This window comes from Tenrec ecaudatus, chromosome 3 (genome assembly GCF_050624435.1).
Source record: "Tenrec ecaudatus isolate mTenEca1 chromosome 3, mTenEca1.hap1, whole genome shotgun sequence".
Lineage (NCBI taxonomy): Eukaryota > Metazoa > Chordata > Mammalia > Afrosoricida > Tenrecidae > Tenrec > Tenrec ecaudatus.
In genome coordinates this window covers 31,309,517-31,381,605 of record NC_134532.1, presented here as the reverse complement: position 1 = coordinate 31,381,605, position 72,089 = coordinate 31,309,517, and the positions used below count along the sequence as shown (strand labels likewise).

General features: G+C 41.6%; 1 protein-coding gene and 1 long non-coding RNA gene across 2 annotated transcripts; both read left to right on the top strand.

Moving 5' to 3' along the window:
- Positions 1–14,344: 14,344 nt before the first annotated feature.
- Positions 14,345–21,047, top strand: LOC142443332 (uncharacterized). Its single transcript, XR_012783508.1, has 3 exons — positions 14,345–14,437; positions 17,219–17,413; positions 20,920–21,047. It is a non-coding gene; the product is annotated as an uncharacterized LOC142443332 (long non-coding RNA).
- A 4,029-nt stretch (positions 21,048–25,076) lies between these two features.
- Positions 25,077–27,987, top strand: LOC142443331 (uncharacterized). Its single transcript, XM_075544769.1, has one exon. The coding sequence runs from the start codon at positions 25,087–25,089 to the stop codon at positions 26,710–26,712; it is 1,626 nt and encodes a 541-aa protein (XP_075400884.1). The 5' UTR covers positions 25,077–25,086; the 3' UTR covers positions 26,713–27,987.
- Positions 27,988–72,089: the final 44,102 nt, after the last annotated feature.

Below are 72,089 nucleotides of genomic sequence, written 5' to 3'. Positions count from 1 at the left end.
TCTTCTCTGATTCGGATTTCCTCCTGCAGTCAGCGTCATTGCGTGTGTTTTGTGAGATGGAGGAGGACTTTGTAGGTAGGTGTTCGACATATGGGCTAATGTTGGACTTGTGGGCTTGGACAGCACTGGGTTGGGAAGCTTTCTTAATGTACACTTACTTGCCTTTCATATAAAACTCTCATACGTATGAATTTCTGTGAATTTCTTTCTCTAACTTACCCAGACTTACACAGTATGTTTCCTATATGTCTATGAGGTCAGTAAATTGTGTTATCAAGATTTATTATCCAATTGATCTTTTGAGTTGTTGTGTAAAACTCAGAGGGGCATATTTAGCTCTAATACTGTAAAATTATGTATTTCTCTCTTCAAGTCTATAAGAGTTTGATTAATATATTTTGAGGGTCTGCCATTGAGTGCATATATTTATATATTTTTCGTCTTGCTCTTTTGTTCCTTTTGTCATATAATGCCCTCATTTGTTTTCCGTGAAGGATTCTGCCTTGAAGTCTATTTTATTATTAATTTTTATTACTAGTACTCCTTTTTAAAATTGTTACTTGTTAATATTGCTTTTTTATTCCCATTTTCTTGATATATTTTCTTCTATCTTTCATTTTTAGATTATATTTGTCTTTATGTCTCAAATGTGTTTCTTGTAAGCATAGAATTATGGGTCAAGTTTCCTTATCCATTGTGCTTGTCTCTGCCACTTTAGAGGTGCATTGAATCTATTTACCTTCCATGTCATTATTGATGTGTCTGCATTTATTGCTGTCATTATGCCTTGCGTTATCTTTCTTGTTTTATCCACCATTTGTGGAATTATTGATATTTTCCCTGAATTTTTCTGCTCTCAGTTCATTTTACATGTTTTCTCTTAATTTTTGTTATTATTTGTAATTCTTTATACTCTGCACTTGTTGTTCTTTTGGATGAGCTTTTTTTCATTCTTTCCATTGTCCTTGAAAATCTTAATAATTATTTGCTTCCAAACAATAATATTGGCATAGAAAACGTTTTTGAGGTCATTCTAAGGGATGTTTATTGAATAAATACACATTTGTGAGTGAGTATTCGTTAGAATGAAAAGCTTCAAGATACATTAGAGTGTGTGGAGAAAATATCCACTCAACATGAGAATACATTTTTGCATTAACTGTTATAATTTTGACTACAGATGCCACTAGTTAGTATCCTGGAGTGTAAACTGAGATCTCATTAATACTCCCTACTCTGAAGTCTGCCTTTGGATAGATGTTGAAAGACAGACAAAGCCCCTTCCAATGAAGAGAAGGCAGGTTCCAATGCAGGAAGTTTCTCAAGAGTCACTGTGCACGGTGTCCCTAGAGAGATGCTGACAAGGTGGGGAAACCACAGCTTCTGACCACAGCTGCTCAGAGGAAAGCATCACTGACTTCATTCCCTGGCATCTGCTGAAAACAGGGCCTAAAGAACATTCTGAGAAAGTAGTTTTCAATTTCCTCCTCTTGTGACACATTTACTATCTTTTGGGATCAAACTTGTCCATCCAATGAGTTCTCCCTTCATTTTGAATCCAATGAATGATCTTACTAAATACTCCGCCCACCAGACAAGTCATTCCAGTTCACCTGTTCTGGTGTCAGGGGTCTCTCTATGCCTGGAACACTGTTTCTGCATCCAGGGAGACAATGTGTAGCAAGCATCACTAAGGACATGTCACAAAGTTTTCCCCAGAAATCACCACAACTATTTTCTGAGACATAGAAATCATTAGTCATTCACTGCCAAGAGTGCTCAGAGAGCAATTCAGAAAGAATCGCTGAACCTGGGCAGTAGGAGGTCACTGAGCTCAGTACATTTAAATCATGCATTGAATGCGTGAATCCAGATTCATGCTGCATTTCATTGTCAACAGGTTTTGAGTAGTGCATAGGGTGAGAATTGCCATGATAACCTGTTTTCAAGAAGGAAAATGGGTTCAACAGGATGACAATGAACTATTATAGTCACTTTACTATTTTTACTACAACCAGAGAATACTAGTTCCTCCTTTCAAGCTGGCAGTGAGGAGAAAATTTAGAGTAAGACAAAGAAAAACTGTCCGTGGAGATGCTGACAGCTGAGAGAGGAGCCCCTCATTCCAACAGGAATTCCTCCCTGTCATTCATTTATGCCTGCCTAGGGTTGAGTGCCTGTGCTCAGCGGGTCCTGCTGACCAGTGTCTTCCCTGCAGGGGAGGTTTGTGTCTGGGCTCACACTGACTTCCCCTCGCTGTGACTCTTGCACAGTAATACATGCTTGTGTCTTCAGCAGTCACGGAGCTCAGCTGCAGGTAGAACGGATTCTTCGATGTGTCTCTGGTGATGGAGAGTTGGCTTTGGTATGACGGGTTAAAATATGCATTACCATTAAAGCATATATGTCCCAACCACTGCAGCCCCTTCCGTGAGGTCTGGCGGATCCAGCTCCAGCAGTAACCACTACTTGTGATGGAGAAACCAGAGACAGAGCAGGTGAGGGACAGTTTCTGGGAGGGCTTCACCAGTTCTCGACCAGGCTCCTGAAGTTGCACCTGGGACAGGACACCTGCAAACAAAAAAGGATGTTTTTTGTCATTCACTTCAAGTCACAGCCATCCCTATAGATACAAGTCAGATATCTGAAGCTCCCTCCTTGGGGAACTGTCACCAGGCACAGGAGAACACATATCAATAGCATCATTAGACCACAGCTCTACTTTTCCAAAAGACCTACTGCCCTGTCTAAAGACAACTGATAGTTTTCCCAGCCCAAGGGTGAAATTTACCGTAGTGCCTGAAGAATGATTTGCATGTGACGGAGTCTAGTCCTTATAATCAGAAAGTGATAGAGAACAAACAACCCTCTACCTTCTGAGCCCATTCTAGGGGAACTCTTTGTTCAAACTCATATGCCTGTTAGTCTGTAATGAGAGAGCACTTGACCTAAGTGGTGTGTATTAAAGATCAAAGGAAAACCAATTATTTATGAGCTCCATGTTCCCTCCCTCCAGCCCCTCAACATCTCTGCCCTGCCTTGGACTCCTGTATGTCCTGTGACCCAGAGAGTGGACAGAATATCATTTGTTGAAAGCATCAGATGGACACCAGGGTATTGTCATCACACACAGTCTCCATACATCTTTTCTTTCCACTCCAACACTTCCTTATCAATCTCCTCAGTCTTCAAGGGTTTTCTTTGGGCCCCTGCCATCACCAACTCCAGCACTCCTACAAACAACGCGTCTCAGGTTTTGATAACTAAGGCCAATCCTAATGTAAGTAAAGAGATTCAAGTGTCAGAAGGTCACAGCGAGGAGGTTTCCAACTGGAGAATGTTGGCCCCAGAATAGAATAGAATAGTTTCAACTCTATAACTTCTAATTGATGCAAGACTGTGAGATGAGAGTCCCTTGGTTTGCCAGAGGAGATGCAAAATTCGGGCAAAACCAGTCAGGAGATCAAGTAGAAAGATACAGCAGAGCAGTGAGTGGAAAATCAAAGCTAACGGGGGCAGAATAAAAACGACAATGTTGCAGGTTTGGAACAAAAAGACATCTGCTTGAGACCCAGCAGGCACCCTGAATAAAATACTTTCTATCCAGGCAACTAATCCTCAAAATTTAGGGGATGACCATAGACACTATTTAAAATGTCCCTTTCCCAAAATGTGAGCATTTCCAACCAAAGTCAACCTCTACATTTGTTCCCTGGACACAGCCCCCTGATAACTGTTCGGGTATGTGATCTTTGAGGTTATTCCCTAGACTCAGGAAAATAGCTCATCTTACTGACTATGGAATCAGTGGGACTGTCTCTAAACATGCAGTTTACCAAGCCATTCCCCATTCAGATTCCTTCCTCATTCCTCTCCATCATAACAAATATTATTTTCCCCAGATTAGGATTGGCCACACTCATTTTTCTGGCCATTTATAATATTTTTAGATATCTGTATAAATATATATATGAATGGTGTGACGATCTGAGTCCAAGCTTGTGGTCACCTGGAACTCTCTGGCCCAGAATTTGCAGATGGGAATCAGCCATTGCTTTGCAAAAATGAATCATAAATTTCACCAAAATCCAGGAATTCAAGCACAGGACATTATCATTGATCATTTGGAGATCATTGAGTTAGTTTACTTTTCAAATGCAGACTGATATGGCATCACTTTGTCGTCATTTCTGCAAACTCCCATCTCACAGAATCTGTAATTCTTCTTGGCTCACCAGTTTTAAGTTCCATCCTGTGATGTAGCTGCACATTAGTCCAAGTCACCTTCCTGTCTGACTGTGACTGCCATGGTCATCTCAGTTCATTTCATGACAGTGGTTAGTATGGGAGTGCTTCAGTGTCACCTGATGACTGTCTGCACATAACTATATATCTGTCTGCACATAACTTTCCTGTCGGCTCTACTAGACATATCCCGAATGAGCTCATGAGTACTCCCTGAACTATCCAGGAATATTTTGGACTCTGAACTCACATGTACTGGGCTTGTTTTCCAGTGCACCAAACATGGGGTTGGATTTGGTCAGTCATTTACTCAGATGCACTAAGTACCTCAATATTCTGGAATGTCAAAATGATCTAAAATATGATCAAAGAAATATACAATCAAATTTACACTGGCTGTGTTCAGTTAATTGGTAAATAATAAAGCTTTGAAGCTAAAAATTCTAATTTTGTTTCTGTTTTTCTGACTGTGTCTAAGAGATGGCATGGAGGAGAAGATCCCATTCCATATCTTATCTAGTGCCCAATTGAAAAGCTCAACAGATGAATGGAGCCTTTTTTTCCAAGATGACTTTGTCTTAAGTCTGGCCAGCTGGCCTGGTTGTAAGCTAGGAATGCATACAGGGCTGAGGACCAGGACCTTGTTCTAGCACCTGGATCTCTCCTTTGGCCTAAGCTTCCTCCCAACATGGTGCTTGCGTGTCTCCTGAAAGTCATGAGTTAAGTAAAATGAAAGTTACATTAAAATTTATTTTCACTTCTTTTTAAATTAAAGATATGAAATGAAATTATTTAAATTAACATGGTCTCTAAGAGTTGACACATAATAAATACTTTGGGTAATTATATACACTCAGCCCCACAAGGGAAAGTGTTGAGTTTTACTCAGGAATAAGCACCTCTCCTTGCTTCAAGCACAGGAGCACACTATTCCAAGGGCCCCAAATGTGTCCTCTGAAACCAATCACTTCTTCTGCCCTCATTCCCAGTCTGTGACTTAGGATGGTAGCAGTATTTAGGCCACCAGTTTTTTAGACCCACCTGCCAGCTCTGATGAGCAATTATGGCTTGAGGATACCATTATGCTCTTTCTGGTCTACCCTGGACTGAGCAAAATTTAGGGAAACCATCCTATATCCTCTCCTCCTAATATCAGTTACTGGGGACAGGGTTGCATCAGAGCTGACAGGTCCTTCAGCTTTGCCTCGTTCCCTCTGCATGATGTGCCTCCATGTGTGGCTTTTAGTGTTTGATACAAACCCACACATCTAGAGAGATCCTCAAGGGAAATGGTGAGTTAGAGAGGAAGCCCCGCACACAGACAGGAAGCCAGCTTTTAATTCCTCTCTGGTCTGCTGAACTGAGCCCTGGGCCTGAGGGTTCTCAGCAATCATTGTAGTTCAGTATCCCACTGTAGGGAGATTTATGTATAAACGTTTAATGATTCCCTTTACTGTGTCTCTGTTTTGGTGATACAGGTTATGTCCTTACCTTTGAGCCTGACTATTTGAATATGGAGAATGTTCTTGTCCTCTCTGGGGACTGCCAGTCAGCCACCCACTGAGCTTATGTAGGATGTAGTACCAACATTAGTACTAGTAATTGAGACCCACTGCAGGCCCTTCCCTGGAGCTGGCTGATGCAATCCATGTCATAACTGCTGCTGGTAAATGCAGAGACAGGACAAGAGAGACAGGAGAGTGTCAGACATTGTTTAGTCGGCCTTGGGTCTCCCCCAGACTCTTCCAGCTGCCCTTTACCCTGGACATCTGGAAACACAAAGACATCCTATTTCTAGGAAACTATCACACATATCCACTCTTTGTCTAGTTCATCATCTTTTCTTCCTTTTTTATAATTGCCACCAGGTAACCTTAGGTCAGCAAACTCCACTGGGACTTGTGCACATCATACCTGCTCAGTGAATGGGGAGACCTGGGCAACCCATGGCTGTGCACTCTCGTTCCTCGAGTTTAAGGGTTAGGCTAGGCTGCTCTTCATCAGCAGACTAATGCGCTGTTTGGGAGATGCTTTCATTATAAAGATAGCTGAGGGGAAGGTGTGAGTGTCCTGGGGCATATAGCTGCTAATTATAGTGTTTGGAAAAATATGACAGCCGATTGTACGAGTTTACTCCACTGATTAATCCACAAAGACACCAAGAGGAACAGAGGGAACAATATTTCCCCCATAACACAGCTCCTGTCATCCATAAGATAATTGCCTAAGTGTATAAGCGATTGACACCAAAACAGGATGTTATGATCACGTGGAAAACTGCTGTAATTTGGTGGATAAATGTGTGTGTGTGGGGGGGGTCGGGGTGGAGGGTGGACGAGGATGAGGGAAAAAAAGAAAAAGAAGTTCTATCCTGGAAAGGGTCAGAAATTTCTCCTGGGCACATAATTCCCCTGAGGGAGAGACATGGATACTTTTAAGGTCCCAACCCAGACTTTGGTTCACGGTGCTCCCTTGGAAATGATGCAAACTCAGAAGATTAGATTAATCACCACTCCCTTTAGCAAAGCCCCATCACAAAACTAACAATCATTAAATATAATAACCCTGAATGCACCTGATAGTGCTGGAAAGGCAAGTGGGGTTTGGGGGATTTTTTATTGTTTGTTTCTGGAGAGTGCAAAGCTACGCAAAAGAAGCAACGAAAGAACTTCAACTCTGATACCCACGAATTGAACCTCTAATAACATTCCCTCCTCTGAATTTGGCTTTACCATTTGAAATCCTTGGGTCATACTCTGAAGCCCGAGGCTTTGGGTTAGCAGTCATCTGCACCTCCCATACCAGGATATCCCAGCTTTAAGTCCAATGGAATATTTCCATTCCTTTAATAACAGCAAAGTAAGTTATACTATTAAATTGAGCTGAGCTAACCCTAGACTGCTGCTGCATTGTAAGAGTTATTTGGTCTTTCCCTTTTCCTGCTAAATGCCAAAATTTCCCCATCCAAGGTGGAGCTTCCATTGAAGCACTATATTCATTTTATATTTTTGAGATAGAAATGTCATAGAGTGATAAACATTAGAGTCATGTGACAACATTGCCTGGGGCATCATATGAAATGATTACCTATCTGAGAACAGGTCTCAGACTCTGTTGTTTATGCTGATAGTGGTCTCATGCAATATTTGTCCTTTTGAGATGAACTGCTTTAATTCAGCATAGCGTCTCAGGGGTGTTGTTTATGATGAGTTGGGCTGCTAATTACAAAGTCAGCAGTTTGAACCACCAGTGGTTCATTGGGAAGAAGATGAGGCTTTCCACTTCCACTGAGATTTGCAACCTAACACACCTACAGGGCCAGTGCTACTCTGTCCCCTTGTGTCTTTGAGAGGAAATGACTCAATGGCAGTGATGATTTTTGGATGTGCTTTTGGAAGGACACTGCATTCTGGGTAAAATAAGGCATGTATAATTTTACTATACTAAATGGAGAGAACACATCACTTTATTGCATTTTTTAATAAATAGACAAAATGTTGGTAGAGACACTGTTACCATCTCAACTTTATAGGTGTGAAACTACAAATGAAATTCTTAAAATTTCAGCTGTGTATCCCCCAGAGACTCACCTCATGCTCTTTGTCCATGTTCTTTGAGCTTTTAGGGGAAAAAACTAAGATTTTGAGGTAAGCTACTTCAGTGCTATAGGGTGAAATTTGTAAGATTTTCATATGAAACTATCAGAGGACAACTCTTCTTACCTAAAAGAATAGGTGAGCACAATGTCCCAATGGGGAATAAATCCTCAATTCTTCTATCCACCCATATTCCCATCATTGCATGTTTCCATTTTCTTAAAAATTCATAATATGTTCCATGTTCTATTTCCTTAGTTTAAAAAAAGTCTTTGACGATTAACGATTTGTAACAAAATTTACTCATCATGAGCTTCTGAGTTAACTTTTATGTCTTTAATTTAACTGACCCAACAGATAGATTATACAGCCCCCATTAGCCTTAATTATTGGTACTTTTACCCACACTTGTGCCTCTGGTCTTGGGTCACAAGCCAGGTATGTGATAAGACAGACTTTAAACTACTTTGTCGTTATGCTTCTTGCTTCTGCTGTCATATGTTTATTTCTCATTAAATAAAACTTTTAAATACCAGTCTTACACTTACTTAAAAATGACTTCATTGTTCATGCTTAGATCTTTGGATATTTTTAGTTGTATGTCTGTGTGTGGCGGGTGGGGGACATGATCTGATACACGGATTCATTTTTCTTCACGTGGAAATCTAATTCTTTTTATTATTATTAGGGGCTCATACAACTCCCACCGCAATCCATACATATACATATATCAATTGTATAAAGCACATCTGTACATTCATTGCCTTCATCCTTTTTGATGCATTTGCTCTCCACCTAAGCCCCCTGCATCAGGTCCTCGCTTTTCCCCTCCCTCCCCGCTCCCCCCTTCCTCATGAGCCCTTGAGAATCTACAAATTATTATTTTGTCATATTCTTGCCCTATCTGGCATCTCCCTTCACCCCCTTTTCTGTTGTCTGTCCCCCAGGGAGGAGGTCACATGTAGATCCTTGTAATTGGTTCCCCCTTTCCAACCCACTCACCCTCTACTCTCCTAGTATCACCCCTCACACCCTTGGTCCTGAAGGTATCATCCACCCTGTGCCTCCAGCTCCTATATGCACCAGTGTACAACCTCTGCTCTATCCAGACTTGCAAGGTAGAATTTGGATCATGGTAGTGGGGGGTCGGGGGAAGGAGTAAGCATTTAGGAACTGGAGGAAAGCTGTATTCTTCATCGGTGCTACGTTGCACCCTGACTGACTCATCTTCTCACCTAGACCCCTCTGTGAGGGGTTCTCCAGTGGCTGACAAACCGGCCTTGGATTTCCACTCTGCACCGCCCTCTTCATTCACTATAGTAAGGTGTTTTTTGTTTGTTTTTTATGATACCTTATACCTGATCCCTTTGACATCCCATGGTCGCATAGGCTGGTGTCCTTCTTCCATGTGGGCTTTGTTTCTTCCGATCCAGATGGCACCTGTCCACCCCCAAGCCTCCAATAGCCCAGACACCATCCCCCCTGATAGTCGGGCACCATCAGCCCTCCTCACCACACCTGCTTATGCACCCATTTGTCCTCGGCGATCGTATCATGGAGGTGTGCAGCCAATGATATGATTTTCTGTTCTGTGATGCCTGATAACTGATCCCTTAGGAACCACGTGATCACACAGGCTGGTGTGTTCTTTCATGTGGGCTCCACTGCCCCTGAACCGGATGGCCGCCTGTCCATCCCCAAGCCTTCAAGACCCCAGACGCCAAACCCCCTCCACAGCCGGGCCCCATCAGCCCTCCTCACCACACCTACTTGTTCACGTGCTTTGGCTTCAGCAGTTGTGTCGGGAGGGCGAGCATCACAGAACGCCAATCCAATAAAAGAAAACATTCATGCATTGAGGGAGTGCTTGAGTAGAGGCTCAAGGTCCCTCCGCCACCCCAATACTAAACCTATAAAAATAGACACATAGATCTATTTCACCATCCTCATATATATATTTGCATGTACACATCTTTGTCCAGACCTCTATAAATGCCCTTTGCCTCCCAGCTCCCTTCTCCACCTCCCTTGACTTTCCTCCTGCCACACTACCATGCTCCATCCCCACCAGGGCCACCGCTACACCTCTTCTTCACGTTACCTCACCCTTGATCACTCCCTGACAGGCCTGCCACTCCCCCCTCACCATCAATTTGGATCTCATGTTGTTCCCCCATCCCTGGAGCAGTCAACACCACCTCCCCGCCCCGTACCTTCCCCCAATCCCAAGTCCCTCCAGAAAGGCTGGTCCCGCCGTCCCCCCCCCCAGACAGACTTATCTTTATGATGCACCTCCTGCGATCCTGCAGCGTTGAATTTCCCGCTAAGCAACTCTCCTCGGCTGGATTTTGCGGAGTCCTCCTGGTATGTGTCACTCCGTCGCCATCTTCCCGGAAGTCCCGGAAATCTAATTCTTACAGAATCATTTATTTAATGGTTATTTCACATAAGAGGATTTAATACTCTTATATTAAATAAGTTTACCTCAGTTGTATAAGCATATAATTTTTACTTTAAAATTTACTCCATTGGTCTATATGGAGTTCCTCTGTGAAGGATTACACTCTATTCTGCTCACCAAATGACAGGTGATTCACACTCACCCAGAGGTGCCTGAGAGTAAAGTCTAGTGATTCACTTCCCAAAGATGCCTGGAAAGTAAGAGAAGGGACTGCATTTGTCTAAATGGTGAGATTCTGTTTTGCAGGAAACTGTGGAGGACAGTGGAATCCCCAATTACATTCATTGGTATATAGTATTTATTATGTATTTATTGCACATTGTTTTCCTGATTGATAGCCATACAGCTAAACTGAATAAGGAATGGTATATGTATTGAATGTTAAACATTAAATAATTTAACACTTTGTGAATGTAAAAAAAACTATATTATTATTTTAGGTAATTACTTGACTAAACAGCATTAATCTAAACTTTCTGCACCTCACTGCATCAGAGATGCTGTTGGGTGCTTTTGTGTCAGCTTTAATCATCATGGTTCTGTGTACATCAGAAAAAATACATACACTGCCACATCTTGGACCGTCCCCACTTGTTCCTAGAGAACAATTTTGTAGCCACTCTCTGTGTATCTAATTAACTATTTTCATCTATTTTGCTGACACTCTGTCAAACAGGATGTCCTTCTCTAGGAACTGGATTCCCTGATCACAGGTTCAAAATATGTGAGAAGTCCCATTATTCTCAATTCTGTACAGCATTCTGAGATATTAGTCTGCAAATTCTCCCTCTTGTGACAAATTTGCTATTTTTTTTATCAAAGTTTCCTTCCATTGAATGCTTGCTTTTTTATGACTCCAAAGAGTAACTCCAACCACAAAGGTCATTCCAGTTCCCCTGTTCCCTATGTTAGAGATCTCTCTCTGCCTGAAACACTTGTGTCTGCATAAACTGAGACCATGAGTAGCAAGCATCACTAATGAGATGTCACAAGTTCAGCCCCATATGTCACCACATTAATTATCTCAGACATAGAAAATCAATTAGTCACTACTCACATTGCAGAGGGAGCAAAGCAGTCAGACATCTGACCCTTCAGCAAGTTCTGATTAACAGATAGAATGATAATAACCATGACAATCTATATGCTAAGAAGGAAAATTGATCATATGGAATGCCAATGAAGGGTCAGGGTCACTTTTAATATTTGGACTGCAAACAGAGAATGCTAGTTTCTCCTATCAAGCTTGCAGTGAGGAGAAATTTAGAGAAAAACTGTCCAGGGGATGCTGAGAGCTAAGAGAGGAAGCCTTAATTCTAACACGTAATCCTCCCTGTCATTCACCTGTGCCTGTCTATGGCTTTGTGTCTGTGCTCAGTGGGTCCTGTGCGCCCCCTGCTGCCCGTGTCTCCCCTTCAGTGGAGGTTTGTGTCTGAGCTTACACTGACATCCCCTCACTGTGCTCCTTGCACAGTAATTCATGGCTGTGTCCTGAGTTTTGATGGAGTTCAGCTGCAGGAAGAACTGATTCCTAATAGTGTGTCTCTGGTGATGGAGAGTTGGCTTTGGAAGGATGGGTTATAACTTGTACTACCCTCATAGCATATTACTCACATCCGCTGCAGTCTCTTTTCTGAGGTCTGGCAGATCCAGTTCCAGCAGGAAATACTGGTGATGGAGAAAACTGAGACAGTGCAGGTGAGGGACTGCTTTTGGGAGGGCTTCACCAGTCCTGGTCTCAACTGCTGAGGTTGCACTCCTGTAAATAAATATAATTGGTCTCTGTCAATTACTTGCAGTTACAACCATCCCTATAGACCCAGGTCAGATATCTGAATCTCCCACCTTAGGGAACTGTCACCTGGCACAGGAGAACAGAGCAATATCATCTTTAGACCACAGCTCTGCTTTGCCAAGAGACCTAGAGTTCTGCTGAAGAGAACTGACAACCTTCAGTGCCCAAGAGTGAAATTTTGACCTAGTGCCTGAAGAATGATTTGCATGTGTGAGTTTTAAAAGTTTGGCATTGAATAAGGAAGACCCCCAAAAATCTATCCATTTGAATTGTGGTCCTGAAGAAGAAAGTTGAAAGTACTGGGGACTGCTCAAAGGACAAACTGTCTAACTTGGAGTGAAGTGAAGGGGTATGGAAAGAAGAAGGCCTTCAAGGAACTGGACTGACAGTGTCTACAACAATGGGTTGAAGCATGGGGACAATTGTAAAGAAAGCGCAGGACCGAGTTGTGTTTTGTTCTGTTGTGTACAGTTCACTATGGGGTTGTAACCAACTGGATGGCAGGTAACAACAACAAATGGGTGATGGCTGTGGTTGAGTCATTTGAATGACAGAAAGCATGCTGGCTGGGAAGTAGGTTGACCATAACGCAGAGCCGTGTGTAAGCAGAATGGTCACAAATGTGATAGAGTGTCTGTAAACATTTGTTTAGGATCTGATCCTGTGATTGCAGAAAGGTAATGAGTCAAGAGGTAGTACAGTGGAGAGGTCTGACTAGAAGATCTTCCAGGCCAGTTAGTAGCAGAGAATCTGATGGCAGGGATTCTGGCACCTGAGCTACCCAATGTAGATAGCAGGTAAGGGCTGAGAAATCTGCTATCCACTGCCTGTGAGCTAGGTCACATAACAGTAGAGAGGTTGCTAGTGCAGAGACCAAATGCAGAAATGCTGTACTGACCTGGAGTTAGACCAGTGAGCAGCAGAGAGACCCCACTGGTAGAAAACTGTCCAATGCTCTGATCAAGAATTGTATCAACAGGGAATATTTCTGTTCCAAGGTTTATCTGCTTCGAAAGCTCCCCTGGTTAGCAAACTACATACAATTTGTATCTTGTTACTTTCAAATTATTATTTTTCTTTTAAAAAATACCTTTTTGGGGGGCTCTTACATCTCTTATCACAATCCATATGTTCCTCAAATGTGTCAAGCACATTTACACAAATGCCACCATCATCATTTTCAAAGGATTCTCTTACCACTTGAGCCCCTGATTTCAAATTAATTTTCATCCCAATGTATAACCCGTTTCCAGCCTCCAATTAACTACATACCTGTGAGTGTGGTGTGAGTCTGTACAGCTAGTGGATGGGGTTGTCAAACCCAGCTGAGCAGGGAGTGAAGTACAGGGAACTGTTGAGTTTAGAAATAGTGAAGGAGTTGGAGAACAGTAGTGGTATATCTGACCTCCAGCTTATAGTAATCACCTTTATGTTGATTGCAAATCTATTCCATTGTGAATTACTCAAATAATTAAACTACATCATAAATGCATATGTCCCCACAGGTTATTACAAATTCCTTAAATGTTTTTGAGTTTTTATTCCTAAATAAATTAGCAATAACTTGATGGCACTACTTTACGATTTAAAAATACAAACCTTAAAATTTACAACCCAGTTTTTTATTTATATTGATCCCATTTCATGTGTTACCTAGACATGTGCTACCACCCTACCAAATTGAACATCAGAGATAATGACCAAGACTTCCTGTTTTATAGCTTTGACTATATAATGAGAAATGTAAAGTATAATGAGAATTGTGTATGTGCGTGCATATATATACATATATGTTGAAAAAAATATATGAAAATCCGTGAAATCAACATTTAAATGATCCCAGACAATAAAATTTCAAAACTAGTTGATATTACACAGCAGAAAGATTGTATATATATTTGAAAGTGAGTGACTAACCTCATGAACCCGTGTGGAGTCGATGGATTGCTTTTATATGGCCTTTCTGTTCACTGCTTTGTCCTTACCAATAAAAGAATGGGTAAGGCTATGCAAATAGGGTGGGGGGACACCACACACACACACACACACACACACCACACACACACACACACACACACACACACACACACACCACCACACCCACCCCCACCCCCACCCCCACCCCTTTTTTACGGAAAGTAACACATGCTTGCATTTTGTACGGATAGGATCTAAGCATGGCGGCCTCCAGCAAGTCTGTGAAGGGCGGGACCGGAAGTGCGTGTATTTGGGCCTTTTGCGGCCGCCGTAGTCACGCGCTGCGTTCCCGTCGCGCCGGGAGCTGTGGCGGGAGTTTGAGGAGGGTCCTGCGCACCGGCGGGGCGGTGGAGCCTTTGGGAAGTAAGTGTAAGTTGTCGGGACGACGGTGAGAGGAGAACAAGTGCGTTTCTGTCTCTGAAACAGGGCGAGCGACGCGCGGACGTGTGGCGTCAGGACCCGGGCTCCTGAGGGCGAGGCGGAGCAGAGAAGCTCGGTGGGCAGCAGGCGGGAGCTATGTTTTCTGGGGTCCGACGGGGAGAGCGCCCACGCACAATCGCTAGGCTGTTCTGCCCGTCAGGGCCAGAGGGCTTTGCGCCTCTCCCTGAACGACAGAATTCACTGGGTGGACAACCGTTTATAATTGTATTAGAGCTTCTTAAATTCTGAGCGCTCCAATTTGCAAAAAGTGGTGGCCTCCTTGGTTACAGATTGGGCTGCTGACTGCAAGGTCAGCAGTTCAGAAATACAAGCCACACCTGGACAGAAAAGCAGGGTTTCTACTCTTGTCTTGGGAACCCACCCGGGGCAGGTCCAACTGCTCCTAAAGGGTCGCTATAATCGGAATCCACTCGATGGCAGTCAGTGGGGTTTTAGGTTTGGGTTGCTGATGACAGTGATAACTCAGTGTCCATTTGCTGTGTTCCCACTTTGATTAAGCTGCAATTAATTTCTCTCTGATCATTAACCAAGTGTATAGATCATGTCCCCCTCCGGGGGAATGCATTAGAAAGTAGATTGCCTGCACTCCTCTGCAGCCAGCCCTCTCTGGCCTGCCTCGGTGTATGCCTGATGGAGGTCACCTTACTGAGCACAGAACAAGGGACATTGTCGAGTCTTGCCTTGACTGGCTTTGTATGAAGGTCCTGGACCAGTCTTGTAAGTTCTTCTATTGAATAAGGTACATGTCCTAGTCATGGTCCCTTTCCTGCTTCTGAAGTCCCACCTGTACCTGTGATGTATTGATCTGCCACCAGTCATGATCTGTGACATGCTTTTTGTTCTATGCCCTGTTATCCAGGGTCCAGGCTGTGAATCCTCAGGTGTTATTTTGACCTCGTGCTAGTGGTCTCCCTTATCCATCCGGTGTGTGTGTGTGTGTGTTTGTGTGTGTTTTGTTTTCTCTTACAGTTCAGTAAATCTCCTTAAATTATATTTGGCATAGGGGTAACTTTTGTACCCTAACACACAATTTGGATCCTAAATGACTCAAGATACAGTTCAACTTTGGGACAGCATCTTGACAGCCATACCTGCAGCTAAAGTGCGGCCCTGCAGCCCCTTGGCTTCTGTCCTGAATGGGCAAGTGTTACAAAGGTCTTTTAGTTCTGCAGAGAAGTGCCCACTCTGTCCCTTAGCCTCACAGACCTCTGTGTAGGTTGGCAGATCTGGTTCCCCAGATAAATACTCAGATGTATACTACTTCATGTATTAACCTCCTGCCCAGAGGCACTCAGCTCTCTTGTTCCGTGCCTTGGGAATTGCACTGCTCTGTCTCAGTCTCTTGGTTCTGCTGCCAACATGTCTGTGTTGCTGCTTCTCCCCATCACTTCCTCTTTTGTGTCACAGCTCTCTGTCTTCTACATTGAAGAGTTTCAATGCAAGAATCTGAGATCCAAAAGCCCCTACTCCTGGCTCTCTGGCTCTCTCATTTTTTTTTTATGGTAGTGAGATCCCAATTTCTGTCTGAGAAATGCCTCAGTTAAACCTAACAGATGTCCAATGTGACTCATTTCCAGGTTGGGTTTTCAGGCAGTTTATTTGCATAGCCCCAAGTCTCAAGGCTAGCAATCTATTGTTTGGCAATTTTCACAATTCTCTTAAACCAAAAAAACCAAACTCATTGCCATCAAGTTAACAGTGACTCATAGCCAGCCTGTATGACAGGGTACAACTGCCCCATGTTGGTTTCCAAGACTGTCACTCTTCAGTGGACTAGAAAGCCATGTCACTCGTGAAAGAAGAAATCCCCAACTTACTTTCCAGGAGAAATTGGTGGTTTCCAACTGCTGACCTTGCTGTTAGAAGCCCCACAGTAACCACTATGCCACCAGATCTCCTTTTCCTCATTCACATTGTCAGATGACACACCCACCTAAATATTTGGAAGGAGTTAAGGGGCCATCGCAAGGAAGACGTAGAGGCAACTCATTGCATTGGGTTACTGCAAATAATGCTACAATAAAATGTTACTTGTCTTGGAGTTCAAAAGTGCACTCATTATGGGGGGACGTATACTTCTACATATATATACACATATATATGAATTTCAAAGTGTAATAGGTGATATATGTGTTTAATATGGAGCTGTGGTTTTTGACAAGTGTTAAGTGTTGGACTGCTAACCCATTAGCTGCCTGTAGTGGCTCTATAGTCTCGGAAACACTATAGAACCGTTCTTCTGTGTCCTATCTTTGCTTATATGTGTAACTCTACTTGATGGTGAGTTTTAAAGTGTTTCTAAAGTGATTGTACAATTTACAGCTCTAGAAAAACAGCATTCAGTTTTAAATAGTTCTTTATATAGCCCATTTCAGTCATCATAAAGGTTCATTGATTTGTCATTCTCCTTGAGAGTCACACAGTAAGGAATTGATATTTCATGTACTTTGAGGTAGCGGTCCAGGTTTATTGTTTCTTATTTTTGACATGTGTATTTGATTACGCAATCTCTTTATTATAAAGTCATCTTTTATACATAGGTCTGAAAATTATGAGTTTTAGCTTTTATTGCTCATGGTATTAAGATGTTTTCTGTCACTCAATTAGGAGACCGTTAACAGTATTGGGGACTGTGTTAAGAAGACGGACAGGAACACTTACAGCATTTGGACCTAAACTACTCACATTGTATCCTCCCATCAGCCTGCAGATTTTCACCAACCAGCAGCTTAGAGGAAGAAGGAAGAAGTGCCTGGTTTGGGTATTATTATTTCTGGGATGTCCTCCTGAGAGGCTGAAATTCGTGAGCATCATTGGAGCTGATACAGAAAAGACAAACATAGAACATCCCAGTTCCTGGCAGTATTACAAGGACCAAAGAAAATGACCAAGACTCAGGTAATTCTGATGCATTTTTTCCTTTTCTGTATTACCTACTAGAAGTGTAGAAGCCTGTATAATACTGATTCAGTTCACTGGAAAGTGGAAATTTGAAGTAGTAGAAGTTAGAGATGAACTTTGACTCTGACTTCAACATTGGGATGGAGAAGATTAGGAATATGTTGATCACAGGAATAACACTAAACTACTGACATTGAACATAATACATCACTAAGGATTCTTTGGATGATATTAGCTTTCAACTGATATTTCATTATTTTATGGCCAACCCATGAGAATCATTCAAATTTAACACTATGCTAAGTTTTTAAGGAGAAATAAGATCACTTCTTTAGGAGAGTCCATTATTCCATGGGTTTTTTTGTCTGAGTGAGTTTCTGTAATGTTTTTTCTGAAGGTGGTGTTGAATAATATCCCAAACTGCAGCATTCTCATTAATGCCTCTGAAATGGGCCTTGTAGGAATACTAATTTTAAAATGGTTGATGGCTTCTCACTTCCTCTAATTAGAGATGTAGGAGAGCGAACCAACCATCAGCATCAACCCTGATTCATGTGAGGCAGAACTTAAACGTAAATCTACCCTCCAATAGTTTTCCAGTTCTGACAGCAGTTATCTTTACATAGTTCTCTCCTTCGCAGATCATTATTTTTTGCAGTGGCCACATAGAAATTACATGCCAGAATCACAGGCACAAGTTTTATTAAGTAGCAAAATGTAACTTGCTAACAGAATCAATAAGATAGACATTGGGATTCATGTTAAGGAAACATGTAGGCAGATTTGCTCTTCTTCAGAGCAGGCCTGTTCTCTGTGTCCCTCTCAGACATTGTGCCTTCTGGTTCTCATTTCTTGGTTCCATCTTTATCAGTTCATCTATATCAGCTCATTATTGAGATTGTCCTCTTGATCTTGTCGGCCTGTTCCTCCATCTTGGCTGGAAAGCTCTTTGTGGCTCTGTCACTGTGTCCCATGTGCCCTGGTCATTATCTTCATTGGTATAGATCTTGATCCATGAATATTACAGTTCATTTTGCAGGACCAGCAGTAGACCTTCCCTGTGAGGTAGAGCTTCAGGATGCTCCATGATTTGCCCTGCTGTATCTCACAAAACTAAATAGCCATCAAGTAAATAAATCCCTCTTCAAGATGTGGAAGCTGGTGAGTCCCAAATCCATAGGTCAGGTATCACTCTGGAGCAGTGGTTCTCAACCTTCCTAATGCCGCAACCTTTTAATACAGTTTCTCACGTTGTGACCCCAAATCATAAAATTATTTTTGTTATTACTTCATAAGTATAATTTTGCTACAGTTATGAATCATAATGTAAGCAGGATGTGTTTTCATTGTTACAAATTGACCGTAATTAAAGCATAGTGATTAATCACAAAACAATATGTAATTATATGTTGTGAAATATTTCTTTCTAATGACAAAAAATGAAATTTTGTTTTGAAGCATGTGTAGCATGGGTAATAGTCTTCACACCCGGTACTCATATGTGGGCGTATCTGCATGTGAGTGGACTTGCCTGAATAACGATAGAGGAGTGGTATCTTGGTTCCTAAGACCATTGGAAATATGTGTGTTCCAATGGTCTTTGGCGACCCCTGTGAAAGTGTCATTCGACCCCCAAAGGGGTTAAGAGCCATAGATTGAGAACCGCTGTTCTGGAAACTTCTCATTGATGTGTTTGCTAAGGCTGATGAACCAGATCACCAGGACAACAGTACACTGCCTCACAAGGTGAAGTTGTTGAATCTGGTCCGATAATAGGTTGCAGGGGCTGAGGAACCCAAATGGGAAGGTCACACAGCAAGCTGTTGACTCATGGAGTGGAGGAAGCTCTCAAGTAAGTTCACACAGGCGGCTCGCAGTTGTCATTCAAAGAAATGGCTCATGAATTTCTGGAAGCTGCAAATCCCTAATCCATGGGTTCCTTCTGAACTGTGTGGCTGCAGGGGCTAACAAACCCAAATCAACAGCTCAGATGACAGGCTAATGCCTCACTGTCTCCTCTCAAACCCTGCCTGCAGGCAGTTCTCTCTCTCCCTCTTAATAAGATGGCTTCTTGGGCCAACCTAGCACCTTCCCTGCCTAGGCAAGATTAGGAAGGCTCCAGAGATCCACCCAACAGAACTAGGAGGGGCCCCTTGGGGAGCATGTGGTGAAAGATGGCAAGTTCAAGAGGACCTTGTAATTAAAGTTAAGGTAATTCGGTCCAAAGGTGGCTGAGGAGAATTTGTCCTAAGGTTGTCAAGAGGAGCTTGTCCTAAGGTGGCCTTTAAGAGCTTAGAAAGTTGTTCTGCGCTCAGGAAGGGAGATTATGTCTATGAACATTCTGATCTTGGTTCTGAGTTATGGCTTCTTTTTCCTGATCCCGAGTTGTACCTTGTTCATTAATAGACCACTTTTATCTATTGAGTGTTGTGTGACCACAGCAACAGATTATCAAACCCATAAGTGAGACAGAGTGGTGTGGAAGGACTGACTTTTTTTAGTGTTGACAAAAAATGTTGGAGAGGTGAGGTATGTTTGACCTCCGCCATCTGCCCTGTTCCTGATACTTATTGCCACTGAAGGTACCGAGCCTCTTATAATGGTGATGCCGGTAGAAACCCTAATTCCATTTAATAACAAGCAGGTGTTTATCTACTTTGTGTGATTATAAAGCTGAGCTATTGCTAGAACATTCAGATAATGTCACTGGAGCTCAAAATTCTAATTTTATGAGTGGGTGCATTATTTTCGGACACTGGGGTCCCCAACACTCCAAAAGTGATCCTCAGGAGTGACATTGCAATTGTGGGAAATATTAAAAGACAGAGAGCAGACAGCCGGACACAGGGGCTCTCTTCCCATGTCAGGCCTGAGAGAGTGAATATATTTTCCAGTGGGTATATATAATGGAGCTTACAGACCTTTCCATAAGGCGTTCGTGTCATGCAGTTAGCATGTACATAGTTAATGGGTCATATCTTAAGCGGGTAAGATTATAAACAAGCAAGATGCTGAGTTACCATCTTGACCTAGTGTTAGTTGACTTCAAACCGGCCCTGTGCCCTCTCCAGGGATTTCCTGCATTTATGTTGGGCTGGCTCTAGAGCCTGATTGTTCAGACCTACAGATAACTTTCAGGCATAATTAAGTAGCCAGGCACAGAAATGATTCATTTACTATGGGAGCTTCTTTAAATCTGCTCCTTAATGTACAGCTAGCTATTGTTGGGGGCACATTATTTGACCTGGAGAATGTATATTTGAAAACATTTATTTCTCAGAACACTGGAGATCTTTCTAAAAATAGGCCTAGTTTTCTGGGCCGATGGTCGTGAATGTAGAAATAAGGTAAGTATATTGTCTACCATGTCCTCAGTTAATGACACATTATGGAATGAGCTACCACAATAGTTTTTATTACTGTTTTGCTTTCTTTACTGTAAGATATATTTTTAAAATCTTCAAATGTAAAATACTCTATTAAATAAACTCCCCTTACTACAGGAACCACTGACATTCAACGATGTGGCTGTGAAGTTCACCCGGGAGGAATGGCAGCTCCTGAACCCTGCTCAGAAAACCCTATATAAGGATGTGATGTTGGAGAACTATCACAACCTGGTTTCCATTGGTGAGAAGAAGTCTCAAGTCATTGACCTCGTCACTGGCTTTTCCTGTCTTATGTGTTAAAAACTTTGCGGTGTTTGTGGTATTCTCAAAGAGGTAGATTCTCATTGCATTGTCTCCTCCTAGGTTAGTGGGTTAGGTCTTCTACCCTTGAGAGAACACTATTTACTTTGTTCCTTTGAACGTTATTTTCCTAGAAATACAAAAGTGCATGCTTTGCAAACTTTACGTTAATGTTGGTGTGTAGGATTCTGTAATTTCTCATAACAGGTTATCTACTTGTCACCCCAGAAGCTTTCTCTCAATTGGAACAAGAGAACTGTGTTTGGTATTAGAAGCAAACTATAGTGGAATTTTCTCAGATGCGTGGTCAAAATACCTTAAGGGGAATTGGCTGGGGTAGTTGATTGAACAGGGAGAAGGCCTCCTATCTATGATAGGGGTCCGAAAGTGCTACTTTGAATGTGAGAGTTCACTTGTCCAAGATGTTGAGAGAAGTACACCTGTAGCTCTAATGAGATTAGATTTCCATTTTCTTGTTTTATACTATTGTATGTTTGCTTCCATAATTTTCTTTAACATTCTGAAATTTTCCCTTCTTTTATGTTTCCACTTTACTATGAAAATCTTTCTTGCATACCTCTCCAAACAGAGAACTCTGAATTTGGAACTGTCCTCTGAATACAGCACATTCCTCCCCTACTGAGTCAGAATGGATATCCATTTGCAGTATGCAGCACCGTCTTGGATCTTGAGCTCCCACCATAAACGGGTCTCCTTTCTGCTTCCTTAGCTTCCCCCCTTGGAATTTCTTTAAAGGTTTTGGTGTCCATTTTCTCATTTGTTGCCCTGTTCCTTTAAACTTTTCTTCATGTAGATGATATCAGTTCTTTTTTTGTTTTCTTAGAGAGATGGTCAAATTGCCTTCTCTGCTGGAATTCTTTAACAGACATGTTTCTCCATATTTTATTCCTCTTGTTAAAACACATTTATGACTTCTGTTATTTTTAGGTATTTAAAATCGTCTTCCTAGCAAGAAAATTGTTATCAGCTTAGAACATACTTTAGCACCGTACCTTCAATATTTTTGTACCTGTAAGATTTTTATTTTAAGTTGTCTATACCTCTAGTAATTTTCTAAGTGGAAAGGGCATTTTTACCATCGTGTATTCTTGCTTTTTTCATTATGCACATGTCTGCTGTAGATCCCTTAGTATACAGTTTGCCTTCCTTAGGCCCACTACTTCTTAACAGGTCCAATACACGACAGATGACCGTTGCTGCTTGTAAAGAACATTTTTGCAACATATTCCAATAGATTTTATTAGTTATTCAAACAATGCATAGTATATTCAATATTGCTCTCTTTTCTTTTCTGTCTTTTGAGTAGCCTTTTGGTTTCCATATGGAAGTTGGCTTTCATGTCATCCCACATCCCATCTGGTCTCTGTCATTAGTCTTCAGTGAGTCTTTTATTCCCCAAGTTTATTCTTTACATAGTCTCTAAGCTTTGTGCTCTAGCTACTTTGGATAGCTTCTACTTGGATTTGAGCAATTTATGATCTGTTCCATAGTTAACCCATGGGCGTGTTTTGACTAATAAAGCGTCTCCACCATTTTTTTCTTTAGATGTGGTTGATTTGATTTTCATTTGTTCCATTCCGAAAGATCCATATGTGTAGTTTCCATTTCTGGTGTTTAATAAGGAATTTGCTATGAATTCATCAGTAGTCTCAAAATTTTATCAGTAAACTTGCGCGTCATCTCTATTACTAAGATCACATTTTCCAACTACTGATACTTTCCCCAAATTTTACATTCATCAGTGTACATGATTGTATGGTTGATCAATGTCAGGCTGAAAAATTCATGTAAATTGTGCAATATATTTTTAAAAATATTTTATTGGGAGCTCTTATAGATATCATAACTTCCAGTAGTTCAATTACATGGAGCAGTACTGTACAATTGCTACCACAGTACATTTTCTTCTTAAATTCCTGATGTCAGCTCTCCTTTAACCCCTCTCCCCTCAATTTCTTTATTGTGGAAAACAGAACCTGGATGAAAGTGTGAGCAGCCTTATCTCTACACTCCTGACCATAGGGCTTGGGAGACCAGTACTAGTGTTGGAAGAAAACTTCCACAAGCTCCAAAGCTTGAACTGCTAATGCACAATCTTCAGATAGAGTTTTCCCCAGAACTGTCCTCCAGTAAGATGTTAGTGTACAGCTGCTACAGGCGCCTGACTTCTTGCTACTCAGCTGAAAGATGCCTAGCTTTAAAAGCAATCAGGTTCCCTTTGTTGCTGTCACTCAAGGAATCAACTATCCCTTTGTCTCTTTAATGCCCCCTGGATTGGTCCTAAGGGACAGTTGTGTAATTGAAGGGCAGATATAAATGGGCTTTGTATTCTTTCACCAGTTTATGTAAACTCAGGGCATGCAGCTCCCATCCCCACTCACCCCCCCCCACCCCACCCCCACACACACAGGCAGACACCTACCTACCTAACAAGGTAGGCGGGATCTTTACCCTGGGGATCCCTGAAATAATTGGATGAGCAACTTAAGACCAGTGCTGAGGGTAGCTGGAGTAGAGTAACTGTCTCCTGAGCAGGGAGAACAATACCAACAACATGTCTGCTTTCGTAGTTAAAGCTGCTGGCAGATAGTAATTAGTCATATGCTTGTATGAAGTATCATTAAGGTAGCACTATAATGAGAGGGTATTGTGGGGATGATTTTTAATTGAGAGAATGTGACTGGGACTCTTCTCCAACTTACAAATCTGAATGCTTCTGCGTTTGCTTTAATTGGTGCACAAAACTAAATAACACTTGTACTAAATGGTCTTGCTTGCAGGCATATGAATATTTGCCTACCACTGACAAAATTATACATCAGGGAAGATATTGCAGTGTTCTTTTGGATAATGAATGTGATACCAATCTTCTTGAATTTGTCAATCTCAGCCTTATAAACCACTTGATTATCTAGTTAAGAAGAGCTAGTACCAGTCTATTAAAGTTGAATAATACATATACTATCAATTTTTTACCATTCCGTTTTGTCTTGACAACTTGCAAATTTTTCATTATAATATTGCATGTATGCCATTTTCCAATTATTAGAGGATATTTGCAGCTATTTTTTTCTCATTTTCAGTTATGCCATGTCAAGCACTGAAGGTCCCCAAAGCTCTTCCTCCATCCACATCATTACTGTTGACTGTACTTTGAGGATTTAGTATTTCCTCAGTGTTATTTCATTGCCATCAAACCTGAGGGGTCCATGTTTGATCACCAGGTCTTCCTCGCAGTCCCTATTTCTGGAGATTCCACTAAGACCTGTGCACCATGGATGGCCCTGCTTGTCTTTGAAACACTGGGTGGCAGTGCTTCTGGCATCACAGCAACCTGCACGCCACCACAGGACAGCACTGTAAGATGAGTGCTGTGAGCTAGAATACAGGCTCCATAAACATAAAGAATGTGTTTCTGTTCCATAATCCTTTTCATATATACCTGTAAAAATGGTTTTCTCCCAAGTAGAATATTCAGCATGTTTCACATTCCCAATTTTGTCTAGTACTTAATTGTTTTTCAGTTAGATTGATGCAATGAATACATCTAACCTCTACCAACTGGAATTAGCAAGTCTTATCACTCCTGTGGTCTATTGGTCTCATGTCTTCCTTCTGTTATGTTTGTTTTATGTATTCATGTACATCTTTAAGCAAATATCAAATCTGTGTCCATTTATCACTTTCATATCCAACCTGATTTCTATAATAACTATTTTTATCATTTGGATTGTTTACATGTTTGTATTTCGTTCAATGGGCAATAAACATTAAGCATAGTGTTTTATTTATATTCATATAAGAGGGTTGTCACTAAAGATCTACTTTGTATCAATGCGTATTTTAAGGGCTGTATTGTAAACCAATATGTTGAAAATAGTCAATGTTCTGTTCTGTTCTTTTATAGGAATCCAGGAAGATGATGATCATTTGCTTGAGCACTTACAATGTGAAAGATGCATGGACAGAATAGAACAATGCTATAAATTTAAAACCTATTCTCAGCATAAAAATAATTTTCCTCCAAAGGAAGCTTACGAGATGTTTGAATTACATGAAAAAATTGTAAAATCAGATTTAATCATTCTAGAATTAAATCAGAACAGAAGCAACAAAATACAGAAGTCAGTTGTGCTCAGTGAAGATGAGAAAACTTTTCTCCACATTGAACAAGAGCAATTTTGTGCTGAAAGAAAATTTGCTGAGTGTGAACCACCCAGGCTCATGAAGTCACAATGCATTCAGCATCAGGAGTTTGATGAACTTGAGAAACCACACGCAGGCGGTAAATGTGGGACAACCTCCATCGAGGACTCTGAATGCAGTCAGCGTGGGCAAAAACTCAAGAAAGTGTTCAAACTCAATGAGCATTATCAAAAAAGTCACAAAGGACAAAAGCTATATAAATGTTTGCAATGTGGGAAAACTTTCCACAGTGTGTCATACCTCAAGGGACATCAGGAATCTCATGTGGCAGGCATGTCCTATGTATGCAGTGAATATGGGAAAGGCTTCACCAGGAAGAGTGATCTCACTGCTCATCAGCAAACTTATACTGGAGAGAAGCCCCATGTATGTTGTGAATGTGGCAAAGGCTTTAACCAGAAGAGTTCTCTCACTTTTCATCGGCGAACTCATACTGGAGAGAAACCCCACATATGTGGTGAATGTGGAAAAGCTTTTATCAGGAAGTGTATGCTTACTGTTCATCAGCAAACTCATACTGGAGAGAAATCCCATGTATGTGGTCAATGTGGAAAAGCCTTTCTCAGGAAGGATGGTCTCACGGGTCATCAGCGAATTCATACTGGAGAGAAACCCCATGCATGTGGTGAATGTGGCAAAGGCTTTATCCAGAAGGCTTCTCTCACTGTTCATCAGCGAAATCATACTGGAGTGAAACCCCATGTATGTGGTGAATGTGGAAAAGCCTTTATCAGGAAGACTTTTCTCACTGTTCATCAGCGAACTCATACTGGAGAGAAACCCCATGTATGTGGTGAATGTGGAAAAGCTTTTATCAGAAAGGGTAAACTTACTGAGCATCAGCGAGCTCATACTGGAGAGAAATCCTTTGTATGTGGTCAATGTGGAAAAACCTTTCTCAGGAAGGATGGTCTCACTCTTCATCAGCGAACTCATACTGGAGAGAAACCCCATGTATGTGGTGAATGTGGAAAAGGCTTTATCCAGAAGACTGCTCTCACTGTTCATCAGCGAAGTCATACTGGAGAGAAACCCCATGTATGTGGTGAATGTGGAAAAGCCTTTACCTTGAAGTGTACTCTCACTGTTCATCAGCGAACTCATACTGGAGAGAAACCCCATGTATGTGGTGAATGTGGAAAAGCTTTTATCAGAAAGGGTAAACTTACTGAGCATCAGCGAGCTCATACTGGAGAGAAACCCCATGTATGTGGTGAATGTGGAAAAGGCTTTATCCAGAAGCCTTCTCTCACTGTTCATCAGCGAACTCATACTGGACAGAAACCACATAAATGTAGTGAATGTGGCAAAAGCTTCATTCGTAAAGGAAATCTCAAAACTCATATAAAAATTCACAGGAGAAAAACCCTATGTATGTAGTAAGTGTGGCAAAGGGTTTATCCAGAAGACTTCTCATACTGGTGAGAAATCCCATGTATGTAGTCAATGTGGAAAAGCCTTTCTCAGGAAGGATGGACTCACTGTTTATTGGCGAACTCATACTGGAGAGAAACCCCATATAAGTAGTGAATGTGGCAAAAACTTCATTCATGAAGGAAATTTGAAAACTCATCTATAAATTCACTGGAGAAAAACCCTATGTAGGTGGTGAGTGTGGTAAAGCTTTCAGCCAGACGCAATGCCTTACAGCACATCAGAGATTTCACTAGGAAAGAAGCCCTTTGCTTGAATTAAATGGAACATCAAATGGAACATCTTATATGTGGACGTCAGATCTCATTAAACATGAGAAATTTTCAACAAGAAAACCTTTCATTGGTGTTAGTGTAATAAAGTTTTAAAAACAAAGGAAGAGGTGCTGGAGTTTTTCCTGAGCCAAGTGTGTGAACGGACAGTTGTGGCTTACCACATGGGTACCCATGTTATGTGTTGCTGTCCCTCTACTGACATGGCCCACCATTTTGGGGGCAGATGACTTTCCAGACTTCCACAGAATGTATGCTCTTCCAGCTTTCAGTGCCTGAAAGAGAGCTGAACCTGGTGTTTTTGGATAACAGATGTACCAACCAGTAGAGTGCCCACCTAGTTGCCAGTTGTGCCTGCTGCACTTGCATGTTCTTTGTTACCTCCCCCTCCTGCCGGAGACAGCACAGAATTACCATAAAATAAAAATAAAGAAAAGAGAGGATGTGTGGGAACAATTCATCCTGAGGATGAATGGACCACAGTGAGCTTCAACCTCCACAACCCTGAGATAAGAAGAACTAGATGGTGTCCAGCTTCCACTGCTAATTACTCTAAAGGGATCACAAAAGAGGGTCCTGATTTGAGTGGGAGAAGAAAGTGGAACAAACCAAAATCATAAAATAGATCAGGCTTACTGATCTGATGTAGACTTGGAATCCCCAGATTATGTCCTCTGGTGACTCTTCACTCTTGGATCTGTACTCACTCCTCTGACTCAGATTTCAGCCCAACAATTTACAGGCTCAGAGGGGAAGAATTACATCTGAGAGGTATACACTCCTTAGAACAATCAACTATACTAAATCAAAAGGACAGCATTTGCTTATGGATAAGAACTTTTGAAAACAAGAAGGAATAGGAAAGAAGGATGAATAATATAAAAACACAAGGAGGGCTGAAGTGGGAAGAAGGTTGGTATGTCTCAGGAATTGCAATCAATGTATGAATGTGGCAACCACATACATGGGGTTTCTCTTCAATTTACTCTGTAAAGTTTTGAATCATAAAAAAGTTTTTTAAAAAATTGAAGAGCTCATGTCTCATCAATGCTTTCTTGTAGGATAGTTACCAGGTAGCTGTAATGAGTGTGTAACAAACTTTTACCTGTGTTTCTAAGTTTTCTTGGCGTAAATCTACAAAATGTAAAAGCCTTAAATTCAGTCAAGATGGGAAACTCTCCACTGGTAGTCATATGACATCACATACCAGTGATGTCACACAGAAGGAAGTTTCTGGCAATATAGTGACTTCGCAAATACCTCCTTGGTTTCTCTCTGTCAGTAAACTACATTAGGATTTTAACCTCTAAGTCCACTGCACTTGGAAAAAGTAGCAGAAAGGGCACAAGCTCAAGGAAGTATAATCTACAGACATAGCTATTTATATAGATTTTGATATTGAGATATATACCACAGTAAAATACTGGTAAAAAATCTGGCTCAAAGACAATAAAGATATTCCACAGGGTTTAGGCTGCTTTCTTTACTGAGGAAAGGGGAAGTATTTAAATCAGGCTATTCGGAAGGCTTGCTCTACCTGAACTTTGCACATACATTACGGTTACTGTAGTCAGAACAGAGTGGTACTGGCTTAATGACAGATATTCAGACCAATGTAAAAAAGCCAAAGACCCAGAAATAAAAACATCAGCATACAGGCAACTTATCTTTGATAAGGGACCCAAAAATATTAAATGGGAAGCAGATGCCATCTTCAATAAATGGTGCCAGAAAAAATGGATATCTACCTGCAGAAAAATGAAGCAAGACCCTTACCTCACTTTGTACTTTTTCTTTTGAATTCATGTTTTTTGAGAATTTGTTAATAATTATTTGTTTCCTAACACTAGTATTGGCATAGACAATATTTTTTAGGGTGTTCTAAGAGGAAATTATCGCACAATGTGCACTAGTGAGTATTCATTAGAATGAAAAAATTCAAGATATATCTGAGGGTGTGGACAAAATTTGAGACTCAACATGATCATTTTTTTACTGCATTAAATATTTCTAACTTTGACAACAAATGGCAGTAGGTAGTATCTGGATTGTAAACTGAGGTCTGAGCAATACATAGTGCTCTGAAATCTGCCTGGTGAAAGATAGACAAAACCCATTCCAATGAAAAGAAGGCATGGTCAGATGCATGAAGGTTCCCTAGACTCTATGCACAGTGGTCCCTGGAGAAGTGCTGACAAGGTAGGGAAACCACAATTTCTGATAGTAAAGCCTCACTGCCTTCATTCCCTTGTCTCTGCTGAAACCGAGTTTGTCTGTGCTCACAATGACCTCCCATCACTGTGTATCTTGCACAGTAATACATGGCTGTGCTCTCAGGATTCACAGAGCTCAGTTTTTAAATAAACATGGTTCTGGACAGTGTCCCTGGTGATGCTGACTCAGTACTGGAGAGCTGGATTATACTTCGTGCCCCCCCATTCTCCCATATTATCCCAATCCACTCCAGACCCTTTCCTGGAGTCTGGTGGACTCATGTCACATGATAGCTGGTTAAAGAGAATCTAGAGACAGCACAAGTGAGAGACAGGGTCTGTGAGGGCCTCACTAGTCCAGGGCCTGACTCTTGTAGCTGCACCTGGGCCTATACAGCTGGGGATAGAGAGAAACCCAGTGAGTCATGTGCTCGGATGCTGCACTCCCAGACTTCATGTCTGACTCCCTGAACCACTCACCTCCCTGAGTTGCCAGAAAGAGGAAAACCCACACATGCTTCTTGTTCATGTGGATAAGATCCGTGACACCCAGAAAATGCTCTCCTGGTGAGAAGGAATATGAATTTAAGTCCATGCGTGCTGTGGTTTCATTTGGGTTCTAGTCAGGCATTTGCGTGTGGGAGGTGAATGGTATGTAAAAGTAGAAAGGGCTGAATGGGGCCCCTGCCTCTGGCACTCACACTCGAAAAGCGATGCTGGTGGAGTCCTTGGGAGAACACAGCCCTCTCTGAGGTCTTCACTCTACCAGTCATGCGGACAGCTGTGCAGATTGTAAGTTGAATGTAGCTTTACATCCATTACCATCAGAAGTACACAGATGATCTGGTGAAATTAAAGACAGTCTCTATCCTTACCAAGCAATGGAATCAAGACTAAGCCTACCTGAATCTTGTCATTCCTTTGACCATGTAGGGAAACAAGTATATGTCATCCCTAAAACTCCTTTCCCCTATAACGTTCCAGAATATTTGGGAAGGGATAAAAGACACTTTGTTATATTCTATATTTAATATTGGAATAAAAGTGTTTCCTAACAAGTTTATTTGTGGGGTTACAGGAACCCACAGAAATCACAAGAATGTCGTTTTTCTTCCCATGGATTAGTACCCTATGTGGGTGATGGGTATTCTGAGCCCCCTGCTGACAGCAACCCATCACATACAGAAGAGGTGTTTCCTGGGCTTACACTGTCTTCCAACTTCTGTGGGGCACACAGTAACATTTTCTCTGGTCATAAGCATTCAGACGATTGGTCAGGAGTGTTACCTGGAGTTGTCTCTGCAGATTTCCAAACATGGGGAGTGGAGCTTCCATAGTGGTCAGCACAGCAGCTTTAACTGCAGTCTGTATCCAGGCTCCTGTGGGGCCTTAGCACCCCTGCAAGTCAACTTTCTCCCTGAGGTTATTATTTTTTAAACATTTTATTAGGGGCTCATATAATTCTTATAATCCATACATATAAATACATCAATTGTATAAAGCACATCTGTACATTCTTCACCCTAATCATTTTCAAAGCATTTGCTCTCCATTTAAGCCCTTTGCATCAGGTCTTTTTTTTTCCCCCTCCCTCCCTGCTCCCGCCTCCCTCAGGAGCCCTTGATAATTTATAGATTATTATTTTGTGATATCTTGCCCTATCCGGCGTCTCCCTTCACCTCCTTTTCTGTTGTCCGTCCCCCAGGGAGGAGGTCACATGTAGATCCTTGTAATCGGTCCCCCCTTTCCAACCCACTCACCCTCTACACTCCCAGTATCACCCCTCACACCCCTGGTCCTTAAGGTATCATCCACCCTGGATTCCCTGTGCCTCCAGCTCCTATATGCACCAGTGTACAACCTCTGCTCTATCCAGACTTGCAAGGTAGAATTGGGATCATGGTAGTTGGGGGGAGGAAGCATTTAAGAACTGGGGGAAAGATGTATTCTTCATTGGTGCTACATCGCACCCTGACTGACCCATCTCCCCTAGACCCGTCTGTGAGGGGATCACCAGTGGCCGACATAAGGGCTTTGGGTCTCCACTCTGCACTTCTCCCTTCATTCACTATGGTAAGATTTTTTCTTTTTATGATGCCTTATACCTGATCCCTTTTGACACCTCGTGATTGCACGGACTGGTGTGCTTCTTCCATGTGGGCTTTGTTGCTTCTGAGCTAGATGGCCGCTTGTTCACCTTCAAGCCTTTAAGACCCCAGACACTATCTCTTTTGATAGCTGGGCACCATCAGTTTCCTTAACCGTATTTACTTGTTCACCCATTTTGGCTTCAGCAGTTGTGTCGGGAGGGTGAGCACCATAGAATGCCAATTTAGTAGAATGAAGTATTCATGCATTGAGGAAGTGCTTGAGTAGAGGCCCAAGGTCCTTCCGCCACCTTAATACTAAAACTATAAATATAGACACACAGATCTATTTCCCCATCCTTGAGGTTATTTTTATCTCTGATCCCTCAGTGTGAAAATCTTTAGAGGTAGAGAGTGCTACAAGTTGCAAACACTGTGAGTTGGATACAGTGAAAGGAAGTATGATCTACAGACATAGCTATTTATGTAGATTTTGATATTGAGATATATACCACAATAAAATACTGGTAAAAAAATCTGGCTCAAAGAGATATTCTACAGGATTTAGGCTGCATTCTTTAGAGAGTAACGGGGAAGTATTTAAATCAGGCTTCTATTCAAAATAATTGAAACAGGAAAATTTTAGTTAATTATTCGACGTTATGGGGAAACCTGCTAGGCAGACTATTTTGGGGGTGGTTTTCTGTTATGTTTGATAGGAAATTTTGCAGGTGTTTGTAATTGTTGAAAACAGTAATCTAATGCCACTGAACTACACTTGAGAAGAATGTTGCAAATAATATTTTGTTTCATGTTTCATGAGAAAAATACGTTCAAATACATGACAGAATGTTTTGCACACATAGCTGGAAACTCATGGAAATTCTTTCCAGTCCAACATTTCTAAAACTTTAAAATATTGAACAGGAAAAGGGATTATGATATAAACCAATAACTGAAATTACAAGAAAAAAATTCATAATGAAATCGTCTGTTTATTATTTTATTGTTTGTTTTTTTCCCAAAGCATTTTATTGTTAGCTGTGGTCATCATATAATTTGTCAATTTGACACGATTAAGAGTGAAGGGGTGGAGTCTAGTCAGTTAATCAGATCATAGCCAATGTGGCCTCTGTGTTGGCATGACCTTCTGAGGATTCTGGGAACTCCTGCATTCCTCCTTGGATGTCGGAGTCTCTTTCTCTGTCCCTGTTTCTCTCTGTTCTCTCCCTGGGAGACATTGCAGCTTACAAGATACATAGAAGTATGCTAATGCCCTGAGCTGGAGAAACCACGTGGACCCATGCCAGCACTTAGATGCTTGCAATGCCACCGGATCCAGAAGACTTCCCACCCACTGGCCTGTGCTTTTCCTGCATTTGGCATCATTGCATGTGTTTTGTGAGTCTGAAGAAGACTTTAAAAATAGGTATCGGACACATGGTCTAAGATTGAACTTAAGGACTTGATCTGGGCTGGGATGTTTTCTCAATATTTGATTTCTCTTGTATATAAAGCTATTTCTCAAGGAAACGAGTGTCTATGAATTTGCTTCTCTAGTCTACCCAGAGTAACACAGATGCCGTATCATTCCACAGTTCAATCACATCAAGCAGTATTTTCTGATTGCTACCACAATCAGTATGAAAACATCCTCTTCTTTCTTGAACTCTTTAATATCGGTGCCCTTTTACCCCACCCGCTACCCCACTGTGCCTCCAAGAAACCCTTGTTTGTCTTGCTGCCTCTATACGTTCATTCTGGGTTTGTATACTGTTAAACAGAAAAACACATAACAAAACTCAAGAGTATTACCCCCAGTTGTAAAATTCATCTAAGATGAACCCCAATAGGAATTGGAAGTTGAGGAAGAAGGCAGTCCAAGTGTAGTCTTCTGTCCTTCCCTGGAGTCCAGGACTGAGCCAGATGTGTTTAGGATCAATTATGTCAGTCTGGCTCCTGGAAGGTGGTGACCTTGCTGGATAACTGCCTTTCCAGGGCTTCTGTGTTCAAACATACTCTTTAGGTCTGGCGTCCTACAGCCTGCCCCTTGTACCTTTGACTGAACACATGCTAACATTCCCCAAACTGATTGTTAAACATATTACAAGGAATACAGACGACAACGACAAAACTAACTCCCTGCCTTCCAGTAGATTCTCCCCATAACACAGCCCTATTTTGTCATCTTTGCTGGTGAGGAGGGAACACTGTTCTTTTAGCAGCACAAATGAGGGATGCTTATAAACCACGATCCCTGCACTGGCCGCAAAATGAGACCGCTGATTGTGGGGAGTGGGACCCACTCCTGATGATGAGCCGGCTCCATCTCTTCTCTGTGTGAGCAAAGTACTGTTGCAATGTCTGTGGGTAAACTGCTTTTGCTGGTGACCACAGACAATGGTTTAACAGAATTATGCTGTTAAGTTGACCTTACACTGCAATAGAGGGGAATACTGTTGGAAGGAAGAATGAGGCTATTTTTATACATCTACCTTTCAATTGAAGCACAGCAAGTGAAAAAATGTATTTAAAATGAAAACTAAGTATTGGATCGCCCCTGTGTACAGCTTACTGCTGTGGGATCGCCAAATTTGCGGATAGGTAGCTGGGTTGGGAGACTGGGATATAATACCGGGTGTCCTTTAAACTGGTTTACCCACAGAGAGCACAGCTGTGCTCTCAGTCATGCCGTCCCAGTTCACAGCACCTTCCTGTGCTTTGCTTCCCTTGCAGGTGCTGTGGCAACTCCCGGCCGAGCTGTTGATACTTCAGGAGCATCCCACAGAAGCCTGTAGAGGCATCTGGAGGCTTGATGCTGAACCACAAGGTCCGCAGAGGGAGGAGAGCTCCCACTGGTGATAATTCCTAGCTATGCCCAGCTCCCTCCTGCAGATGATTAGATCAGGCTACCTGGAGAGAGGCTCAGCACTGGGGAAACAGGAGTGCTTGGAATCTGCCAGGAGCTGGGCTAGGTGTCAGTGGAGGTGTTTCTATTTTGTTTTGAGAAAGGAATCACAAAACTTCTCACCCTGCTAGTAGAAATGGGACCTGGCACCTCCAGGTTTCCCAGCAGTTTTCCTGCTACAGGCCAGGTACCTTTCAGAACTGGTGCCCAGACTCTAGCATGATCCACTTCTGAATGTACACCCCTCCTTCCCGAGCCATCCACTGTACTAGAAAATTGAAACCCCAGGACCACGCGTAAACAGCGGATAATTCTGAGCTGTATAGGAAATCACTGTTATAAGCAAAAATAAAAGTGTACTCTTCTAAAAATAATACAGAGAGTCCATAAGGGACTCTAGTAGACTGTTTATACTCCTTCTTTGCCCCAAACCACAATAACCTCTGGAAATGCAGACCAGTATCTGTCATGAATATAGATGCAAAAAATCCTCAACAAAGTCCTGGCCAATAGAATCCAACAGCATATGATTTTTTGTTAAGACCAATATTCTCAGGCCAATGAATCAGGATAAAACCCAGCAATAAAAACATCCACATACAATTGATGTTTACAATGGCCCAAAAGACATTAAATGGGAAGCAGGTGCCTCCTCAACAAATGGTGCTGGAAAATCCGGATATCCACCTGCCAAAGAATGAAATGAAATATCCCATTCCATGCACCAAAACAAATTCCAGGTGGATTAAAGACCTATATGTAAAATCCAGAGCTAGCAGGATCATCAGAAGATCGGGTCATTGCTAGGAGGCCTAGTTCAGGGACTACATGGGCTGGCAGAATTAGCAAAAGAAACATACTCCATAAAAGGTAAAATAGATGAGTGGGACCTATGGAAAAAAACACTTGTGTAAATCAAAAGAGTTTATTTATTAAACGAGTAAAAAGAGAGCCCAGAGGCCGGAAGAAGGTATTTAGTAATGACACATCAGATAAAAGAGTAATTACTGAGATCCACAGAAATTTACAAGCTTATAGCAAGGAAAAAACAAACTTTTGATAAGATGGGAAAAAGACCTGAACAAACAATTCACACAAGATGACACTTAAATGGCTAATAAACACATGTGGAAATGTTCCAGGTCAGTCATCCAGGAATTGGAAATCAACACAACAATGTGATACCAACTAAAGCCCAGTACTGTATCCCAATTTAAAAACAAAGCAAAACAACAATAAAGGGTGGACAGGGTCTGGTGGGATAGGGACTCTTGCACACTGCTAGTAGACATGTAAATCTGTACAGCCACTATGGAAGGAGATACGGTGATACCTAAAACATGGAAATTGAACTACCATCTGACTCACCAATACCATTACTGGGCATATACCCCAAAGAAATAAGGAAGCGATGACGAACAGTCATGTGTTCCCCCATGATCATTGCAGCACAGTTCACAATAGCACGAAGCTGGAAACGGCCTAAATTCCCATCAAGAGAAGAGTGGATACATTTTTTAAAAACTCTGATACACACAATTAAGTAATATGAATCCCTAAAAAGCAGCATTGAAACACCTCAACTCGTGGAGGGCTCTGGAAGAGATTAGGCTGAGTGAAGTTAGTCAAGCACAAAAGGACAAATGCTATCTAAGTCCACTGCACTTGGGAAAAGTGGCAGAAAGGGCACAAGCTCAATTTTGCAGGCCATCTGGTCTTCTGGCTGGGAGCTAGATCGGCTGGGAAAGAGCTGGACCAGGCAATGAACCACAAATCCTCTGGTCAAGGTAAGTATAGTGGAGGTCATTTGGCCAAAGGGCACTTCCTGACCTGATAGCTGGGATCCATTGGTGGGGGGAAAGAGGGCAGGATGCTGAGTGATAGCAATATGGATCTGGGGTGAGGTCCCCTGGAGAGGGTGGTGGCCCTCTCAAAGGGGTGAGGCTTAGTGATGATAGGGAGTGGACAGCACTGAAGAGGGGAGATGGAACAGTCAATTTTGGGTGAACATAAGTGCGTGTCTGTTGGGGTGTGGGAAAGGAGAGCTGACAGCCAAGTGGGGGAAGGAGGGACTGCAGGTGCTCTTGGGATCAACAGGTAGGGAGGGTATTTCATGACTTGCACTCAGAGAGCAGAGCTGACTTAGGGCTCTGGGGTTACCTGGGAAGCCAGGCCAGATGTCACAGAACAGTGGACATCGAATCTTGACTCTCAGAGTACAAGTCATGCTGCAGAGCTGCATCTGTGAGATCCCCAAATGGGAACTCCACTGGGGGAACTGGATTCTACCCCAGACTCTCTAACCTGAGGATTTAAGCAGGAAAACACATGGTGTCTGGGGTTGAAGAAAACAGCTGTACCAAGAGCTGTGTACTATTGGTTGTCAAACAAGTCTTGGTACAGCGAGTGTGCTGTGTTAAGACGTATTATCCTGGCAACCCTGTGATGGCTGTCCTGTTGCAGTCTGCTTATACTCATCTACATTAGACTGTGTCTCAGAGGTGTGCCGCCATTGGGGCTCACCGTCTTGAAGCAGTGTAATTTGTTTTATTATTTTTCAGAAAGTGAAACCTAGGGATGTTGAGCCCACAGGGAAAGAAAGTATAACAAGGGTTTAGGGTGGGTGCTTGAAGAGTGGAGGAGACAAAAGGGAGATGATTTCCAGAAGTCTAGGAAGGAACCCTATCATTTGGAAAACATGTATGAGTATGCAAGAAATTGCACAGTTTCGATAGAATTGAAACTGTATGACCTATACAGTGGTTCCCAAGTTAAATCATTTTAATTTTATCAAATAAAAGGAAATAAAGGAATAGATCAAGGAATGGGTTTGGAGCTTGCACTAAATCCTAGCCCCAATTTAAGAACAATCAGTTCTTACATCATGGCCCTGCTTGATCCTCGGCTTAATGAAATGATCACTTGATATAAGGGTGCTACAGCAAAGTGTTGAAGAAACCAGATGGTCCCTGACTATCAATCAGAACAGTGTCTGAGGTCTTAAAAGCTTGCATTCAAACAAGCAGCCATCTAAGCAAGGAGTCCGCTAACTCCACACTGAGAAAGCACAGCAGCTCATGTGACCCAAAGATGGCAATTACAAACCATCAGTACAGTGAGGAGAAAAGCATGAGAGCACACATTGTGAACACCCAATTTGTGGAGGCCTTTGGGGATGGTGAGAGCCCCAAACCCATCTGCAGAGCATCTGGTCAGACGGATCCACTGGCAGATGGCTCTAGTCACAGAAAAGAGTCTCCATCAACCTTACTATCAGACAGAGACCATGGTCATCCTGATTATGCAAGGTTGAATTCAACACTCGGCCAGGGGACCACCAAACAGATGAGACTTGACTTGGTTCTGAGCGCAAGCAATTCTTACTGGTTCTATGACAGAAACCTCTTCCCTGGCTTTTTGAATATTTTTGGTGGTCTTTTCCTTCTTACACATTTGCCTTTATACTATTATGTTTTTACCCTTACCCCCTTAGCGAATTTTTGTTTGTTTTTGTTCGGTCTTCCCGCAGTGATGTACAGGTAGAGCAGATGCATATTGATAGTAACGTCTATAAGGGTCTATCGGAATAGGTAGGGGGAGATCGGGAGGGAAACAGGATTTGGGGAGTAACTAATGAAGATGGGAGGGGGGAGGGAGCACTAGGACAGATTGTGATTGTATAAATCTTCTTGGAGACAATTTACCTATGGCAGGGCAGGGGGGCGATGCTCTATAATTGATGTGGGGCCGATTGTAAAATTCTCCGTGACAGGATTGAGTAAATAAACTATAAAATAAACAACACAAACCATTAACATCTTAATAAAGATATTATAAATGATATCATAAGTGATGTCACAGATGAAAGGGCATAATTAAAATAAGAATGCCATGAAGAAAATTCTGTGGAGACCAAGGTAATGGAAAAATAGAACAATTCCTGATAATAATAAATATGGTTAAACAAAATACAGAACACACAGAAAACAAACTACTGGAGAAACGCAACCAAAATAAGATACAAATTGGAGACACAATTTCCATAACCCACTGGGACCAAGTGAACCCACATTCACAGTGACCCTCTAGGACCGAGGAGACTGCTCCTTAGGGTTGTTTCAGCTGCCAGAGATCTTTTTCCTTCATTAAGAAATTGACACATTTTACTATGAAATATGTATTAGATAATCAATTTTAGACTCCCCTTTGATTGTGCAACTGTGTTTTATAAAAGTAATTTTTAAATATGTTCAAAATAAAAATGTTCTGAAACATTTATCAACTAAGATCCTTTAATATTGTCTTAAAAACATTTTATGATCTATTTCAGACATCATACTATTCTATAATTCAGTCCTATTAAGCAGTGTTGTACAATCACTACCACAATCCATTTCAAAACATTGTCTTCCTTCTTGAAATCCTTTATGTTAACTTCCCTTTACCTGCCACATCCCCTGCCATAGCCCTCAGAACCCTAATTCTAATTGTCTCTGTAGATTCACCCATCCTGGGGTTTAAAAATTTTGAAAAATACCTAACCAGGATTCAAAAAGATTACCAACAATGACAAAATACAAGAGCAATAAACGTGTATCTGGAAAAATAACCCACAGAAAATATTGAAAACCAAACCAAGCACAAAGGGTATCAAAAGGGAGATCAAATGATAAAGTTTTAATCATTGAAGTCAGATTTGCCATTTTAATTTACTTAAGTCCTTTCTCCAATGCTCTCAATCTGAGCACCAGGTTATTCCCATTCCTCAATTATGGTTCGAGGGAAATTCCAGAGGCTTATAACCGGTGTAAATTCTGAGTGTTTTGAGTTTTTCCTGTAAGTGTGTTTTGAGTTTTCAGTGTCACCCACAGCTTTCTGCACACCATAATCTCACAATTTACGCCCTGATACTATCCCCCCTTTTGGATTTTAATGATACAATTTACAATTCCGGCACATCTTTTTAGAGCCTTAACGCTCTCTCTTGGATTGGCTGGTGATTTTGAACTGCTGATCTTGTACTTGGCATTCCAATGTGAAATCCAATGTTGTATCAGGGAGAGTATATTTGTCTACCATGTTTATTACTTATTTATTAAACTTTATTTTCCTGATTATGATAGCCATATAGTTAAATTTAATAAGGAATGGTATATGTATTGAATTTTAAATATTAAATAATTTATCACTTTCTGAATATAAAAAGCTGTAATATATTGTTATTTTAGGTAGTTACTTGGCTAACTAGAATTAATCTAAATGTTATGTACCTCACTTCATCAGGGATGTTGTTCGGTGTTTTTGAGTCAGTTTTACTCACAATAACTGTGTACCAGAGAGCAAACACATAAACTGCCACGTCTTGAACCATCCTCACTTGCTCCTGAGTTTGAGACCATGTTTACAGCCACTCTGTTTGTGCATCTAACTGAGCATTTTCCTCTGTTTTGCTGACACTGTACTAAACAGGATGTTCTTCTCTCGGGACTGGTTCCCCAATAACATGTTCAAAATATGTGAGGTCTCACTATTCTCAATTCTAAAGAGAATTCTTAGATATTAGTCAGGAATTTCCTCCTCTTGTGACACATTTGCTATTTTTAAAATCAAAACTGTCCTTCCAAAGAATGTGGACTCTTTATAACTCCAAAGAGGAATCTCACAAAGGACGCCGCCAAGCAGATAGGCCACTCCAGTGCACCTGTTCCCGGTGTCGAGGGTCTCCATATGCTTTGTTTGTGCATCAAGGGAGACAATGGGTAGCAAGCATCCCTGAAGACATGCCACAGGTTTGGCCCCAGAAGTCACCACAATTATTTTCTCAGACCTAGAGATCTTTAGTCAATCACTACCCACAGCACACAGGGAGCAATGCAGAGAGACATCTCCAGAGACCTGACCCTTCAACAAACTGATTATGAGATAGGATGAGAATGACCATGTTAATCTGTTGACTATTTGTACTGCGAACTGAGAAGGCTAGTTCCTTCTTTCAAGCTTTCAGTGAGGAGAAAATTTAGAGAAAAGAAACACCATCCTTGGGGATGCTGAGAGCTAAGTGAGGGAACCCCGATTCCAACAGGAAATTCTCCCTGTCATCCATCTGTGTTGTCTAGACCTGGGTGTCTGTGCTCTGTGGGTCCTTTGTGCCCCCTGCTGCCCATTGTCTTCCCTGCAGGGGATGTTTGTGTCTGGGCTCACATTGACTTCCCCTCACTGTGCTCCTTGCACAGTAATACACGACCATGTCCTCAGCAGTCACGGAGCTCAGCTGCAGGGAGAACTGATTCTTCGGTGTGTCTCTGGTGATGGAGAGTCCGGTTTGGAAGAATGGATTATAATATGTATTACCGTCATACCTTATATCTCCCATCCACTGCAGTCCCTTCCCCAAGGGCTGGCAGAACCAGCTCCAGCTCTAAACACTGGTGATGGAGACACTAGAGATAGTGCACGTGAGGGACAGCTCCTGGGAGGGCTTCACCAATCCTGGGCCAGACTCCTGAAGCTGCACCTGGGACAGGATCCCTGCAAACAAAAACAGATGGTCCCAGTCAGTCACTTGAAGTCACAACCATCCCCATAGACTCATGTCAGATATCTGAGACCCCCACCTTGGGGAACTGTCACCAGACACAGGAGAACACACAGCAATAGCATCTTTAGACCACAGCTTTGCTTTCCCAAGAGACCTACAGCCCTGTCTGAAGAGGACTGATAGCCTTCCCAGCCCAATGGTAAATTTTACCTTGGTGCCTGAAGAATAATTTGCATGTGAGGGACCCCTGTCCTCATAAGCAGAAAGTGTTGGAGACCAGATTGCCCTCTTCCTTCTGAGCCCATTGTAGGATAACTGCTTGCTTTAACTCATATGCATGTTAATCTATAATGAAAGGTTTTTCTCAAGAGGTGTGTGGTAAAGGACAAAAAATGTCCAGAATGTCTGAGCCCAGTGTTCTCTCCTTCCAGCCCCTCATTGCCCCTGCCCTGCCTTGGACTTCTATAAGTCCTGTGTCCCAGAGAGTGGGCAGGACAGGGTTTGTTGAAAACATCCATTGGACACCAAGGCATCTTCAGATCACACTCTCCAAGACCCATTTTTTTCCTGTCCACCCTGACACCTCCTAATTAACATCCTCATATTCCTGAGAAGTTGTACATGTGTGAGAGTAATATCTATTAGAAATATTAACACCAAATCAGTCCCAAGGAGTTGGGGTTGATAATGTCCCAAAGGTCTAACTCTTCTATGATGCCATTCAGTTCCAATTTCTAGGCACTCTACCCTTGAGGAGATCCCCTCATGCTTCAGGATCCCGAGAATCACTGCAGCGTCCACCGGAAATTCGTGAACGCTTGAAGGAATGAATCACGTGGTGGTGGGGTCTGGTCAGTCCAAATTCTGAAGATCAGGAGAGGCTAAACCAGACACTGGGTAGAAAGATATGCCCCACTCCTAGCTTTGCATTTTATTTATGCACATCTGACCCTAAGCCTCTGACAGAATGTTTCCAGTTGGCATTGTCCTGCTACTAAGCTTATCCACCAGGGTTTTTCCAACCTTGGGTCATGGTCATCAACAACTCCACTGCTCTTACAAGCAATAGACACACCACATCCCAGAGCCTAATGATCGAGGTCACCCTCAGTGTAAGGAAAGGTATTCAAGTGCCAAAGAGTCTCAGGGAAGCACATGTGGCCTATAAAAGTTGGGCTTAAGACAGATAATGTTTTAACTCTGTGGCCTCTAAAAAAAAAGCAAGATACTGAATAGACACGCACACACACACACACACACACACACACACACACACACACACACCTTTGCTTTCTGGAATACCCAAAATGATGTCAAATCAGTTGAGTCCTGGTTTCAAGTATAAAGATTCAGAAGAGCAGTAGGTGGAAAACAATCGTTTGTGAAAATATGCAGAATAAGAAGAAGAACCAAGAACAGTGTTTTAGATCTTGAACCAAAACATAGTTTCTTGAGACCCAACAGGCACTCTCCATTAACTTTAGGTCCATCCATGCAGCTGATCCTCAACATTTAGAGAATGAGCGCAGACACTCTTGTAAATGTCCCTTACCCAGGGGGCTCTGGTTCAATTGAAATGGGAGCATCTCCAACCAAAGATAGCCTCTCCATTTGTGCTCTGGACACAGCCCCATCACAACTACTCATGGGTCTCACCTTATATTTATTCCCTAAACTCAAGGAGAGTCTACTTTTGTAAAACTGTTCATATTATTGACTCTAGAAGCTGTGCCACTATCTCTAGCCATGCTGTTTTAAAGCGGAAACCCCTTCAAATACTTTCTTCATAATGTATCATTTCCGAATAAATGACAGTCAGTATAATGTCTTGATAATTTAGAAGAGTCTTTATTTGGTTATAACTGGATGGCTAGAATCTAAAAGTGATTTGTTGTTTGCAGTCCCAAGTCCACATTTCAGTCAATCTTTTTTCAGTCACCCTTCTAAAGGCAGAAAACTTATTTATCCTTTGTCTAAGATGTAATCAAGCATGGACAGAAGCAGAAAGAAAAACTAATGCTACTATTCTTTAGGCTTAGGGAGCATTACAGGGCACAGCATTGATTATAACATTCTGGCAACTAAAAAAACCAACCATGCATTACCAGGTACATTCCTTATCATAAAAGAAACAATGCCAAAATTGACTATAACATCCTGGTTACCATAACCATAAGATTAACTATACCGTTCAGATTACAACATCAAAGGAAGCAATATTGAATCAGAACAAATGATATATTGAAGAATAGTCAAAACTAATTGTGTCCAGAACCTGGGAACATGGAAGTACATGCTAAAATTAATCACCAGCAGATACTTTCCCATAAGGGAAGGGAGAAAGGATAGGTCAACTAGCAGTCTACATTCTGAGATGTGACGGAGGAACTGGTAAGTCACTTAGCAGCTTACAAAACCAAGTCACTTAGAAGCTTACAAAAATGGAGTTTTTTTGCTAGTCTGCCTCAATAACACAGTTTAAAATATTTTCCCCAGACTAAGCTTTGACACCATTAATTTACTGAATTAAAACCTCTGTATATCTCCAAATATATATATATATATATATACATACATACATACACACACACACATACATATTACAATGGGGGAATCCAAGCACAATGTTTTGGTCACCTGGACTTATTTTGGCCAGAATTTGCTGAAGGGAATAAGCAATTGCTTTGAAAAGAAGACACATAGATTTCAGTACAATCCAGGGGTATAAGCACAGGACACTAGCATTTTTTGTTTGGAGATAATTGAGTCAGTTCCCTTTTCATATGCGCACTTGCAGAGCATCACCTGATCCTGTTCATTTTACCAAGCCCCCATCTCACCGTCTGCCCTTGGTGCTTGTCTGACCGATTTAAGCTTGAGACCATGATGTAGCTGCACACGAGTTCAGCTCACCTCCATGTCTGAGTTTGACTGCAACGATCGTCTCAGATAATTTCATAGCAGTGGTTCATAGGGGTCTCCTTAAATGTCACCTTGATGACATGACCCATCTGCACATCACTTTCCTAACAGGGTTGCTACACATGTTCTCAGTGAGCTCCTGAGTGCTCCCTGTACTCTGAAACAGCAACACATCGAGCTCTAGACGCAGATGGTCTGGGTTTGCTTTGCAGTCCTCCATCTCCTGGAGTTAGGCTTAGTCGGTCACTTAATCAAGGTGCCCTGCATCTCTCTTAATTCTGAAAGGCGGAAATGATGAAAATATGGCTCCAAGGAAAATTCAATCATATTTGCTCCACTTGTCTATAGTTGTACACGAAATAGACATACAACACTGCAGCCTAAAATTACAAGAATTTTTGTTGTTGTTTTATTTGTTGCTTGGTTCCCCTTTTATTCTTTTGATGCACAAATGTCTGATTTTTAGAAGGTCACTCTCATCCATATTGTTTTCTTTGTGTGTACTTCTTTTGCTATGTTTGACAGTGTATGAGTGCCCTGCAATGGGGCACTTACATGTGTCCCTGCTTCCTTATAGATGGACCCTATGGCTCTGGTATTGACATTAGGTCCTTGATCATCGTGTGTTCGTTTTTGTACATGAGCTGAGGTTTCAGGTCTCTTTCATCTTCTGAGAGTTGTGATTCAATTGTGCTGGCACCATTGTTGAAGAGAATGTTGCTGTCCCTTATAAATTCCCCTTGGATCTTTATTGAAGATCAGTTGCCTGCTTGTGGATGGATTATTTATTTGTTTTCTATTCTGTTCCATTGGTCAGCATGCCTGTCATTGTATGAGTGCCAGACTGTTTTGATGGCTGTGGCTGTAATAATTTTAAGGTTGGTTTCTGTGAGGCCCCTACCGTGTTCTTATTCTTTGGGGTCTCTTACTTATCCTGGGACTCTCCGTATGAAGTCAGTCATAGGTTTCTGTTGTTGTTGCTGTTTTCATTTCTTTAAATGATTAAGTTGGTATTTGGATTGGAATTGAATTGTATTTAAATATCTCATTAGGTAGTATTGACATTTCCTTTATATTCAGCATCCTTATCCATGAATGTGGCATATTGAGAATGTGAACAGATTTGCATTGGGAAGCATGAACATTCCTGAATCATGTCATCTTACTGAAAAAGAGAGACTGAAAATAGATAAATAAAGACACAAAGAGATTTTGGACCAGTTCTGAGTCTGGCCTGCACACTTCCTACTGAAGATGAGAGTCCTATGGGAGGCACATTGTGCTATGATGTGGTCCATTCCCTAACTAATTGCCTGCATATCTCTAACCTGGAACTCACCTCCCCCAGTTTCTGTGGAGAGCTACTCTAAGCACTATTTGTGATCACTGCAGGCTGTACTGTAGAGTGATTGTCACACTTCTTGGGTAGTGTGTTAGTCCGGGTTGACTAGAGAAACAATCCTGAAACACTCATTTGTGTGTACGAGAGAACCTGATACTAAAGAGCAATTTTACATTATGAAAACATCCTATTCCAGTCTAGATCAAGTCCATAAGTCTGGTATTACCCCACATGTCAATACTAGTGCATAAATTCTTCTTTAGACCCACGCAGCCATGCAATGATGTTGAATACAGGAAGATCACAAGCCAATGGGTGAAAAGTCTTGTGGATCCAGTGGTGGTGGAAGCCTCTCAGTGCTGGCATGGGTCTCCACGTGGCTCCTCCAGTTCCAGGTCTCTGGCTCCATGAGCCTAGCTCTATATGTCTTGTCAGTAGGAAGACTAAGCAGAGAGTATGTGTCTGGCCTCCAGTGAGATATTAATCTCAACGGGACCTCTAAATGAGGTCATCAAGCTGCAACCCGATTGACAGGTTAAACACTACCCCTCCACCAGTAACAGTGTCAAGTTGACACCAGATTTTTTGACTACCACAGATAGGTTGTACTATCTCTGTTATTGGGGAGCTAAGGCTTCCAGGGCATCCTACTAGAGCTTTCTTGACTTGTTCTGCAAGCCAAGTTATTTGTGCATGTATCAGCCTCATGCTGGTCTTGTAGACCTATGTCCCTGAATCTCAGCAGCTCCACCATCCAAGCTAGCTCCTGGACTGGGAAAATTAGGTCTAGAGATTTGGGGATCTTTACACAGCCAGCGAGTCAATATCAATGTGAAGTCTATCAGCAAAGGTTACTGATCTTTTACTAAATTTGTGTTTACTTTATGCTGATAATCCTGCATTCTGGAAGTATAGGATATCCCTCTCGAAGTTATTTTCCACTGGTCTTTGTGGAGTCCCTCCCATGTGTGCTACTCAGTCACCATATTGCTCCGTCTCTGAGATATAGTATATATATATATATATATATATATATATATACAAAATATGTTTCTCTACAATTTTAAACATTTTTCTAAAGAAAAAAATTAAAATTTAAAGCTATTCTTCTAAACTTTCCCCCAAAGAATTCTATCCCCCTTGATTGACAGCACGTCAGAATGATAGTTCCACAAGCCTCAAGAAAGTTCTCTGATTTTGGGGAACACCCAGAAATATGCAGGGGAAGGTCAGCTCTTCAGTGTCCATGGTGTAAAGTTTGTCAACAAAATCCTCTATGGACAACCTTTCCAACTCTTGAAGAATGAGCTGGTGTATTGTCACGATAGATAGAAAAGATCCTTTGTGCAATATTCTAGGATGTTTTCTCACTAATGTCATGTTTCATTTTCTTTAAACTTATTCATAGTAATATTCTTAGGTTTTCTATGTCTTATGAGAATTTCACTCCAGACCTACCTGTTAGAATCCACAAAACCGCTGTCATATTCTGAATTGACCTTTATGCCTTGAATATCAACCTAGATGATTCCCTCAGAACTGTTTTCATTGTATCTTTCTCTTTGGATCATAGTGATACATCTAAGAATTATCAATAATTAAGTTTCATTACATAAAGCTGGCTTCATTAACTTCAGTTTTCTTTTAAAACAGTTGTGTAATATCAATTTTTGGAGCTCATTGATCTGTGTGAACAGCTTTCTGGCACCAATCAAGAAACCAAAATTATCACTTAAAATTTAAAATACCGAACCATGTGATATTCCCACTTCATAAGTTACCTCCTGAATAGTAACTCGACAGTCTTCTTCCACAAGTACTTCATGTCTGCCAGTTTCATCATTTGTAGCAGTTGACTTTTCCCCTCTTTGACCCATGTGTGAAGTTTCCACTACTTTCCTTATAGCACTTGATCCATTTTTTAACTGTCTTGTGTGCAGAAGACAGAATTTCTGTCGACCTAGTTTCTTTCTTTCTGTCTGTCTGTCTGTCTGTCTGTCTTTCTTTCATGACTTCCACACAAACATGTATTTTAAATCACCCTAATGAAACCAAGTTAAGTGTGTTACTGAGAAAATTTGGCCACAGCCATCCCCTGTTAGCAGAGGCATGTTTAAACATGTTTTACTTGGAATAAACACATGAATGCAGAACTTACTTTCCTAATTCTTACATAAACTATAGCTCTTCTTGGCTAGGCTTAAATATGTATGAATGTGTGAATAACTGCAACTTTGACTTTATTAATAACATAACCAAATATTTATAAAAGGTTAAGGGTTCTAATTTGATTTGGTGAAGATGGTCATAAGCGTAATTTTCATAAACTGTCATTTACTCTGCAGATGAATATTTGTATTTACGTAGTAAGTTTTAAGGCTATATAGTACAGTTTTTCAATCTTAGCATAATTGATATTTGGGGTTATATATTTATTGTGATTTAAAAATAAGAATCCCTGGATTCTATCTACTAGTGCCAGCAGAACTTCCCTAGGTTTGGCAAATTGAGATAAACTTCAAGAATTTCAAGGTATCTCTGGGAGAATAAATTTCCTCTGCAATGTGAGATTGTTAATATCAATGTACATAACATTACCCAGGTTATTCTAAATATGACATTGCAGTAACATAGATTGATGAGTATTCATATAAATGAGAAGATTGATGATATATGTGAAAGCTGGGGAAAGATTTAGTTTTTTATTGTTAAAAGATAATTTTATTGGGAGCTTTTACAACTCTTATTATAATCCATATATCAACTGTATCAGGCATATTTGTATATATGTTGCCATCGTTCTTTTCTAGACATTTACTTTCTGTAGAGCCCTTGTTATCAGCTCCTCTTTTTTCCCTCCATTACCCCCTCACCCCAGATGTAGTTTTAACATGATCAATGTTACAACCAATTCTGCATTGTTTCTAAACTTTGCCATTAATGACGCCTTTTAGTTCCATGAACTGCAAACCAAAGTCTCACCAAGAACTATTTCTTTAAAATAATCTCTGGGATGATCAGTGGAAGACAAACAAATCCATCCCCATGAAAAAGTATTGTTCCCTCTCAAATTTTCCCTAGAGTTACTGTGCTTGGGAGTCCCCAGGGAGGTGGTGACAAGATGTGGAAACCACAGCTTCTGAGAAGAATCCCACACCTAACTGTTTTCCATAGCATCTGCTGAGAAGACAGGGCACTAAACTGAGTGTGGACTGGGGACCCCAACACACCAGCACCCTGCTGGCTACCACAAGGAACTTTTTGTCTGAGCTCACACTGTTTTCCCATCACTATGCCTGTCTCTTGCACAGTAATAGACTGCTGTGTCTTCATAATTCACAGAACTCAGCTTTAAATCATCTTGGCTCTTGGAGATATGTCTGGTGATGCTGACTCGGGACTGGAGAGTTGGAGCACCGTTTGTGCTCTCCCCACTCCATATCATACCAACCCACATCAGCCCCTTTCCTTGAGTCTGGTGGACCCAGTGCACATGATTGCTGGTTGAAGAGAATCCAGAGACCGTGCAGGTGAGGGACAGGGTCTGCGAGGGCTTCACCAGTCCTGGGCCTGGCTCCTGCAGCTGCTCCTGTGACAGAGTCCCTGGGCACAGGGAGAACCCACCGAACCATTTGTTCCGAGGTAGAATTCCGGACTTCACAGGGAACCCCTGAAGCATGCACCTCTAGGAGTTGCTGCCAGAAAAAGGAAAACCACCACATGTTTCATGTCCCTGTGTGTGAGGTCTCTGATGCCCAGGAACTGTTCTCCAGGATGAGGAGGAACCCGAGTTTAAGTTCACATGTGCAGTGTTCTCATGTGGCTGCCTAAGAGGGGTTTGCATGTAGTACATGCATTTGTATGTAGAGGTTAAATAAGGTGAAGGAAGGTCCCTGGCTTAGAGACTCACACTGCGGGGAGACTGATGCTGAGCGTACCATTGAGAGAAGACATTTCTGGCTCAGAGTTCTTCACTTCAACTAGTCCAGGGTTCTCTTTATCCACATCAGGACATATTCAGGCATCCGGATATAGTTATGGATCAAGGAAATCTCCTAGGAATAGGGTAAATGAACTTATACTCCAAGGTGTGGATAGATTTTTAGATAGTGTCAAAAATAAAAGATAGATTGGTGAACACACCTGCAGATAAATAATTTATGTTAGATATGTGGAGATAATAAATAGATATAAAGAGAGATCTCTCACTGCTGTTGAGTCCAGTCAGACTCAGCACAAATCTGTAGGACAGGGTTGAACTGCCCCTATGAGTTTTGGAGAATAATTTTTTATGGGAATAGAAAGCCTGATCTTTCTCTGCACAGCAGCTGGTGGTTTTCAGCTACTGACCTTAAAGAACACATCCTCACACGTACTCACTACACCACCATGGATCATGTTGAGTCGTGATCCATAAGGTCAACAGTTCAAAATCCTCACCCATACATCAGAGTCACACTGGGCTTTCTACTCCCCTAACAAGCTCCAGTCTCGGGATCTCACGAGGGCAATTCTACCCTGCCCTATAGGGGCCCTGTGAGTCAGCATTGGCTCAATGGCTGTGATTTTTTTCATAAAGAATGACAGATAATGGTAAATGGAGAAGTAGACCAATAAACATCAAAGAGTCACCAACTCCCCAGGGTTCCCTGAATGCTCACATTTTTAATCATTACAAATGTCCATTCACACTTGTTGAAAATATTAAATATTCCAAAGTATGAGTAAAGGAATTAAATGGTCCCCAAACATTGACTCATGATGAAACCGGAATCAAGGTGCTATTTGTCATGCACCTTGAAACATTCATTAACGTGGGCAAATAGTCTGCACCAAAACTATCTTTTGGAGTCAGGTGCACTTAAGAGTTATTGTGCCGGGAAATATCTCCATGTCAACATGAAGTAGATTTTGTTTTTCTCCGCCGATGTGTCTGTCTCTCTGCCCTAAGTTTACCTCTCTGCCTAGAAAGTACTTCCTTTCCCCTGAAATGGAATTTCTTCAGAGTCTGTAGATCATGACTTGAAGGAGAACTTTGGGAAGCAGAAACCATCAGGACCGCAAACAAAGATAATACATGGTCCTCAGTTCACAACTATGTTCCTGAATAACCAGGACTTCATACTTTGATCTCTGATTATTATCACCTGCCCTGCAGCCTGACATCCACCTGCCCCTATCATATTCAAGGTCAGTAGTTTGAACCCACCAGCCACTACATGGAAGAAAGACTGAGATTTGTGTTCCCCTAAAGAGTTATAGTCCCTGAAGCTCACAGAAGCAGATCTGCCTGTCCTGTAGGGATGCTATTAGTCAGAATTGGCTTGATGACAGTGAGGCTTTGTTTCGTGTTGTTTATCACATAAGACATCAGCCTGCCATTTAATCCAAGGATTTGGTACTTGTGGGTCCTCACTTATCATGTGAGCTATTTCTTGATATCAATCTTTGTGTGTGTGTGTGTGTGTATGTGTGTGTGTGTATATATATTTCACCAGGTTTATTCCTCTGGGTAACTCAGATAAGTATGTGTATGGATGTGCATGTGTGTGTGTTATTGAGAACATTTTCAATTCAGCTAACCTAACAGTGACTTATAGAATATTTCACTGCATTGAAATATCAACAAACATAATTTATATCATTTTTTGTGTTTTGGTTTTCATTGTCTATTACTGTTGAAAATAATTTAGTGGAATGATATCCTATGTGAATATCTATATATCCCCAAAGTAATTGAACGTGATTTAAATTAAACTAATTGTTCAACTAGAAGTAAATGCCATTATTTTGAAACCCAAATTTTAAAGAAACTCATATTTACCTCAAGCCTTCTTATTTTCCAATTACATAGTACTAAGTTTAATATTATTTCAAGTGGTCTCATTGATGTGCAGTTTATGCACTTGCTTGTTGGGAAAATGTTCATATTTCTAATCCACCAGGCTATTTTCCTTAGAAAAATCTAGGATTCTGTTCCACTGAGGCAAGCTATTGTACTCTACCAGATGGTGTTGTGATGCGTGGAATAACAACTGCAGTACACCTACCAACAAGCGTGATATTAGTGGCTTATTCATAATTATCAAAATACCAACCGATTTCTCTGCAATATTATACTTTTTGAGATTTTATGATTAAAATAATTATGAAACTTATTTCCTATTTCATAAAGTGGTAAAATAGATGTTCACAATTTTAAAAATATATATTTCTTCCATGAAACAAGAAGAACAAAAATAAGCCAGAATTGTATCCTGGACAGAATCCAGGTTACAACATTTAAGAATGTTTTGTGCTGTTGAAACTATAAATATATTAACCAAGAGCCCTACATTGCTTTAGGAGACACACAGAGTGACAGTTCATGAAAGAGAGCTGCCCCATACGGTTTTCTAGTCTGTGATCCTGAGGGGAGCAGGCCATCAGATCTTTTTCCAACTGAGATACCAAGTGGCTTTGCATTGCCTAACTTTTGGTTAGTGTATTAGTCATGGTAGACTAGAGAAACAATTCCATGGACACTCACATGTGTATAAGAGAGAGTGTTATATCAAAGTGTAATTGTACATTAAGGAAACATCCCTGCCCAGTCTAGATCAAGTTCATAAGCCCGATATTAGCCCATATGTCCAATACCAATCTATAAAGTTCTCTTCAGACTCACGAAACACATGCTATGATGCCAAATACAGGAAGAGCACAGGCCAGTGGGTGGGAAGTCTTGTGGATCTAATGGTGTTGTAAGCATCTCAGTGCTGTCAGGGGTCTCCATGTGGCTCCTCCAGTTTCCAGGGCACGGATCTATCAGTGCAGTGCTATGTATCTTGTGAGTAGAGCATCTCTCAGGGAGTGAGCAGAGAGAGAATGCCTCCTGCCTCCAAGGAGGAAATACAGGAATTCCCAGAACCCTCAGGGGAAGGCCATGTCCACACAGAGGCTTTATTTGCTATATCCTAATTGGAAACCTAGACTCCACCCCTAAGTTCTTAATCATCAAATTGGCACCAGATTATGCAACTAGCACAGTTAGAAGTTGGGCACTTACCTATTCTGCCCCAAGGCTTTCTGTTCCAAATTCTTCTATGAGGGAATGCAAGGTGGGCAATGTACTAAGTTCCATGGATAACTTTGAGACTGAAGAAAGGAGCTCTGTTTCTTTCAACCTTTGTCCCAGTTTTAATTCTTTAGTAGAACCCCTGCCCTTTGCCAACACTCATATAATACTAAATTAATTCATTACTTATTTACAAAATGCCTCTATATTCCCATGAACTCTCAGTCCACAGAGTTCTTCTGAACATATATGTATTTTTCTCCAGATGTCCTAGACCCTTCACTCTGGACGCACTATATTTCTCATGCCTGAGATACAACCCATTGCCCATTATGCTGTAGAAGTTAATGACGTGCATGCCTACGTCCTTTTGATTCTAATTTCTGTCCTATCATCTCCTCAAGAAACCAAAGACAATCTGCTCTCAGCTCAACTTTTGGTAAGCACTCTTCAACGGCTAAGCATTACATATCCCAGATGATCAAGATTCACAGAAAACAACACATAAGACAGAAAGGAGAGTGTGAAGGAGGGGGGTAGTGATCTCTGCATTAAAATGGAAATCATACATTCTTAGAGAAATATTGGCCTTTTCTTTGAACATGGTTCTAGAATTATCTTAGTGCTTACATGATCATGCGCATCCACTACTGTTTGAATGTACTCGCCATATATAGTGAGAGATACTGATCTCTCAGATTTCAGCAGAAGAAATGGGATGTGGGGTATGCAGACTGGTGATAACATGGTAGGTATGAAACATGCTGAAGCAGAAGCATGAGGAAGCACCCTATCTATGTATTTGTTTACACCTTCATTACACCCAACTATTGGTGTGTCTTTATCGTGTGGCCTGTTTTGTATTCTCCTGATGCAAATACTTGCTCACAGCTATATATTATTGAGTCCTGAGAGGTCTTGTGACAGCAATCTTGTCCAGGCAAATAATAAATTGCTTTACTTCTCAAGCAAGTGGGTCATTTAGTGGTGTTCCCATACTCCTCCTTTTCTCCCCATCCCACAGTCTTCCTCCGGGAACTCTTGCAGTGAAATCCTGTCCTGCACTGTCTAACCTCTGAATATGGAGATGCTCTAGAATCTAGAGTCTAGATTCTGTGGAGCTCTAGTACTTGACTTCAGCCCATCTATATAAAAATATGAAAGAAAATGTTTTGAAACTGACTGGGGTAGCAATTGTACAATACTGTTTCATGTGATTGAAGGAATGTTATGATATATGTAAGAGCTTCCAATAAAATATTTTTTAAAGAGAGAAAAAAAGAGATAGGATGAGAATGACCATGTTAACCTGTTTGTCAAGGAAAAAAAGGATCGTATTGATGACAATAAAGGATCAGAGTCAGGTTTAATATTTGTACTGTCAACAGAAAATGCTAATTCCTTATTTCAAGCCTTCAGTGAGGAGAGAATTCAGAGAAAAAGAAAAACTATCCTTGGGGACGCTGAGAGCTAAGAGAGGAATTCCAACAGGAAATTCTCCCTGTCATACATCTGGGCTTGTCTAGGGCTGGGTGTCTGTGCTTTGAGGGTCCTGCGTGCCCCCTGCTGCCCACTGTCTTCCCTGCAGGGGAGGTTTTTGGGCTCACACTGACTCCCCCTCACTGTACTCCCTGCACAGCAGTCATGGAGCTCAGCTGCAGGGAGAACTGATTCTTTGATGTGTCTCTGGTGATGGAGAGTCAGTTTTGGAAGGATGGGTTATAATATGTATCACTATCATACCATATGTTTCCCATCCACTGCAGCTCCTTCCCCGAGGTCTGGTGGATCCAGTTCCAGTGTAACCACTGCTTGTGATGGAGAAACCAGAAACAGTGCAGGTGAGGGACAGCTTCTGGGAGGCTTCACCAGTCCTGGACCCGACTCCTGAAGCTGCACTGGCAAACAAACACAAATGTTCCCTGTCGGTCACTTGCGGTCAAAAACATCCCCATAGACCCAGGTCAGATATCTGAATCTCCCGCCTTGGGGAACTGTCACCAGGTACTGGAGAACACACAGCAATAGCATCTTTAGACCGCAGCCGGGCTTTCCCAAGAGACCTACACCCATGTCTGAAGAGAACTGATAGCCTTCCCAGGTCAGTGGTGAATTTGACCTCAGTGCCTGAAGGATAACTTGCATGTGAGGGAGCCCTGTCCTTATAAGCAGAAAGTAATGGAGATCAGACTCCCCTCTTCCTTATGAGCCCATTGTAGGGTAACTGCTTGTTTTAACTCATGTGCATGTTAATCTATAATGAAAGGTTTTTCTCAAGAAGTGAGTGGAAAGGTCAAAGAATGCCCAGAATTTCTGAGCCCAGTGTTCTTTCCTTCCAGCCCCTCGTTGCCCCTGCCCTGCCTTGGGTTTCTATATGATGTTTGTTGAAAGCATCTTCAGTCTTAATACTCTCTAAGACCCATTTTTTCCTGTACACCCTGACACCTCTTAATTAACCTCCTCATAGTCCTTAGTAGTTTTCCTTGTGTGAGAGCAACATCTTTTAGAAACACGAATACCAAATTTGTTCCAAGGATTGTTAATGTCCCAAAGGTCCAACTCTTCAATGAAGCCATTCAGCTCCAATTCCCACCCACTCCACCCTTGAGGAGATCCCCTCAGATTTCTGGGTTCTGAGAATCACTGCAGCATCCAACAGAAATTCATGAAAGTTTGAGGGTTCTGTTCAGTCAAAATTCTGAAGTTCAGAAAAGGGTAAACCAGATGCTGTGTCTGAAGAACAGTCTCCACTCCTAGCTTTGCATTTTATTTATGCACACATGATCTGAAGCCCCTGACAGAATGTTTCCAGTAGGCATTGTTCTGCTACTAATCTTATTTAGCCAGGATATTTCTGACCTTGGGCCATAGTCTTTACCAATCCCACCACTCTTATAAGCAATATCCACACTACATCCCAGAGTCTGATGAATGAGGTCAACCTCAATGTAAGGAAAGAGATTCAAGTGCCATAGGGTCTCAGGGAAGAACGTGCCACCAAGAAAAGTTGGTCTTCAGACAAGTTACTATTTTAACTCTTTAGTCTCTAAAAAAGTAAGATTCTGAACAGACACCCCCCCACACACACACACACCTTTGTTTGCTGGAATATCCAAAATGATGCACAATAAGTTGAGTCCTGATTTCAAGTATAAAGATTAAGTAGAGCAGTAGATGGAAAATAATCATTTCTGAAAATAATCAGAGTAAGAAGAAAAGCCAAGTGCAGTGATTTAGATCTTCCACAAAAAGATATTTTCTTGAGACCCAGTAGGCACTTTCCACTAAAATTAGGTTCATCCATACAACTGATCCTCAAAATTTAGAGAATGAGCTCAGACACTCTTGTAAATGTCCCTTGCCCAGGGCGTTCTGGTTCAATCGAAGTGTGAGCATCTCCAACCAAGGACAGCCTCTCCATTTGTGCTCTGCGCACAGCCCCATCACAAATGCTCATGGATCTCACCTTACATTTATTCCCTAAACTCAAGGATTGTCTAATTTTTGAAAACTGTTCATATTTCTGACTCTTGAAGCTGTGACACTATCTCTAACCATGCAGTTTTAAAACGGAAAACCCTTCAGATTCTTTCTAGATAATATTGCAGGTTCGAATATATGACAGCCACGGTAAAGTCTTCATAATTTAGAAGAGTCTTTGTTCACTTATAACTGGACTGCTAGATTATAAAAGTGAATCCTTGGTTGAAGTCCTAAGTCCACGTTTTAGTCCATCTTTTAAAGGAAAAAACTCAGTTATCATTGTCTAAGACTTAAGCTAGCATGAATAGAAGCAGAAAGCAAAATTGATGTTACTATTCTTTAGGGTTAGGGAGCCTTACAGGGTACAGCATTGATTATAACATTCTGGTAACTTCAAGAAGACCAAGTATGCATTACATGATACGTTCCTAATCAGAAAGAAACAATACCAAAATTGACTATAACATCCTGGTTACCATAACAAGATGAATTACACCGTTCAGATGATCACATCACAGGGAACAATATTGAATCAGAACAAATGATATATTGAAGAATAGTCAAAAGTAATTGTAGTGTCCAGAACCTAGGAACACATGGAAGTACATGCTAAAATTAATCACCAGCAGAGGATTTCCCATAAGGGGAAGGAGAACAAGAAGATCAATTAGCAGTCAACTTTCTGAGATGGGAGGGAGGAATGCGCAAGTTACTTAGCAGCTTACAAAAATGGAATTTCTTTTGTTATCTGCCTCAATAACAAAGTTTAAAATATTTTCCCCAGACTAAGGTTTGACACCACTCATTTACTGAATTAGAATCTCTTTATATCTCCAAATTAATATATATATTTCAATAGGGAAATCCAAGCACTCAGTATTGGTCACCTGGACTTCTTCGGGCCAGAATTTGCTGAAGGGAATAAGCAAATGCTTTGAAACGAATACACATGAATTTCACTAAAATCCAGGGGTTCAAGCACAGGACACTCTAGCATTTTTTGTTTGGAGATCATTGAGTCAGTTCCCTTTTCATATGCACACTGGCAGAGCATCACTTGATCCTGTTCATTTTACTGAACTCCCATCTCACTATCTGCTCTTGGTGGTTTCCTAACTGATTTAAGCTTGAGACCGTGATGTAGCTGCGCAAGAGTTCAAGGAGTTCAAGTAACATCCGTCTCTGAATTTGACTGCCATGATTGTCTCAAGATAATTTCATAGCAGTGGTTAGTAGGGGTCTCCTTAAGTGACAACTTTTATGACATTATCCATCTGCACATCACTTTCCTAACAGGTTTTTTACACATGTTCTCAATGAGCTCCTGAGTGCTCCCTGCACTCCAAAGAAGCAACGCATTGAGCTCTTCTAGACTCGGATTTCTGTGTTTGTTTTGCAGTCCCCCATCTCCTGGTTTAGGTTTGGTCAATCACTTAGTCAAGGTACACTGTATCTCTCAAAATTCTGAAAGGTGGAAATGATACAAAATATGTCCAAGGAAAATGCAATAATATTTTCCCTGGTTGTCTATTGTTGTACATTAAATAAATATACAACTCTGCAGCTTAAAATTACAAGAGCCTTTTGCTTTTTATTCATTGCTTGAGTTCCCTTTTTACTCTCCTGATGCACATAAATGTCTGATTTTAGAAGGTCACCCTCATCTATGCTGTCTTCTTTGTGTGTGCTTCCTTTGCTCTGCTTGACGGTGTATGAACGTCCTGCAATGGGGCCACTTAAGTGTGTCCCTGCTTCCTTATAGATGGTCTCTATAGCTCTGGGATTGACATTAGGTCTTTGGTCATCTTGTGTTCGACCTATTTGTACATGAGCTGAGGTTTCAGTTGTCTTTCATGCTTCTGAGGGTGACGATCCAATTGTGCCGGTCCCATTGTTTAAGAGAATGTCACACTCTCCCTTATAAAATCCCTTTGGCCTTTGGTGAAGATCAGTTGTCTATTGTGTGGATGGATTATTTGTTATTTTTCTATTCTGTTCCATTGGTCGACATACCTTTCATTGTACGAGTATCAGGCTGTTTTGACTGCTGTGGCTGTGGAATAGTTTTCAGGTTAGTCTGTGTGAGGGCCCCTACCTTGGTCTCAATCTTTTGGGGTCCCTTGATTATCCTAGGATTCTCCATATAAAATGAGCAACTATTTTCCCCATTTCTTTAATGGATTAATTTGTCATTTGGATCACAATTACATTGTATTTAGAGACAGTATTGTGTCGTTTTGACATTTTCTTGGTATTGAGCATCCTTTTCCATGAACACGGCATATTGAGAATGTGAATGTGAACAGACTTGCGTTGGGAAGCATAAACATTCCTGAATCATGTCATCTTGCTGAACAAGAGGCACAGAAAATAGATAAAGACAGAAAGAGACTTCAGACCAGTGCTGAGTCTGACCTGCACAATTCCCACTGAAGAAAGGAGGCACATTCTGCTTTAATGTGGTTCGTTCCCTACCTAGTCAGCTGCATAACTCTAGACTGGAACTCAATGTCACAATCGAGGAATTCTATGGAAGCCTCTGCTCTCTGTCCTTTTAGCAGCACATCCCCGTCTTTCTCTTCAGGCACCATTTGGAGAGTTTGAATAACCAGTCTTTCTGATCCAATTCAATATCTAACCTTTGGCAGCACCCAATCGCTCCACTTCTCTAAATCTCATTAGATTTGGAGCTCTTTGTTTCCTTGACTATCTTCTGGACCCTGATTCTGAGAACCACGTGGCTAATTTTCCTCCACACCAAACAGACTAATTTTTGTACAGAACGTTTACTTGTTGTAATACAATTATTGTAACGTAGAACATTTCAGGGATAGGCACTGCAAGGTATTAAAATAGAGAGATTCTCTAAGGGAAATGAAGAGATGGAGAAGAACACCAATAAATACCACAACAGGAAAGTAGTCCTAAATCTCCATCTGCACCTGCTCCTGGACCTGAGACCTGTGCTCTGTGGGTCTTGAGCGCCACCTGGGGACCTGTTTTCTCCCTGCAGGGGAGGCTTGTATCCTGAATCTGAATTTTCCTCACTGTGATGGTAGTACAGTAATGCAAAGGCATGTCCTGCAAATTCAGGCTGTTCGTGCGCAGGTGTAACATGTTCTAGGAATTGACGTTGGAGATAGTGAATTGGCTCTTCACAGAGTCTTTGTGTTATGTACCACCACTGCCCCAGGTACTGGTTATTGAGACCGACTGTAGGTCCTCCCAGAGTCTGGTGGACCTAGATCATGATTTAGCTACTTTAGGGAAAACTAGAGGCAGTGCAGGAGAGTATCAGAGGCCCCTCAGACTTCCCCAAGGCGCCTCCATACTCCACTAGCTGCACCTCACTCTCTGAGCAGGAAAACCATCAGACATATTCACTATGTCTCTCACTCACACCCAAGCACACAAACTGGTTCTTGACAAAATCACCTCTTAAAATAGCAACAAGGACAAACCCCTTTCAGCACAGACTCCATGCTGTCTGTGTTGTGCTCTGTCCTTATCACTGAGTGGGGACTCCTGAGAATCCAGGAGCACTTCCAGAACTGCAGGGTTGGAGCTGCATTGGCTTTCATCAGCAGAGGGAGGGATGGATTTGCATTACCTCCTAATCCATAACATTAAATGAAGTTGCATGACTTCTGAGATCTGAGGACTCGGTTCCTAGAACACATCTGAGTGTTTTAGGTGTGAAGGGCACAATGATAATAACAATATCATGAATTATGTGACTTTCTATAGTAAATTGTCATCACACATTAATCCATTTTATTTTTCTCTTTACACACAAAATGTGTGTGTAAATTTATATCTCTGGTTGATAGGAATAATACTATAAACAGAAATGTAAAAGTGCATTTTTATATCTTTGAGGAACTCACAGTGTGTTCTTTCTTAATATCCTTTTAAATTTGGGAACAAAAATATTTGGGAAGGGGCATAATCAGGGTTTTAGGGTAGATGAACAAAAGTTTCCAAATTAAATTCCCAGGACCTCCCTTGCTATCCTTGAAAAATAGGTAGATATAAAATCATGAAGAATTTAAAAAATAGTAAATAAATACTTGGCCCAACTTCGTTTTCTCACAGTGCAGTTTTATATCTTCTTACAACTTTTTCATAGAGCCCTGGTCATCACCCTGAAACCTGTTTGAATTTCTACACGATTACTCCATACAATAGGTATCCCGACAGAAAGTTGACCAAATTATTGGGCAATTAAAATATCTTCTTCCCACTAAAGCATTGTGTCCTGAATGAAGGCAAGATTGGAATTCACAGTCATGTGGTGGTGGTTGTTGTGGATAGGTGCTACTGAGTCAGTTCTGACCCACAGTGACCCTATTCACAGCAACAGAACACTGTCTGACACTGCACCGTCCATATGCAAGTTCCTTTGTCTTGGGGACAGATAATTAAGGACAAATTGGGGAGAACTTTCTTCATAAGCTATAAGAGGAAAACCCAGCATTTTAAAATGCATGATTTAGGAGAAATGACAGGAAAAGTACCAAAAATATAATGAAGCATTTCAAAATATGCTTATTTGTCTTTTTTAATTGACAGAAGCTCAGGCTTTGCTTCTGATCCTTTGCAAGGCAACATCGGAATGGTGTAGGATCATTATATGGATGCCTCCTCTTCATTTCAGAGAAGGCTGAGTTGGGACAAGCAACTGCAGGGCGTATCTCCCAAAGGAAGCACAGAACTGCATGCTGAGATGTTCATGGTAAAATGTGACTCAGCATGCTCAGTGCAGAATATAGGAGAGATGCCACATTGTGAAAAAAAAGTGGCCTGAAAAATTCTTAAGGATGAGATATGAAAAGAGTGACCCAAGAGGGAAAAAAAGCACATTATGGTGTGGCAAGAGGCAGGGGGCAGGGCTGTGTCAGGTTGCTGTGAATCAGAACTAGATTCCGCAAAGTACAGGAATGAGCACTTCATTGTTTTCTGTGTCCTTCACCTTAGGACCTGCAATCAGGGAAGGTGTTACTGTTAGGATTCTTCCAGTGCCTCTCATGTTGAAAGTCAACGTGGTAAGACTGTGAGGAGGAATAAATGTAGGGAGAAGGGAACATGAATATCCAGGGGTGAGGAGGAACCCGTTGTTCTTGGAGTAGAGCAGAGAGGCAGCAGGTTTGTGAATGGTGAGGCGGGGACACGAGTGGAGTGCTAGAAACTGTGATAGGGGAGGGAAGTCAGTCTTGGAGAGGTATGCTATCACAATGCTGCTTGGGGAAACTGCAGTCTGGTTCATGACTCCTGGGGACCAAGTGGTCCTGTGACCAAAAAGATGCACTCCACCCAAGCCAAGCATTTTTAATGACTTCCTATGCATGCTAAAGTTGCACATGGAAAATGGAAGACCAGAATGGAATTGACACATTTGAATTTTGATGTTGGTTAAAAATATTTAAAGTGCCATGTCCTAAAAAAGAATCCATAAACTCATCTTCAAAGAAGTACAGCCAGAATTCTTTTCAGAGGAAAGCATGGTGAGGCTTTTGGACATGTTATCTGACAGACTTGTCTCTTCAGCAGGCCCTCATGCTTTGTAAAGTGGAGAGGCAGCGAAAGGAGGAAGACCCTTGAGAAGATGATGGACACAGTGGCTCCAACAACAAGAACAATTTTGAGGATGGCACAGGCTCGGGCAGTGTTTCATTCTCTACACAGGGTGGAGACGAGTCCGAACTGATGGACAACTTCTAACAACAGCAGCAATATTGCCGTGGGTTTGTGGGTGAAGGTTCTGATCGATTTCTGTGCCCAGAAAGAGTGCCTATCATATGAGAACTCTCTGTAAAAGGTCCTGATGCCCTTGGGATGCCCAAATTTCTGTGTTCTTCAAGAAGCTGTCTTTTGGTGAATGGGGGACACGTGTCAATGAACAACGAGGACAGACAGCAAGGGCTCTTGCTGCTCTCATACCTTCCCCTGCGAACTCATCCTGTCCTGAGCCAGAAGAGGAACTTGTGGACACTGGGTCAGCCCATGGTACAGAGCAGCTTTGACTGAGGACAGTTCTCTCTAGAAGAAGGCACAAACCCAGCTGTAGGAGCTGGATGCTGCAGCCTGTGAGAAACCTCTGGGTTGCAGGTGGAGGCAACAGCAACATCTGCCAACACCTGGTAAGTTACTGGGAAGATAGTGGAGAGAGAAATTTATTCAAAAGGATCTAGAAGAACAGATTCCAGAACTTTCTTTTCCTGGTTCATTCAAACTTAATGGTGAAATGTGTAACCCAATACAATAAAGCACATTTTAAAACTGCAATTATTTACTTTTGAAAAATGTACATTTTCCCTCGAGATTTTATGTACCAACATATTGAATGGATATCATCTTAGTTCATATCAGTTCTTCATAGATTCCTATCAACTGGGCAATCATGTAATCAGGATCATTAACTCTGCTTCACTGGCTACTTGAAATGTTGACTTGGAAGGCTTGCAAAAGAGGTTCTGGAAGATTATAATGTCGCCGAATCCATGGGAAAGTGCCCTTGGAATGACACTGCCTGGAGTGACTCGAGTTATTTGAAGAGAACTTTATAAAGTTGCCACGAAGGAACCAAACTGTTTATTGGGAAGATGGAGGGATGAGGTCAAATTTACATCAAAGATTGCTGGTGGTGCAACGGGTCAAACATGGGCGTGGTAACTATATGTGTTTGTGGTTCAAATCTGTCAGCTTCTCCTAAAGAGAACACTGTATCATTTTGCTTCTTTTGGAAACACCCTTTCAGAGAAGCAGGGAAGCACTGCTCTCCCATCCACTGGTGTGAGACAGAAATGACTTCATGGCAGCGGATCAGTGGGAGGGAATGGACTTCGGACCAGTTTCTGCATGTTTAATACAATGGCAGAGATGTAAACTCATTAATTTATTTTTAATTTTACCAGTAAAGATAATAGAAAGACATACCTATATAATCTCCCCCAAACCATTACCTCCCAGCCTTTCCTGATTTTCCCTTGCTTTATAATGGCACATATTAATCATCAAACACCAATATTGATACACTGTTATGAATTAAAATCTATGATTTGTTTGGATTTCCTTAAATCTTACATAAGGTACTATCCCTGCCATAGGATTCCATAGAAGACATCATATTACATTTAGTCATCATGCCCCTTTAGCTTGCTCTCTATTGTGAAAAATTCTGAGAAATTCCTTTCTATTTTTAAAATTGTCTTGACAGCTCTGACGGTGTTTGTCAGGTTTTATTTTGTGTTTTTTTTGTTTGTTGTTGTTGTTGATTTGTTTTGGAGAATAGCCTGATTGGAAACTGTCTATGTTATTGTGACAGTATATACACCGTCACAAACTTATCAGTGTTAATTTGACCTTGATCACCTGACTGAGGAAGGGTTTGTCAGAGTTCTGCATTATGAGAATGCTCAATGATGCCCCAACTAAGAAGTACACTATTGAAGAAGCCAGGTTTTATTTTATTATACATAATAATAATAATATGATAGATATCATATAATTCGACAGTTAAAACATTCAGCAGAGTTGTACAATTGCTATGACGGTTTCCAAACATTCTTTTCGTGCATGGCCTCCTTGACATTGTCTCCCCTTTACCCACCTCCACCATTGTACCCCCTCCTCCTGAAACCCTATTCTCCTTGCTGTCTCTATGGGTTCATCAATCATAGGATGCATATAACAAAAAATGGAAAAACATATAACACAAATTCAAGAAGGTGACCTCCAATGACATAACACCTCTGAGATACATTCTAATATGGACAAGCACAAACCAAAGCAAATACCACAAACCAAAAATAAAGAAAATGTAGGACACCAGATAAGGGTCAGCCTCATCAGTAGAGCAGGCGGAATCTACTGACAATGTTGTAACTGTTCAAGCCAGATTGACGTTTTTGATCCTTTATACTCATCTCTCCAAAGCTCTCTGTTAGATAACCACTTTTCTCCATGCCTCAATTGTAGATGGAGGGACTTCTCCAGAGACTTATTTCCTATGAAGTTCGACAAATGAATCTTGGGCTACCACTCTCAACCATCACAATTTAGTCTTTGATACTAGATCCTCCTTCAACTTCAGATTAAATGGTTTACCATCCTTCAGTGATGATGGTGTGCTTCCTCCATGTAGGCTTAGTTGACATCTCACTTAGAGGGCCGCTTGTTTGGAAACAATCCTTTTAAGACCCCATATGTGAAGAAAACAGATTAGAAAGTTTTGTTTTTGTTTGTTAGCTTGTTTGAAATAGAAGTTATGAAGGCAGGATGGGGGCAGAGGGCTATGGGTCACTGTTTGTTCATAGAGGGAAAAAGAAGAGCAGAGCAGTGGGAAAACATAAGAACAGCAAGCAGAGCACAGAGCTGGTGTGATTTTTCTCCTAACACCAGCTCCGCGCACCTGGGTATGAGCTCTGACACTTGGGCTCTGGGCACAACCTTCAGCCTGAGCCTTTGTCAGACTGCAGGGTAGGCTGTAACTGGGCTCACACTAACTTCCCCTCCCTGTGTTTCTTGCACAATAATGCACAGCAGTTAGTGAATTCACTTGCAGGGAGAATTGGTTCCTGGCTGTGTCCCTAGAGATGGAGTTGCTACTCTTGAAGGAAGAGCTGTAGTAAGTGTTACCACTAGCACAAATCTCCCCAGTCCACTGCAGCCCCTTCCCTGTGCACTGGCGGGTCCACTCCCAGCAGTAACCTCTGGTGGTGATGGAGAATCACAGACTGTGCAGGTGAGTGACAGGGTCTGTGAGGGCTTCACCAGTCCTGCCCCTGACTCCTGCAGCTGCACCTGGGACAGAACACCTGGGAACAAAGAAAACCACAGTGAGTTCCAGACAGACCTACCGTGCCTTGTTCTGATCTCTAAAATCAGGGACGATCTCACCTGGGGCTGCAGCCACCGGGAAGAGAAGGAGACACAGCCACACCATGTTCTCCTCTTGGAGGATCTTGCGTTGCTCACAAACTCCAGTCCTCACTGAAAGCAGCACTGACCTGCCCAAGCTTAAAACCCTCCTCTCTCCATGGCCGAAAGAGTTTTTTGCAGGTGGGGGTTCGGAAGTGATACAAGAACATTGTGTAGAGAGGACTCTGTACATCAGCTGCCTTTGAATACAGTTGTTCCTGTGTTTCCCTTGTCCTGACAGAGAGGAAATTGAAGTGGACCACATGTAAGGAGAGGTGGAAATCCAGAGGAAATGATCACCTCCCAGCGCTTCCATTGCTTCTCCTCAAGTGACGCTGGGGGTTGTCTAGAAGATGCAAATACTCAGTTGGGAACCACTACGGATTGTAGCGCATAGCCAATGACAATGTGAATGTCACACATGAGGAAGGAAGCCTTGCCCGGGAGAAATGGCCACTCTCCACTCAGATGCTCCTGCACTCCTGGGTTTGAGAAAAGTTTCCCCAGTGCGAGAGATAGCTCTGTGTATCTCTGTGACCTAAGGACAATGTTCTTTCCTTGTATACAGAAGAGACTAACTTCCTAAACTCTTATGGATAGGACAATATCTTACTGTTGAACATATCTAGGTTCTACTATCCATTGTAATAGCTGCACAATTCATGGACAAGTTGTAATGCGGCAGGGACAACTCATTGCTCCAGAGACAACAGGCCTCAAAGGAAGCCCCTGACATTGCTAGCACACCCTCCACTAATATAACCTCACCTGCCTTTTTTAGCTGCTGTCCTCCACTGGCCTGCCAATCCCAACAGCCTCCTGTGAGTGACCCATTTCCTGTGAAAGTCCTCAACACCCCAGGTGTGAAGGCTCACTTTCTGGATACAGACTCACTGCGACACGTGTGGGCACAATAAAGTTCTTCTTTTTTGATATGACCCGTGGCAACTCCTTCAGAGCAACTCCAGTAAGAGTAGTGCCAGTGGAAACATCACTGAGTTCTTTATGAGGACATGTAAAGTTCAGTCAAGTCGTTAATATATGCCGGAAGCGCATACCACTCTGTTATAAATATCAAACGGAAGGCATTCCACTCAAGCACCTTGCGGCACCCAACTCCAGCAAGCCTCATCCGGGAGGCACTCGGCACCAGTATCCAGGGTGAGTCAGCCCAAAGTTCTAAAGGAACCCCCAGAGACACTTGAGTCCATTAAGCAAGCCTCCTGTCCAAGAACAGTTATGTTAATTTACTCTGTGGATTGGGAAGTGCATCATGGTTCCACGCTCAGTCTCTGATGGAGTAGCTGTCATCTGGATCGGGGAGTCCACTGTGCAGGGATCATAGGACTGGAGAATTTCATCCATCCGTGACTCCTGTGGGCAATGCCATCCTTCCTCCTGCTTTTCGTGTGGTTCATTTTATAGAAAGTGGGATCCTCTCTAGGGAATCCTATTGTGAATTACTGAGGTGAACCCCATCAATATCACCCCCAAACCTTCCTAATAGACCCAAGCAGGGAAAGGTCATTTGTGGGAGTTAGAAACGTTGTCTGGAAGAGCCGCATTGAAGATTTTACTTGCCCTGAAAATGTAAAGAATTTCAAACATATTTTCCTAATGACAGCATCCAGGAACCCAGCTTTCTGTGTTACAAAGTGTGGAAAATGTATTCTGAAATTAATATATTTCCAAAGTAGGATAATTTTGATCCCGTCCTTCCAAATAAATGAATTATTAGTAAACACCAACTGCAATAAGAAATATGTTTTAAATAAAGTAACTTATTAAGAACAATTACATTGGGGACTGGATGATGTATTTTCTTGCACTGAGTAAGGTGGTGTGGCTGGCACCTGAGCATGGAGAATTGTATGAAGTATGGCAGGGAGTCAAATCGGGGTCAGAGGGAACTGTGGTCTAAGCTGTGAAGTGGGAACTTAATCCTGAGCACAGCCGCTTCCAGACCCGTACCGAGCAAGCCATGATAGCCACTTTAAACCATCTGCTCTGAAATTATAAAACAGTGATGACTGCTCAAGAAAGAATCCAAAGAAGTCTTCTAGAACCCAACTTACTTCAGTTACCAGGTAAACAAGTAAAAATCAAGCTTTCTGAAGCTTTTAATCATTGACTGAAAGTTCCAGAAGACAAACTACAGGTTATTAGTGAAGTGACCAAAGTGTCTCATAAAGCCAGTTTGCTCACTGATGATAACAAAGACAACTGAGAACTTAGACCTGGCTTGACAGTGGCTCACAGTATCAATAAAATTCCTTTTGTCACACTTGCTATTTATGTATAATTTATTTCTTTGGGGAAAGTCTTGACCCTTGATCACTCAGATACAGGAAAACAGGGAAACTTTTTACCCACCGTCTTTTAGAACTCCATCAGGAACAAGACCTAGACAATTACCCTTGGAGAGACAATTGCTCTTGTCCCACTGAAGATGAATATAAAGCCATGGTCCCACAAAAGACCAGTGGGCCCTTTAACGGGAGGACTCTTGCAATTGTTCTCTGATTACAAAGAAGACGTAAAGCCTCTATGTAATATGCGTGGGCTCTTTTTCCAAATTAGGGATGATTATGCTAATGCACACTCCCAAAACTATAGTGAAAACAAAAGCTTTTTGAAGATCTAACTGAAAGAAAACTCTCCTACAATTCATGCTATTTAGTCAAGGTCTGGAAGCACCCAGGTACAGAACATTTTGCACCAGAGAATCAAAAACATAGATGTTAAAAATACTGAACCTCCCTGCCCTACTTCAAACAATTCTCCACGCTCAGGTGCCAGCCACACCACCTTACTCAGTGCAAGAAAATGTAGGTTCTTTTGAATAGATTCAGAATACTCTGAAAGAAGGGACTAGGAAAAGATAGTGGAACACACCCTGGCCCAGCAAGCCTTGAGGACAATATCCCCACTCACAACAACCAGTCCACAGAGAGGACCCTATGGCAGGACCCACTATGTGATATAGCATCCCTTACTGACACATAGCTCTACAGGAGACAACACTGGAGGCACAGTGTTAGAATTCGGCCCTATCTGACTCCACCACACCGAGGCAAAACACTAAGGGTATGCAGCAGACCAGCAGGGGGGCCAGAGAAACAAAGTCTGGAGGGAATACCAAAAATAGACTTTGGTGCTAGGGCATAGCACCCTATCAGACTTGACCAGAAAACACTCCTAAAGGGCAACAAACAGTCCTTGAACATAGATAGGCATTTTTTTTGGTGGTAATTGTTTTTATTGTTGTTGTTTTGTTTTCTTTTGTTGCTTTGTTTTCCTCTGTCTTGTTTTTGTGGCTGTTATTATCTCCGCAGGTCTGTCTAAATAAGATAGGCTAGATGAACAATCTGGAGAAGAAAACAACAGGACTGTCAATTCTGGGAGGACTTGGGAGAGGGGGAGGGGGTAAAAAGGAAATGGTGTTAACAAACCCAGGAACAAGGGAAAAACAAGGGATCCAAGTCGGTGGTGAGGAAGGTGTAGGAGGCCTGGTAGAGTGTGATCAAGGGTAATATAACCGAGAGGAATTACTGAAACCCAAATGAAGGCTAAGCATGATAGTAGGACACAAGAAATGAAAAAAGGAAATAGATGAAAGAACTAGGAAGCAAATGGGCAGTTATAGAGTTCATGTACATATGTAAATATATTTATGAGAATGGGGAAACAGATCTATGTGCATATATTTATAGGTTAAAATTAAGGTAGCAGATGGGCATTGGACCTCCACTCAAGTATTCCCTCAATGCAAGAATATTTTGTTCTATACTACTGGCATTTCATGATGTTCACCTTCCTGACTTGATCGCTGAAGATAAGCAGGTGCATAAGGAAATGTGATGAAGAAAGCTGATGGATCCCTGTTATCAAAAGATACAGCATCTGGAGTCTTTAAAGCTTGAAGGTAAACAAGTGGCCATCTAGCTCAGAAGCAACAGAGGCCACATGGAAGAAGCACAACAGCCTGTGTGATCACAATGTGTCAAAGGGATCAGGTACCAGACATCAAAGAACAACAAATCCTATTATTCTTATTAAAAATCCTATTCAGATTGGGGACCCAAGACCCATCTGTAGGCAACTGGACATCCCCTTACAGAAGGATTCGGGGAGGACAAAAGACAGTCAGGGTGCAATGTAGCAATGATAAAACATACGACTTTCCTCCAGTTACTAAATGCTTCCTCTCCCCGCCCCATGCACTGTCATGATCCCAATTCTGCCTTACAATTCTGGCTTGATGAGAGGATGTACACTGGTACAGATAGGAACTGGAAACACAGGGAATCCAGGACAGATGATCCCTTCAGGACCAGTGCTGAGAGTGGCGATACCTGGAGTTTGGGGGGAGGGTGGAGTGGAAAGTGGGGAACTGATTACAAGGATCTATATATCATCACCTCCCATGGGGATGGACAACAGAAAAGTGGGTGAAAGGAGACATTGGACAGTGGAAGATATGACAAAATAATAATAATTTACAAATTATCAAGGGTTCATGATAGTGGGGAGGGAGAGGGAAAATGAGGAGCTGATAACAAGGGCTCAAGCAGAAACCAACCGTTTTAAGAATGATGATGGCAACAAATGTACCAATACGCTTGACACAATGGATGTATGTATGGATTGTGATAAGAGTTGTATGAACCCCCAATAAAATGATTTAAAAAAAGAAGAAGTACAAAACCAAGGTCTGAACTTCGCTGGAGTATATGTCTTGAATGGCATTTAATCTCTATAAAAGTTAGCCTGGAACATTTAAAATAATTTAAAGACTTTTTGTGTTAAGGTGAATAAGTTCTCCCGGGAGCACAGATTTAAGATAATACTTGTTTTATTGCAGAGCATTCCATTATGACATAGAGAGTAAACAAAATAAATTTCCTTCTCTTCCCTTTATGGTGGTTAGGGTAGCAGGAAAGTAGCCACAATTCAAATGCATCCAAACCTGACTCTAAGCATGTTGGGATGCTTTCTTGATGTACACTTACCCTTGATATTAAACTCTTGTCTTTCTCACCAAGAGCAGCTGGTGGGCTTGAACTGCCAACTTTTTGGGTGGAAGCCAAGTGTTTTACCCACTGTGCCATTGGGGAGTCTTTTTAAACTCTGTCTTATATACAGATGTTTAAGCACTCAGCTCACAGCATAAAAGGTGGCAATTCAGAAACTGCCAGTGACTCTAGCGAATAAATGTTTGGGTGAGATCCTTCTTTAATAGTTACAGATAAAAAGATAGGCTGGATGAACTGTCTGAAGGAAAAATAACGGGACCGACAGTTCCGGGGGGACTTGGGAGAAGCGGAGGTGGGGGGTAAGGAAGTGGTGTTAACAAACCCAGGGACAAGGGGAAAACATGAGATCCAAATTGGTGGTGAGGGGGGAGTGACAGGCCTGGAAGGGAATGATCAAGGGTAAGGTAACATAAAGAAGAGGTATAGTTGTAACCCAGGTGGGGACGGAGCATGATAGTGGGGCAGGAGGAAAGTCAAGGGAAATAGAGAAAATATCTAGGAGGCAAAGGGCATTTATAGAGGTCTAGACAAAGACATGTGCATGCAAATATATATGAGGATGTGGAAATAGATCTGTGTCTATATTTATAGGTTTAGTATTAAGGTGATGGAAGGACCCTGGGCCTCTACTCAAGCACTCCTTCAATGCATGAATACTTTCTTCTACTAAATTGGCATTCTATGATGCTCACCCTCCCGACACAACTGCTGAAGCCAAAGCGGGTGAACAAGTAAATGTGGTGAAGAAAGCTGATGGTACCCGGCTATCAAAAGCGATAGTGTCTGGGGTCTTAAAGGCTTGAAGATAAACAAGCGGCCATCTAGCTCAGAAGCAACAAAGCCCACATGGAAGAACACACCAGCCTGTGTGATCACATGGTCCTAAAGGGATCAGTTGTCAGGCATCAAAGAACAAAAATTCATATCATTGGCTGCACAGCTCCATGATACGATCGCCGAGGACCAAGGGGTGCATAAGCAAATGTGGCAAAGAAAGCTGATGGTGACCGGCTCTTCAAAGAGATAGTGTCTGGGGTCTTAAAGACTTGAAAGTGAACAAGCGGCCATCTAGCTCAGAAACAACAAAGGCCACATGGAAGAAGCACACCAGCCTGTGCGATCACAAGGTGTCAAAGGGATCAGGTATAAGGCATCATCATTTAAAAAAATCTTACCATAGGGAATGAAGGGGGAAGTTCAGAGTGGAGACCCAAAGCCCATGTGTTGGCCACTGGAGATCCCCTTGCAGAGGGGTGTAGAGGAAGAGATGAATCAGTCAGGGTGCGATGTAGCACCGATGAAGAATACAGCTTTCCTCCAGTTCCTAAATACTTCCTCCTCCCAGTGTCATGATCCGAATTCTACCTTGCAAGTCTGGATAGAGAAGAGGTTGTACACTGGTGCAAAAAGGAGCAGGAGGCACAGGGAATCCAGGGTGGATGAAACCTTCAGGAGCAGGGGTGTGAGAGCCGATACTGGGAGGGTAGAGGGAGAGTGGGTTGGAAAGGGGGAACCAATTACAAGGATCTACATGTGACCTCCTCCCTCGATGATGGACAACAGAAAAGAGGGTGAAGGGAGACGACGGATAGGGCAAGATATGACAAAATAATAATTTATAAATTATCAAGGGCTCATGAGGGAGGGGGGAGCAGGGAGGAAGGAGAAAAAAGAGGACTTGATGCAAAGGGCTTAAGTGGAGAGCAAATGCTTTGAAAATGATTAGGGCAAAGAATGTACAGGTATACTTTGTACAATTGATGTATATATATGTATGGATTGTGATAAGAGTTGTATGAGTCCCTAATAAAATGTTTAAAAAATAGTTATAGATAAGCCCTCCTGAGCCAAAATTGTCTTATCATCTTTAATACCGTATATTTACATACACATATAGACTTATGTTGTTATATGTAATAAGTGTCATAAATATATAAAGATGAGTTGTTATATGTGATATATATAACTAATTGTGCACAATGAACACACAGTCTACACATACTTAAACCCTGCTCTTTAGTCCATTTGAAACTATAGTGACAAAGAATTACAGAGTGGAGTTCTACATAGGATTTCTTGAGGATGTTAATCTGTATAAACATAGATCGCCTCATCTTAAATACGGAGATCAATTTTGTTCATTTCAACAGCACCATGATTTGCAGCCCAAACCTAATCACCTGGTGTAGTGGCGAAGAGGAAAATAGTCCTCTTTTCATCTTTAGTGTTAGATCTGGCTTTTGCCCTATATCTTTCTAACTTGATATTCTAATCATAATCTATATTTTTTACTGTTGTAAAACTTCAAGGATTAATTTAATTGCCAATTTCTCTTTGAATACTGCTTGACAACTACAAGGTCATCAGTTCTAAATCACCATGTATCCCAAGGGAGAAACTTAAAGTGTTCTACTCTTCTAAAGAGTTATTGTCTCAGAAAAATACGGGTGATTTTTTACATGGACCTAAAGGTTTGACCTGAGTTATAATCTACTCAATTAAAGTAAATTTTGAGATAGAATAGGTACATCAATAAAACATGAAGA

Excerpts from the sequence above, each read along its gene's own strand:
- LOC142443331 (XM_075544769.1), top strand. The coding sequence starts at position 25,087 with ATGGACAGAATAGAACAATGCTATAAATTTAAAACCTATTCTCAGCAT.